This window comes from Hemitrygon akajei, chromosome 2, assembly GCF_048418815.1.
Source record: "Hemitrygon akajei chromosome 2, sHemAka1.3, whole genome shotgun sequence".
Classification (NCBI taxonomy): domain Eukaryota; kingdom Metazoa; phylum Chordata; class Chondrichthyes; order Myliobatiformes; family Dasyatidae; genus Hemitrygon; species Hemitrygon akajei.
The window spans coordinates 161,191,337-161,253,849 of record NC_133125.1 but is presented as its reverse complement, the minus strand read 5'-3'; the positions used below and the strand labels follow the sequence as shown (position 1 = coordinate 161,253,849).

General features: G+C 44.4%; 1 protein-coding gene and 1 long non-coding RNA gene across 6 annotated transcripts; one reads left to right on the top strand and one right to left on the bottom strand.

Moving 5' to 3' along the window:
• Window positions 1-2,336: 2,336 nt before the first annotated feature.
• On the top strand, window positions 2,337-52,509 carry LOC140717306 (HEPACAM family member 2-like). 5 transcript variants are annotated; one of them, XM_073030786.1, is made up of 7 exons: window positions 2,337-3,374; window positions 15,265-15,478; window positions 17,255-17,328; window positions 34,028-34,336; window positions 39,769-40,029; window positions 44,482-44,578; window positions 50,357-52,507. In XM_073030786.1, exons 4-6 carry the CDS (start codon window positions 34,042-34,044, stop codon window positions 44,574-44,576), a joined length of 651 nt encoding a protein of 216 aa, XP_072886887.1. In that variant the 5' UTR covers window positions 2,337-3,374; window positions 15,265-15,478; window positions 17,255-17,328; window positions 34,028-34,041; the 3' UTR covers window positions 44,577-44,578; window positions 50,357-52,507. The 5 variants fall into 5 exon arrangements, with proteins under 5 accessions (XP_072886887.1, XP_072886902.1, XP_072886879.1 ...); XM_073030801.1 differs by lacking the exon at window positions 2,337-3,374 and having other exon boundaries at window positions 14,128-15,478; window positions 17,255-17,314; window positions 50,357-52,508; XM_073030778.1 differs by lacking the exon at window positions 2,337-3,374 and having other exon boundaries at window positions 14,128-15,478.
• LOC140717333 (uncharacterized) lies at window positions 20,548-29,907 on the bottom strand. Its single transcript, XR_012096519.1, has 3 exons — window positions 29,803-29,907; window positions 23,678-23,892; window positions 20,548-20,771 (listed from the first exon to the last, which is right to left on the bottom strand). It is a non-coding gene; the product is annotated as an uncharacterized lncRNA (long non-coding RNA).
• Window positions 52,510-62,513: the final 10,004 nt, after the last annotated feature.

The following is a 62,513-nucleotide window of genomic DNA, read 5'->3' as shown; positions in this document are numbered from 1 at the left end:
TGGAGGGCACATCTTGGACTGACCTTGGTTCGTGATGTGGGTTAGAGTGCTGTCCAGCATTTACTCTTTTACTCCTGTGGGATACTACAACAGGAGGACCACCAACATCTGACCCTGTATCATCAGTCACAGGCGCTATAGTCTCAGTTCCAGAAGGTATGCTGTCCAGGATGAGCTCAAGATTCCGTACACCCTGTTCTGACACATCATCTATCAATATCACCTCATTCTCCAAGTCCTCAGAAACTGAATCACGTCCCAGGACAGGGCTAGCCTGAATTCCAGGAGTTTGTAGTCTCCTTTGAGGAGCTGCAGTGGGCTCTCCCACAATAGGAGACATCCTCTGCAAATCCACTCTATCTCACCCTTTCAATATTCAATAATTTTCAATGAGATTTTCCCTTCTCATTCTTCTAAGCACCAGTGAGTTGAAGCCCAGACCAATCAAACACTTTTCATACATTAACCCTCTGTTCACTTGGACAGAACAGGATTTTACTATTTTTTTGGGATGTGGACATTGCTGAAAGTTCCAATTTTCTTCCATTGATTGCATAAGGTACAACATTAAGCTTATCACCTCAACCCCACCCTATCAGCAGTGTTCCTTTTATCCTATCCACCCCTTCCCCACCTTCTCTACAACTTCAACATTAACTTCATCACTGTTCTGACCAAATTTCTCCACTCTGAAATATTCTGTTTCTCTTTCAGAAATATCACCCACCCTGCTAAATGTTCCAACTTTTTTTTATATTTGCACCATCTGTGGTCCTGTTAACATTTCCCTCCACCATGTTATTGGGGAAGTAGAAGCTCATAATGTAGGAGGTCATGTTTTGGTGGTGGGGAGCAAGAGGCAGCAATTTGAACGTCATTCACACTCACTGCATCTTCTCACCGACTCAACAGTGATAAAGTTGCTCTTGTCCTCACCTACTACCCCATGAGCCTCTGCATCCAACACATCGTTCTCTGCAACCTCTGCCATCTCCAAAGGGATCCTACCACTAAACACATCTTTATCACCCTCTCACTTTCTGCTTTCCACAGGAATCGCTTCCTCCATGATTTCCTGTGATTCATTTTCTTGTAGGCATTTGGATTAGACACAAAGAACATAAAGGAATCAATGAAAAGTTACACTCAAAGACAAATGCCCAACGTGCAAAAGATGACATACTGCGCAAATACAGAAAAAACAAAACAAATAGATAATATATTTACTCTATTAGTTGTGTACAGTTTTCATCTTATTTAAGAAAAAGTGTAAATACACTACAAGCTGTTCAAGGAAGGTTTGCTAAGCTGAAACCTGCACTGGAAACCTGTCATTGGAGCATGGGTTTGCACTTGCTGTAGCTTAAAAGAGTGAGAGAAAACTAGATTTAAACATGAAGACCCTGAGATATACTGACAGTGGGTATGGAAATGATATTTCCTCACTGAAGAATGTAGACAGGGGTTTAGTGATTAAAATAAAGTGTTACCTATTTGAAACTAGGTGAACAGTTTTTCTCTCTTCCTCAAGGCACAATAGACATAGTGTTTGGTGTGTTTTTATGGCAGTGGCTGGGGCTGTTTTTCTGAGCAAGGCATTGGAAGCTTACTGGGGATGGACATGAATGCAGAAAAGCCTAAAAAAAATAGTGGATATAGCCCGTTCCATCACAGTAACAGTCTTCTCCAACACTTACCACATCTACAACAAGCACTGCCACAAGACAGCAACATCTATCATCAAGGATCCCCCCCCCCCCACCCCCCACTATCCAGGCCATGCTCTCTTCTCGTTGCTGCGATCAGGAAGGTGGTACAGCAACCTTATGTCCCACGCAACCAGGTTCGGGAACTAATTATCTTTGAACCTCTTCTGGATCCTTTTCAATGCCAGTTCATCTTTTCTTAGATAAGGGGCCCAGACTGCTAACCTCATGGATACTCCAAGTGCTGCCTGCCCAAAGCCTCAGCATTATATCCGTATGTCACTATTACATCACTCAGACACCTATCCGAGGGAACATTGGATTCTGTATTTATATCACACATATGCATGTACATCACCCCAAGCTGACAGCATTGCAACAACATTTGCAAAATAGAGAATATGTAAACCTCAGGGTAAATTCATCAAGACATGTCAGTCACATCCAACTTATTTGTTTCAGACTTCACATTGCGACTATTTTATTGTTGAGGACATTTTCTGTGAAATGGGTGACCCAGAGGTGCACTGCCCTCACTGTTCCAGTGACCCATTTGTGATACTAACCTCCAGCCTCCTCTATGTGGTGTTTGCACGTTGTTCCTGTGACCATGAGATTGGGCTGGGTGCTCTGGTTTCCTCCCACATCCCTGCGTGAGGGGAGGGGGTGGTAGATAGATCAACTGGTCACCATAAACTGTATTTGGTGTGTGGCTGAGGGGTGGGATCTGTGAGATGCTGAGAATGTGGAGAGAATTAAATAATTCTAGGATTAGTGTTGGATGGTCAGCATGGACTCGATGGGATGAAGGGCCTGTTTCTGTGCTATATCTCTCCCTGACTCTAATTTATTTTTGGCTCTGGTCTTCTCTTCCTGTTTTGATCAATCACTCTCTCCATTTTTCTGTCTCAGTCTTTATCTGGCTATCTTACTCTGTCTAAATGCATTCAGTGGCCACTTCATTAAGTACACTTCGTTAATGCAAGAATCTAATCAGCCAATCATGTAGCAGTAACTCAGTGCAGAAAAAACAAGCATTCATGATTAAGAGGTTCAGTTGTTGTTCTGACTTTTTCCTTTGAGAGTAGGGGAGATTCAAACAAGAGGACATGAGTTGAGAGTTAAGGGGCAAAAGTTTAGGGGTAACAAGAGGGGGAGCTTCTTTACTCAGAGAGTGGTAGCTGTGTGGAATAAGCTTCCAGTATAAGTGGTAGAGGCAGGTTCGATATTGTCTTTCAAAGAAAATATTGGATAGGTATATGGACAGGAAAGAAATGGAGGGTAATAGGTTGAGCGCAGGTTGGTGGGACTAGGTGAGAGTAAGCGTTCGGCATGGACTAGAAGGGCCGAGATGGCCTGTTTCCATGCTGCAATTGTTATATGGTTCTATCAAAAGTCCTGGTTATGCGACTACTGGCCCCAGGCACACAATCTGAAGAGCACTGATAATGGCTGGGGTCACTAGTCTTGCAAAGACACTGCCCAGAACCCCTTCTGTGGGAAAAATGTGCCTCGAACAATCATGGTAATGAAAAGACCATGATCGCCCATGTCATATGACACAATACATAACAAACGTATGTTCTTTATTGTTTTGTGTTCTTTTTGTGCTGCATCATGAGGAGAAGAGTCCTTGAAATTGAGTGATGTGAACAGTTCAGTGACGAGGTGAGTGAACTTATTTGGGCCAAGTCCCTTTATGCGGTTAGGACATCTTCTGTTAAATTGGTGTCTCCGTGATGCAGTGGGCTCACAGCTCCAGTGAGCCAGTTTCTATCCTGACCCCTAGTCTCCTCTGTGTGGATTTTGCATGTTCGTGCTGTGACCGTGGGATTCTGCCGGGTGCTCTGGTTTCTTCCCACATCCTGAGGGTCGGGAGTGGTTGGTAAGGTAACTAGTAACTGCACACTGCACCCGTTGTGTGGCTGAGGGCTGGGATCTTGGGCAAGTTGATGGGAATTTGGAGAGAATTAAAGAAATAGAGGATTAGTGTTAAATGGGTGGTGGATAGATAGCACAGACTCGATGGGTTGAAGGGCCTGTTTCCGTGCTGTATCTCCCTGACAAAACTGATGTTGGCTCTGGATCAAGAACTCTCTCCAATTTACCGTCTCAGTCTTTATCTTGTCAAAATGTTAGCCACACATCGAAGAGATGGTTGTAGAATATTTACAGGAATAAATGAGACAAATCGTGTAACTAGTACAAAGACTGAACAATATTTTATTTCACTCTATGAAGAAATCAAAGGTTTGGGACTACAGCAAGTAATTAATTTAGCTCAGTGTTGTAGATTGTTTTAACTGCAGACTGAACACTGATTTAATGAGCTCAGAATGTCACTGATGGGCAGAGGAAATCCTGAGCTCTCAGGCCGTGTTAGGAATCTCACGGTCACATCTTTATAACCTGCTACACATGTTATAGTTTGTGTTCATGATTTGCTGTCTGAATCGATACTGTTCTTGTTGGATATCTAGTTACTGTATGTAACAAGTGAAATATATTTCTTACCTGTTGAAGCCACTGAGAAGATGGATCACAACTTTCATCTTCAGTCATTGTTCCCGACCCGGTGATGAACTTTGCCGTCACTCAGCTGCAAGTCAGACAGAGTGATGGCAGCAAACCTCCAACCAATTGTAGTTATCATGATGCTGTTCAGTATGGGCCATATTATAACCTGATATAGTTCATTGGGTGACCGTGATGGTAACAGAGGGTGATAGAGTGAGAGGGACGGATAGTGGGGAGGTTGAGAGGAAGGGAGAGCACCAGGGTGTAAATGTGATTTGGGAGCTGGAGGGAGAGGCTTGAGAGAGTGGTTTGTGAAGATGATTACAGGTTGACATCAGGACACCTAACTGGTTACTGTCTCGGATAGCTACACTAGAATAGTTGGTAATGGGTTTATTACACTCACACGTACTGAGATAAAGAGGGAAACATTTATTTCTGTGTACTATAGAAATGAATTATTCCATACGTAAATAGAAAAATAAATAAAAAAGAAAATGCACGCAGTCAGAAAGTGCAGTACAAGAGCCAAGGCGATGTAGATTGTGAGATCACACTTACATTTATCACTAAGGGGGTCTGTTCAACAGTCTGATCAGAGCAGGGTAGAAGCATGACTGACAGAAAACTGAGAGGAAGCTCCTGACACAGTGAAGGAAGATGTGAACACTGCAGGAGATTGAGGAGCTGCCCTAAATGCCAATGGCGCAATGAGCCACAAAACCATCCTCCTACATTAACCCTTTCTTTCCTAGGATCATTCTTGTAAACTTGCTATGGACTCTCTCAATGCCAGCACATCCAAAACTGCTCTCAATGTTTCAAACATGATCTGACCAATTCCTTATAAAGCCTCAGAATCACATCTATACTTTTGTGGTCTAGTTCTCTTGAAATGAATGCTAACATTGCATTTGCCTTCTTTACTACCAGCTCAACCTGCAAGTTAAACATGAGGGAATTCTGCACTAGGATTCCCCGGGCCCTTTGCCCCTCTGATTTCTGTGTGTGCTCCATTTACAGCTTTATTCCTTCTACCAAGGTGCATGACCCTACACTTCCCAACAGAGCCCTTCCACCTACCTTTGTACCAGCTGCAAACGGCCACAAGGCCAACAATTCTGCAATCCGACTAAAGTGTTAGGGATTTAATATTTCAGTAATATTTGAGTAATACTGTAAATATATTTGGTAAATTTCAGATCTGAAAGTTATTTGCTTTCTTAGTTTGTTTGCCCAATTTGCTTTGTGGCTGCTTGCAAAAAGACGAATCTTAAGACTTTATACAGTTCGTATACTTTCTCTTGTCTTGTCCATACTGCACCAACCGCCGCCGCTGGGCTATAAACGTGCAGTCCCTCATGCATGCAGTTGTAATTTAAATTGCGGTGTTTAAGAGCAGCAACTTGAAAGCTTTACTATCAGTGGCAGATTTAATGTGTGGCAGCAGGGAGTTCCAAACTGGAATGGTCCTGGGGTACAGTGAGTAGCGGTAGCAGTTCTTGTTGGTCTGGATGGTCTTGTAGTTCAGGGATTGGTTTTGTCGGGTTGCTGGTCTGTTATTCTGGTTACACAAAAGGTGACTAATGTTGGATGGAGTTAATGAATGAGTTTCCTTGTAAACTGTTGTAAGCCTGGCTATTGTGCGGCGTCTTTGGAGGGTATCCCATTTGAGGTCAAGAAGCATATCTGTATCATTACTGGTCTTTTTATAATCACTGGTTACAAACCTGGCAGCTCTTCTCTGGACTTTTTCAAGGTTATTGATGTGAATGGTTTGGTAGGGATGCCAAATGGCACTACAGTATTCAAGTCCTGGATGGACGAGAGTTTTATAAGCAATTTCTTTTGTGGTTTTTGAGCAATTTCAAAAGTTACGCCATAGAAGGCCAAGGATTTTGTTGGAACTTGAAATGGTTTGGTTGATGTATTTTGCCCAGCTAAGGTTATCTGACAGTTCAATGCCCAAATAGGGGTGATGTTTTACTTCCTGGAGTGCAGCGTTTCCCATGGAGGGCTGATAATGGTAAAAGTTTTGCTTGTGGGTCATACTCATAATGTAGCACTTTGAGATGTTAAATTTCATCTGCCAGGGGGACTCCATCTTGCACAGCAAGTTAATGTCTTGTTAAAGGGTATTGCAGTCATTTGGAGAATTTATGGGTCTGTACTGAATTAGGTCATCAGCAAACAGTCTAACTTCAGATGTAACACAAGTTGGAAGGTTGTTTATATAGGCTAAAAAAAATGTAGTGGGCCCAAGACAGTGCCCTGTGGTACTCCTGAAAGCACTGGACAGCTGGATGAGGATTGCCCATCGATTAATACCTTCTGATGCTGTTTAGTTAGAAAGCTTTTGATCCCCTTGTACACCAATATCATGCACATAATCACAGTGAAGTTTTCTCATCTGCCTGTCGACCTTTCTCCGAAGGAGTATAAACTCATCCCAAGTAGAAAAATCACCTGTCTTTCTGGCATGATTATACTGCTTTTGCATCTTCCTAATACTCCTCTAATTAACCCACAGTAAGCTTGGTTTGGAAAAGCTCATTTTGTGAGGAATGTTGCCATCCATAGATTTTTGCATTGTGCTAATAAACTTAGTCCATTAGCTGCCAATATCAGAGTTCACAATGATGTCATCAGTAAGCTGAAAGCTGAGGGTGCTGAGGTCCATAGATATGTTTTGGTAGTTGGCTTTGGCATAACTGAACGCTTTGGTTTTTTGACTATTTTTGGTTTGATTGAGGCACCCACATTTGGTCTGACCTCTATTTTACTAACAAAAGGCTGGGTTGTTTGTGAAACACAGATCAAGTAGACTCTGGTCTCCTGTAGGCTGAGTAACAACTTGATGAAGATTATGATCAAATACTATCTCAATCATCATCTTACTTGACCAGGGTATCTTCCACAAGGCAACAAGCTATTGGAATTCTAATTAACATCTGGCAGTTTGAAATCCCCTCATAACCAGATGGAGGCATGCTTACAATTTTTTTCAATTGAACTTTCAAGTTGATGCATATAGTCAATTCCAGTCTTCTGAGAGTGGTAAAGGACAGTGAAAGTGACAAAAACAATGGTCCAACGGCTACAACAGTTTTTGTCGGCAACATTACTGAGAAAATTTCTCGTGTTGATCAAGCAGTTACTTGTGAAACGTGGCTTGGTTTTATGCTGGAAGAGAGTTCATGGAGCTTCAGGGAAGCTGTGAGATTCAGCTTTTGTGAGTATAAAGAACCAGAATCTACTCTGCGAGCAGTAAGGTTATTGCATGAAACTTCAAGTGGGTGACAAAAAGCTGCTTGTAAAGGTAGATGTAAAGATCAAAGCCCAGCTGGATGAATAGAAGGCCGAAAAGAAAGGAGTCGATGGAGATATGAAATCAGAGCATTTGACGGATGATCTGATGGAAGAGGAAAATAAGAGGAGAGATCAGATCATAAAGTGAATAATAGAAGGATCTATAAGAGAATACTCCAGTAAACTAAATGCAAGTTCCCAAGATCACGATACACAAACTGGAAGGAAAAGGGAGGAGAAGGAAGGTGTCTAGGGCTGTCTGAATCACTTCTTGCAGTCCCAGAGTGATAGAGGAATGTAAGAAATTCTCCACAGCAATGGGGCCATACTTTACAGAAGGGATGGTGTTACCTGGCTGGTGCACAGAATTAGATTTACACCACAAGTACTGCTAAAAAAAATTATATATATCCTTGCCTGTATACATTTTCATAATGACACTTAGAAGATACTGTAAAGATGCAGTTTCAGGTCTTTTGGTCTGCTGAGACTAAAGTGGAACTTTTTGGCCTGAACACTAATGGTACGTGTGACATAAATCTGATACTGCCCATCAGCCAGGTAATGCATCCGTACCATAAAGTATGGTGGAAGTAGCATCATGCTATGGGAATGCTTTTCAGTAGCAGGGACTGGAAATCTGATCAGGATTGATGGGAAAATGAATGCTGCTAAATTCAGAGAGATCCTAGATAAAAACCTGCCAGCCTCTGCCTGGAAGCTTAAACTAGGAAGGAAGTTTGTCTTTCAGCAGGAGAACAACACAAAGCTCACTGCCAAAGCAACTGTGGAGTGGCTTCAAATTAAGAAAATCGATGTCCTTGAGTAGCCCAGTCAGAGTCATGACCTTAACCTGATCAAAAACTCTGGCAAGTCCTCAAGATGCTGTCCACCACTGCTCACCAACAAAACTAGCACAGGTTGTACAATTCTGCAAGGAGAAATGGACAAATCTTGCTCTATCACATTGTGCAAAGCTAATGGAGACTTATCCAAAAAGACTATTGGCTGAAATAGCTGCGAGAAAAGGTTCAACTACATACTGAGCACAGGGGGATGAATACTGTCTGAAATGCTGACATTTCAGTTTTTGAATTTTTAATTTTTCATACTTTACAGTTTTCCTTATTTTTTTGGGGGGGGCTTTGCTGTGGAAAAAAGGAGCATGTGATTCACAAATAAAAATTCTGAGTTAAATTGATCAAAATCCTTGGTTGTAATATCATTTATGTGAACAAAGTGTTGGGGGCTAAATACTTTCTCAAGGCACTGTGAAGTTTTCTATGCTGTGAATACATGTATAGTAGTTGTATCATGTAGTATACATGTAGATAAGTTGAGATGCATTCTATATTGAGTTGCTGTTTATAGCTAGGCAGGGAAAGGTGTTGTGTTTTTCATATTTAAGAAATGAGTAATATTTTATATACAGTGCCTATAAAAAGTATTCTTCCCCCCCCCCGCAAGTTTTCATGTTTTATTGTTTTACAACATTAAATCACAGTGGATTTAATTTGTTTTTTTTATACTGATCTAGAGAAAAAGACCCTTTTGTGTCAAAGTGAAAACAGATCTCTACAAAGTGATCTAAATTCATTACAAATTTAAAACACAAAATAACTATTTGTATATGTATTCAGTCCCCTTGTAATCAGTATTTAGTAGATGCACCTTAGGCATTAATTACAGCCTTGAGTCTGTGTGGATAGGTCTCTATCAGCTTTGCACATCTGGACACTGCAATTTTCCCCATTCTTCTTTACAAACTGCTCAATCTCTGTTGGATTGCATGGGGATCATGAGCTAACAGTCTTTCTCAAGTCCAGTCACAAATTCTCAATGGGATTGTGGTTTGGACTCTGACTGACAACACCAGGACATTAATTTTGTTGTTCTTAAGCCATGCCTGTGTATCTTTTTTTTATGCTTGGGGTCATTGTCTTCCTGGAAAATAAATCTTCCCCCAAGTCATAGTTCTCTTACAGACTGCAACAGGTTTTCCTCCAGGATTTCACTGTATTTTGCTGCATTGATTTTACTCTCTACCTTCACAAGCCTTCCAGGGCCTGCTGGAGTGAATCATCCCCTCAGCATAATGCAGCCACCATCTTGCCTCATGGTAGGGATGGTGTGTTTTTGATTATGTGCCAAACATAGCATTTAGTCTGATAGTCAAAAAGTTCAATTTTGGTTTCATCAGGCCATAGAACCTTCTTGCAAATGACTTCAGAGTCTCCCACATGCCTTCCGACAAACTCTGGCTAAGATTTCATGTGAGTTTTTTAAACAGTGGCTTTCTCATTGCCACTCTCCCATAAAGCTGTGACTGATGAAGCACCCAGGGAACAGTTGTTGTATGTAAGTCTCTCCCATTTCAGTCGCTGAAGCTTGTAACTCCTCCAGAGTTGTCATAGGTCTCTTGGTGGCCTCCCTCCATTCTTGCACGGTCACGCAGGTTTTGAGTATGGCCTGCTCTGGGCAGATGTACAGCTTTTTTTCCATTTCTTGATGACTGTTTTAACTGTACTCCAATGGATATTCAGTGACTTGGAAAACCTCCCGTATCCATCTCCTGATTTGTGCTTTTCAATAACCTTTTCATGTAGTGGTTTGGAGTGTTCTTTACACTCTATGGTATAGTTTTGGCCAGAATACTGACTCACCAGCAGTGGGAGCTTCCAAATACAGGTGTATTTCTACGACAATCGATTGAAACACCTTGACTACATACGGTGATCTCAGTTTAACTAATTATGTGACTTCTGAAACCAATTGGCTGCACCAGTGATGATTTGGTGCGTCATATTAAAGGGGGTGAATACTTAAGCAATTAATTAATTTGTTTTATATTTGTAGTTAATTTAGATCAGTTTGTAGAGATCTATTTTCACTTTAACATGAAAGTTTTTTTTCTGTTGATCAGTGTCAAAAAGGTCAAATTAAATCCATTGTGATTCAATGTTGTAGAACAATAAAATATGAACACTTCCAAGTGGGTGTGAATACTTTTTATAACTTTTGAATAAGCATTCTTCATTTAAATAATTCATTATGGTTTATATGCAAAAATAAGTGAATTGCATTTGTCATGACTTTGGCATGTGATATGTGCACACCACTTTTAAGGTGAAAATGTTCTAAGACTCTCATCTCTCATGTTTTCTTTTGAAAACATGCAGCGAGCACTGTGAGCATCATGTTTTTTGACTTCTCCAGTGCGTTCAACACCATCCGCCCTGCTCTGCTGGGTGAGAAGCTGACAGTGATGCAGGTGGATGCTTCCCTGGTGTCATGGATTATTGATTACCTGACTGGCAGACCACAGTACATGCGCTTGCAACACTGTGTGTCAGACAGAGTGGTCAGCAGCACTGGGGCTCCACAGAGGACTGCTCCGTCTCCCGTTCTCTTCACCATTACACCTCGGACTTCAACTACAACACAGAGTTTTGCCATCTTCAGAAGTTTTCTGATGATTCGGCCATAGTTGGATGCATCAGCAAGGGAGATGAGGCTGAGTACAGGGCTACGGTGGGAATCTTTGTCACATGGTGTGAGCAGAATCATCTGCAGCTTAATGTGAAAAAGATTAAGGAGCTAGTGGTGGACCTGAGGAGGGCTAAGGCACCGCTGACCCCTGTTTCCATCCAAGGGGTCAGTATGGACATGGTGGAGGATTACAAATACCTGGGGATACGAATTGACAATAAACTGGACTGGTCAAAGAACACTGAGGCTGTCTACAAGAAGGAGCAGAGACATCTCTATTTCCTGAGGAGACTGAGGTCCTTTAACATCTGCTGGATGATGCTGAGGAAGTTCTACGAGTCTGTGGTGGCCAGTGCTATCACGTTTTCTGTTGTGTGCTGGGGCAGCAGGCTGAGGGTAGCAGAGACCAACAGAATGAACAAACTCATTCGTAAGGCCAGTGATGTTGTGGGGGTGGAACTGGACTCTCTGATGGTGGTGTCTGAAAAGAGGATGCTGTCCAAGTTGCATGCCATCTTGGACAATGACTACCATCCACTCCATAATGTACTGGTTAGGCACAGGAGTACATTCAGCCAGAGACTCATTCCACCAAGATGTTACACTGAGCATCATAGGACGTCATTCCTGCCTGTGGCCATCAAACTTTACAACTCCTCCCTCGGAGTGTCAGACACCCTGAACCAATAGGCTGGTCCTGGACTAACTTCCACTTGGCATTATTTACTTATTATTATTTAATTATTTATGGTTTTATATTGCTATACTTCTATACTATTCTTGGTTGGTGCGACTGTAACGAAACCTAATTTCCCTCGGGATCAATAAAGTATATCCGTCTGTCTGTCTGAATTAATTTAATGTTTTGGGAATCTACAAGACATAACATAGGGGACCGAAAATTGACTGCTGCAGAACACCACTGGTCACCAGCAGCCAACCAGAAAAGGCCCCTTTCTAGCATCTTTCCTGTAGCACCATGGGCTCTTGTTTGGCAGCACCTTGTCAAGGGCCCTCTGAAAATCCAAGTAATCAACATCACTGACTCCCCTTTAACTTGTTTGCATTTCCTCAAAGATTTCCCAAAGATTTGTTGGCAAGATTTCCCACAAGGAAACCATGTTGACTTCCATCTATTTTATCGTGTGCTTCCAAGTACTCTAAAATCTTATCCTTATAATGGTTTGTAACATCTTACCAACCAATGAAATCTGGCCAACTGACCCATAATTTCTTTTCTTTTGCCTCCCCGCCTTTTTACATAGTGGAGTGACATTTGCAATTTTCCAGTCCTCCTGACCCATTCCAAAATCCGGTGAATCTTGTAATATTACTATTAATGCCCCCACAAACTCTTCAGCAACCTCTTTCATACCCCTGGGGTGCAGTCCATCTGATCCAGATGACTTACCTAAATTAAGAACTTGCAGCTTCCCAAGGACCTTGTCTTTAGTCATAGCAACTACACTCACTTCTGCCCACTGACACTCGAATTTCTGGCGTAATGGTGAAGAATGGTGCAAAGTACTTACTCATTTTTATCTGACATTTACTTCTTCGCAATTATTACCCCTCCGGCATCGTTTTCCCCCACGCCGATATCCACTCTCACCTCTCTTTTTCTTTATATGCCTGAAAAAAAGTCTTTTATATTACCAGCTAGCTTACCTTCATATTCTATATTTTTTGTCTTCTATTGGCTGCTTTCCTGAGGCAATGGAGGGGAGGCTGGTTTTTGTGATGGACAGCGCTGTGTCCACAGCTCTCTGAAATCTTTTGCAGTTTTGTCCCGGCTTCCTTTCCAGTCCTGATGAAGGGTCTCGGTCCAAAATATCATTCATTTCTGTTCATTTCCCTCTGTGGATGCTGCCTGACCTGCTGAGTTCCTCCAGCGCTTTGTCCATGTTGCCATAACAACTGATGCATCCAGATAAGGCACTTTCTATGGTGGACAGTGTCAGTGGGACCTGCTGAATTTTCTTAGATTTCCAAAGAAGCAGAGATGCTAGTTCACTTTCCAGCCCGAGGGTCAAAGCAGCTGGACCAGGACAAGTTATTGGTGACATTTACACCAGGAACTTGAATCTGCCAACTTTCTCCATGCCTGCACCATTGACATATACAGAACATGCACTCTACCTGTTTCCTGAACTTTGTGACCAGTTCTTTTGCATTGCTGTTAGCGAATATTCTGCAGTTGCATAAATATAGCAGATATTAATTCAAACTCAAACCAGTCTTCAGTTCTTAATTTTAATTGCAAGCAATCTTCAGACTGAAGTGAAAAGGACAGCTTTACAAACAGCCCTGATGGTGGAGCACAGGCTGCTGACCCACAGCAGATGGTGGCTGGTAAGAAATATGGTTTACAAAGAAAGTGACCATGAGATATTCTGGCTTACATCAGCCAAATATAAGACAATAGGGATATGTTAATTGGCCTGCCTCACACCAGGCAAGTATTGGTTAAACTATTTGCATCACTGTAACCAAGTTAAAGAAAGCTTAGGCTTTGATTGGTTGCTTCGATTACCTGCTATCACTAGTTGGGATATTTACGTACTCAGGGAGTTGGGCCTTGCAACACCAATCCTGGGCTTCTAGGTTCTGTGTTCAGACGCTTTTAGACCATTTAGGAGAATTAGTCTCAGCAAAGGTATTTTAACCTTCAGATAAGTCAGAGTCAGAATCAGGCATATCTCTGACGTATGTTGTGAAATGTTTGCTTTGCAATGCATTAAAAACTCTAAATAACAATGCATATACACACGTACACAAATTTAAAAAGTAATGCAAAGAGAGCAAAAATAGTGAGGAGGTGTTCATAGGTTAGTTCCTGGTTCATTCAGATATTTGCCATTGTAGGGGAAAAGTTACTGCTAAAACATTGACTGTATGTCTTCAGACTCCTGTATCTCCTTCCTCATGATAGCATGCCCTGTGTGATCGGGAATCTTTTATGATTGCTTATTAATTACATATGTGCTTCACTGTAAATATGTACATCAAGAACTATTTGTCAGACAGATAGTATTGATATAAATGTCACTAACTATGGAAATTGCATTGAATCACCTGCTGTTCCTTTGATCTTAAGGGTATAAGAATGTGATGTACTTTTGAGTTTGGGATCCTAGACTGAAAGAGTCTCCAAGAGGATGTCTGTCTGTCATGATGATCTCCAGGTAGTTTGCAGGAACAGTCACGGAGACGGGAACCAAGTGATGCTGTCAGATTATCACTTTGGTGAAAAATGCCTTTTGGCTTTCCAACGTGTAGAGGAATGTGGCACATTCCAGGCCGCAGGAATGGGTGATGGAGGACGCACTGAAGCTTTGTGTAGCTATGGCAAAGGATCAGTGAGGTAGGACCAAAGTGTAGGGTTCTTCTATGGGAGTGGAAGGGGCTGGGTTTGAGGAGGAAGCCCCTTAATCACTGTAGTAGTGTACCAGACAAGGGGGCCACATGAGTGGTGGTGCTCCTATTGGAATGAAGGAATGTAATAGAATAGTGCTGACAGCATTGAATATGAATAATGTGGATTTATTATGAATAGTTTATTTTTATTGTTATATACCCTGTAACGGGTTAAAAGAACCAGCAGAAATGGAACACACCTGGAGTCTGGTCTTGCTACAAACAAAACACTATTTATTAGTATCTACGTAATATAATAATAAAACCAGATAAATCAAGCAGGTTAGCAGAGTTTATGCATATATAAGTGTGGAAATATAAAACCCCAAGCTTCTTCAAGCTTAGGTGGTAAATGATACAGTCTTACAATGGTATAGGAAAGAAGTCTATTCAGTTCGTGATATTGAGTTGAGTAGAATTAGAGAGAGGGAGAGGGAGATATATGATTTGTTTTCCAAGTAAGCCGATGCCGTCAATTCTCCCACATTGTCCTCTGAAGTCTTGTTAAAGTCACCGACTGTGACCACACAAAAGGGTATTGTCTTCACGTGGTAAAGCTATCAACCCAGGCAAGGGTTAAAGACACCTATAGCCTTCCACCGGTCACCCATTTTCCACATTGCAAGCAAAACCCACCCTTCATGGGCAGTCAAAGCTCATTCAGTGTCTATTTCTTCCGTGTCTCCTGTGTGTCTGTCTGAAAAGCCAGCTGACCTTGTATATATCCCAAATGTGCTGAATGCCAGCTGTCCATCATTTAGCTCCACCCTTCTGTAACTATGGCAACTCACGAACTGTTTTTCTCTCTCTCTCTCTCTTTATAAAGGCACGTCCATATTGAATAAACCTTAGGATCTCATCACAAGACTGTTTTGATGAAAAAAAGTTTCAGTGACTTAGTCACAGTTACATCATTTGAGAGCTGATCCGTGATGCGCTGTTGACCCTAGACCAGCCGAGGTCATGTGTATTTCCGATCTGCCTGGGCCAATGATTATGGCATCACCAAGCAGTGGGAAACATAGCAAAGAGCTGGAGAGGTAGATATAAATGTGTAATTATGAGTCTGTGTGTGGGATTCGTACCAGACAGCTTTGGGTAGTTTGCTGAGACGGGGGTAGCAGTTGTGAAAGATGGTCACTGACCATTTGGAATAGCAAAGGGGTGCAGGTATACTCATTCAGTGGGCAAAGGTGTAAGTGCACCGGGAACACTTGGCTAGTGTGGGAGATACCGTTGGGAACTGGCTACCGGGAACACTTGGGTAGTGTGGGAGATACTGTTGGGAACTGGCTACCGGGAACACTTGGGTAGTGTGGGAGATACCGTTGGGAACTGGCTACTGGGAACACTTGGGTAGTGTGGGAGATACCGTTGGGAACTGGCTACTGGGAACACTTGGGTAGTGTGGGAGATACTGTTGGGAACTGGCTACCGGGAACACTTGGGTAGTGTGGGAGATACCGTTGGGAACTGGCTACTGGGAACACTTGGGTAGTGAGTGTTTGATTGCTCTGGGACTGCACTCACTGGAGTTTAGAAGAATGCTGGGGGTGGGGGTATCTCATTGAAACCTATTGGATAGTGAATGGCCGAGACTGAGTGGATGTAGAGATGATATTTCCTAAGCAACACACACAGAATGCTGGAGAACTCAGCAGGCCAGGCAGCATCTCTGGAAAAGAGTAAACAATCAGCATTTCGGGCTGAGACCTTTCATTAGGACTGGAAAAAAGGATGAGAAGTTAAACCAAGAAGATGGGGGAGGGGAGGATGAAGTACTAGGTGTAGGTGAAACCGGGGAGGGGGTGGGCGATGTAAAGAGCTGGGTAGGTGATAGGCTTAGGAGATAGAGGGCTGGAGAAGGGGAAATCTATTAGGAGAAGACCATGGAAGGGAAGGGGAAGGAACACCAGAGGGAGGTGATTGGTAGGTAAGAAGATGAGTGAGAGAGGGAAACAGCAAAGGGAATTGTTAAATGGGGGGGGGGGGGTGGAATTAACAGAAATTCAAAATTGATGTTCATGCCATCAGGTTGGAGGCTACCCAGACAGAATACAAGGTGTGTTCCTCCAACTTGAGGTCACCTCATCACGGCAGTAGAAGAGGTCATGGACTGACCTGTTGGGATGGGACTAGTAAGTAGATTTGAGGTACGTGGCCACTGGGAGATCCTGCTTTTTCTGGTGGATGGAGCGTAGGTGCTCAGCAAAGTGGTCTCCTAATCTACATCAGGTCTCAAATGTCCACTATAGGATATCTCCTACAGTGGGGGAGTCTAGGACCAGAAGCCACAGCCCAACGATAGAGTTATTGATGGGTAAAGGTGGGGAGAAGGCAGGAGAATGGGAATAAGAGTGATAATAGGGTGGCATGTTAACACAGCGGTCAGCACAACGCTGTACAAAACCGCAACCTGTGTTCAATTCCGGCTGCTGCCCATGAGGTGTACGTACGTTCTGCCTGTGATCGCGTGGGTTTCCTCCAGGCGCTATGGTTTCCTCCCACAGTCCAGAGATGTAGCGGTTGGTAGGTTAATTGGTCATTGCAACTTGTACTGCGATTAGTTTAGGATCAAATCAAGAGATTGCTGGGAGGAGTGACTGGAAGTTTCAGAAGGGCTCATTCTGCAAAGTGAATAATTAAATAGATAAATAACTCAGCTATGTATTTAAAGTGGAGGCTGATAGGTTTTTGATTAGTAAAGACAGGGAGAAGGCGGAATGGGGTTGGGAGTGATAATAAATCAGCCATGAGTGAGCGGCAGAGCAGACTCAACAGGCCAAACAGGCTAATTCTGCTTTTGTCTTATACAGGCAGTCCCCGGGTTATGAACGAGTTCCGTTCCTGAGTCCATCTTTAAGTTGGATTTGTACGTAAGTCGGAACAGGTACATCCAGTATTATTTAGCGTCACTTAGTCAAACGTTAATGTCTTAGTATATAGTATGTATTTTACCTTTCTATGCATATAAAACACTTAAGAAACATATGTATTCCAATAATTAAACCACTGCGTTGCTTAGTAATAATTGTAGCTTTCATCAGGGCAGGGCCTTTCACATGCTCCACTATTCTCACTTTATCCATTTAAAATTGTTCCAATCGTTGACTGACTGTAGCCTAACGCTTTTCCAATGACCGATGGCATTTCACCTCTTTCTAAACGCTTTATTATTTCCACTTTATTTTCAATTGTGATTGCTTCCCATCAACGGAACAGAAACTCTGCCGGCAGCAGCTCCTGAGCTCCGCCGGGTCCTAAGGACCACCGCACTGAATCCCCCGCTCCTGAAGTCCACTGCACTGAGATAGGTTAAATGGGACAACTGGGGGCTGTGCTGGGTTTGAGTATTTGATCCTCCAGAATATTCCATGTGGGAATTTAAACTGGAGGTGGCAGTTTTTTTTCTTTTACGAGGTAGAGTTGCAAGCTTGACATCAACCCGGCACGGACGGAGAGCGCGCTCGGGAGCGGTCTGTCACTGGATCAAACTCGGGAACCTCCGTTCTCGAGCCTGGTGCTAATCTCACTGCGCCACCAGCTGACCAGAAAAGGGTGGGGGGGGGGCGCAGTGTCAGGGTAAATCTTGCTAAGAAAAATTTATGCCAAATACAAAGTTACACGCTCAACACAGTGTCGACGGCAATGGCTTAAAATGGCAGACAGCGTCGTAATCCGACTTAAAATGGTGGACAGCATTCTCCTTCCTCGGTTCGTAAGTACGAGTTGTTTGTAAGTCGGACGTTCGTAACTCGGGGACTACCTGTGTTCTAACTGGAGGCAACCAGTACTTTTCATTGGGATCTTGACTGGAGAATCAGTGACAAGAAATGTGTTCTCTGCATTGGATATGTTCCTCCCTCCAAATAATGGGAATTCAGAATCACGTTTATTGTCACTGACACATTTCATGATATTTATAGTATGACAGCAGCAGTACAGAGCAAGTCATAACAATCAAAATAAGTTACCAGCATAAATAGATATTGCAAAAGGGGGAAAAATGGGTTGTGGTGATGTACACTGCTGACTGTGCATTTTTGATGCACCAGTGGAGGTTTAGCTAAGTCTTTGTGAATGGGGAGGTGTCCTAACCTACCTCCAGGAGTTTTTGGAATGGTGGTGACCATGAGCCTGGACAACAGGGACCATCATCTGATGGCTTGGGCAGAAGAACCTGACAGTGTATGGTAGCATTCAGACCTGATCTGTGACCTGACAAGCTCTTCCACCAAGATCTCACACAATTGATAACAGTGTGATCTCAAACCATGGTGAATTTTACAAGGATTTTACCTGGATTGGGGAGCATGCCTTATGAGAATAGGTTGAGTGAACTTGGCCTTTTCTCCTTGGAGCGATGGAGAATGAGAGGTGACCTGACAGAGGTGTAGAAGTTGAGAAGCATTGATAGTGTGGATAGCCAGAGGTTTTTTCCTAGAGCTGAAATGGTTAACACAAGGGGGCATAGTTTTAAGGTGCTTGGAAGTAGGTAAAGAGGAGATGTCAGGGGTAAGTGTTTCACACAGAGAGTGGTGGGTGCGTGGAATGCACTTCCGGCAGCGGTGATAGAAGCAGATACAATAGGGTCTTCTAAGAGACTCTTAGATAGGTACATGGAGCTCAGAAAAATAGAGGGCTATGCACTGGGGAAATTCTAGGCAGTTTCTAGAGTAGCTCACATGGTCGGCACAACTTTATAGGCCATACGGCCTGTAGGGACTTTTAAGAGATGTTTAGTTAAGTACATGAATGTGAGGGAAATTAAAGGATAGGGACGTTGTGTCGGCAGAAGTGGTTAGTTCAATTGGCCATTTGATAAATGATTTGAGTGGTTCTGCACAACTCTGTGGCAAGCAGCATGCTCCATCAAGTTCAAGCTCTTTTGCTGCTGCTGCTGCAGTCAGGTCGAAGGTACAGGAGCCTCAGGACTCGCACCACCAGGTTCAGGAACAGTTACTACCCCTCAACCATCAGGCTCTTGAACAGAAGAGGATAACTACACTCATCTATTGAGATATTCCCATGACAATTGATCTCACTTTCAGGCCTCTTTATCTTGTTATTTCAAGCTCTCATTATTTATTACTATTTATTTACAGATACAGTTTGTTGTCTTCTATCCTCTTGCTCTTTCATTGATCCTAATTCTATAGGTTGCTGAGACCCTGATAGTAAATTTTACTCTTAACTTTGAATTTAAAATTGAAATACCTTTGCTACCCAAAAATACCCAAAGTTAAAAGAGAAACTTCTGGACAAACTTGGGAACACGGCTCCCTTTGTAAACTCAGAAGTAACAAGCCTGGGTGTTATCCTTGGTTCAGAATTGAATTTTAAATCCCACACAAAGAAAGTGACCAGAGCACAATTACCACACTTAAGAAATATTGCAAAGGTAGTTTTTCCATCATTGTGACAAAAAAAGTAACTCACACCTTTATATCAAATAGACTAGATTACTGAAATTCACTTTCACTGGCCTTCCAAAGCAACCTATTGACAAATTCAGCTCATTCAAAACACGGTTTCCAGACGTTTAACCAAAACCAGTATGAGGAGCGTTCTCACTCCCAGACTCAGGGCTGGATTTACCTAGTATCAAAAGTAGCATATGCTACGGGTCCCGCCCGCACTAAATGTTTGCAAACTGCAGCCTCACTGTATTCTCATGACTGTTAGAGTGAGTTTTGGGTAGACGATTCATTTACACTTAAATAAATGATTTCAGCCATCAGTCTTCTGTTCTTTGATAAAGTACTGTGGATTGAGTTCATAACAATGCATTTCCTAAAAGCTGTGAACCCATTTTCATCCTGATGATAACATTTACTTCGCACTTTGAATTTCGGGGAATTTCCTTTAATTCTGACAACTGAGACTGACAGATCCAGCTCCCGATAGCAGCCCGTCCTCAGACACAGGCAGAGCCAATCAGCGAGTACTGCTGGGAGAAGAATGTTCTCATTGGCTGAGGAGTGTCAGTAGGCGGGACGGTGTACGCACGCACCCGGAGCGGTCGGAGATTCGGAGCTGCATTTCGGGTAAAGGCTGCACTATCAATTACTCCAAAAGACTGGAAGTAGAGTAAATATTGAAAGGCTTTTATTAACAACAAAACGGATCCACGTCCATGCTGGATGTCCGCCCTGGACAGTGGGAGGAGCAGTGACACAGTGGCCTTTATTCTGTGGTCTGTGGGAGGAGGCACAGAAGCAGTCTGCAGAGGGGCGTGTCCAGACAGATAGACATGGTTTACCACAAATACCGGGCGGGGTCTAGTTGCGGAACTCGGTTACCAAATGCAGTGGAGAACGCTCATTTTCAAAACTGTAAAAGATTAAAAATGAACAAAGGAGCACCATGGGACAAAACAGATTGAACAATCTCACTCTAATGAGCGTTGAACATGAATTTCTGTGTGAAATAGACATTTCCAGTACCATCAACAAATTTGCTAATGCTAAATCTATAAAATCTAACTTTCAAATTGTAGTTTTGTTACTTTTGACATTTGAAATTGATACCTATATATAAGTAATACCATTACTGAAGTGTCAGACATTTGTCATATTATCTGGCTGTATAGCAAATGAAAAAATTGAATTACTTTACTATGCAAGTAAATAATTTATGTCTTAATACGTATGTGCATTTTTTTAAACTTAGGGCCCCTTTATAACATCTGCGACAGGCCCCGCACTAGCTTAATCGGGCCCTGCACGGCAGGCAACAAAATCAAAGGGAATAAGAGCTGAAGAGGCAGGTAGCTCTACCGGGGGAGATATCAGTCAGTTTCCCCAATAATGGTGGGGAAATCCCGATTCTAAAGCTCTGGACCCTGGCTGAGGTACGGAATATGGTTAGTGATGCCCCTGACCCGCTAAGAAAACCAGCGGCTTTCCATCATTGGATCACACAGACTTGCCAAATGTCTATCCCCTGCCCGGGGATTTGCGCGCACCGCTCAGGCTTATATACAGAACCACGGGGAGGGACAGAGAGTAGCTTCCCCCATCCCAGACAGACCGCTGAAGGCGACTGGAAACTACCAGAGGAGGGCGATGTAACTGTGGGTCGCTGAGGTTAGGAAACCTATTTTACTGACTGTGGTGAACTACATATACCTGTCTGGACACGCCCCCTGATGACTGCCCCTGTGGATCCTCCCACAGACCCCTGTATAAAGGTGATGGAGGTCTGAGCCCGGCCTCTCTGTCTCCAGGATGTAGTATGGTGGTCACTCACTGCTCGTTCCTTCCTCCAGTCAATAAAAGCCGATACCTCGCTTTTACGTCTCAGAGTGAGTTATTGATGGTGCATCACTGACAGCGGACAGCATGGGGATTTTGGCGAGGTTATTCAATGTCTACAGGAAAAAGGAGAATCCCTTGCGGACTTTATAGCTCGTTTTGCGGATGCTTGGGAGTCCAATGCCGGCATACCCCTAGACTCTCAGAATGCCCAGCTGGCAGAGCAGACTTTTCTGAACTGCCCCAGACCCGAGACTTAACTTCTTTAACGACTCCTAATTGGCAGACCCAGACCTGGCCCCGGGTGACCCAAATCTGATTAATATGGAGCGCAATGGACTCTCTAAAGGGACTGTGAAAAGGGGGCAGTATGCGTACAGAACCGGTAGTCAGGAGACGGAGTTTGGGTCCCAACCCAGAACCCGAAACCGGTCGCAGGATCAGCGCAGACGGTGCGGCTGAAGAGGACAGTCGCCCTACAGAACGGGGGTTTGCAGCAAGTGTGGAAAGAGGGGACATTGGGCCAGGAAGAGGGCCCAGATCACAGCAATACACGATAGAGTACCCCGTAATCCCTTCGGACCCCAATAGGGCAGCCAAGAAGGGACAGACGACGATCCCGGTGGCTATGATCAGTCTGTTAGATAATCCAAGAGGGGACCCGCTCCTGGAAATTGAAATAGCAGACAAAAGACTATCCGTCCCGATTGATTCCGGCACTTCCCAAAAGTTCGGAAAAGGTTTCACTGCTAAGGTCTTTATGTAGAAGCTGGGAGTCGAACCTTTAGAGCTCACTGCCCACTCTTGTCTTTGAGAGAGATGTGTACAGATTTAAATATAGAATTTAAAATCTACAAAGTAAATTTATTATCAAAGTTTAAGCATGCCATCGTGCACAATCCTAGATTCATTTTTTGGGGCAAATTCAGCAAATCCGAGAGTCATAATAGAATCACTGGCAGACCAAACCCAACAGGACGGGCAAAAAAGCTGAATGCAAAAGACAATGAACCGCGAATATAAAGTAAAAATAAATAAATAACAAATAAATGAGAAATAATTATAAAGAACATGAGATGGAGTCCTTGAAAATGAGTCCAGAGGTGGTGGGAACAGTTCAGTAATGGGGTTACTGAATTTCAGTAAAGGTATGACCTCAGGTTCAAGAGCCTAATGGTTCAGGGGTAGTAACAGTTTCTGAACCTTGTGGTGTGGGCCTGAGGCTCCTGCACCCTTTCAGCAGTGAGAAGAGAGCATGTCCCTGGTGTGTGTGGGGGGTGTGGGTGTCCTTCATAATGGATGCCGTTTTCCTGTGACAACACTCCATAGAGATGTGCTCAGTGGTGGGGATGTACTGGGCAGTATCCACTACTTTTTGTATGATTTTACTTTCAAGGGCTTTGGTGTTTACATACCAGCCCATGATGCAGCCACTCTACACCGCACATCTGTAGATGTTTGTCAAAGTTGTGCTTCTATTTGTCACTCTTGGTTACCAACTGCAGTGGAGAACGCTCATTTTCAAAACTGTAAAAGATTAAAAATGAACAAAGGAGCACCATGGGTCAAAACAGATTGAACAATCTCACTCTAATGAGCGTTGAACATAAATTTCTGTGTGAAATAGACATCTCCAGTATCATCAACAAATTTGCTCATGCTAAATCTAGAAAATCTAACTTTTAAATTGTAGTTTTGTTACTTTTGACATTTGAAATTGATACCTACATGTAAGCAATACCATTACTGAAGTGTCAGACATTTGTCGTATTATCTGGCTGTATAGCAAATGAAAAAATTGAATTACTTTACTATGCAAGCAAATAATTTTATGCCTCAATACGTATGTGCATTTAAAAAAATTTAGGGCCCCTTTATAACATATGCTACAGGCCCCACACTAGCTTAATCTGGCCCTGCCCAGACTACCTTCTCTGCATTGGCTTCCTGTAGGTTTCAGAATTGATTTTAAAGTTCTCTTACTTGATTTTGGAAACTCTTAATGGTCTGTGACTGGAGTACTTCATGGAATCATTTTTGGTTTATAATCCTGCTCAAGTTCTCAGGTCCTCTTCTGCCAGTCTCTTAAATTTAAACAGTCTCCCTCTGACTGGCCTGATGAGTTCCTCCAGCATTTTGTGTGTCTGATGTCTCAATTAGCCAGTACTAAATCATGTGAGCTTTGCTCCGCCTCCAGCCTAGAACACAGGAAAAATTCAGCAAGTTGAAACATCTTTGGATGGGCAACAAACAGCCAACATTTCAGGCCGAGACCATCCTGTTCATCTCCCTGACCTCTCAATTAACCAATTCAGGTGATGTGATACTCCACTCTGCATCGTGCCTTAATATTTTACTCAGTAGCTGGTAAAAAGTACCCATAACACTCTTGAATTAAATTGAATTGAGTGGACTTTATTTCTTACATCTTTCATATACACGAGGAGTAAAAATCTTTATGTTATGTCTCAGTTTAGATGTGCATTTTATAGTAATTTATTATAAATAGTATGAACAACAGGACTGAAAATAAAACATAGAAATACAATTGTGTCAGCATGAATTAATCAATCTGATGGCCTGGTGGAAGAAGCTGTCCTGGAGCCTGTGGGTCCTGGCTTTTATGCTGCGGTACCATTTCCTAGATGGTAGCAGCTGGAACTGTTTGCGGTTGGGGTGATTCAGGTCCCCACGATCCGTCGGGACATTTTTACATACCCGTCTTTGTAAATGTCCTGAAGTTCACATCTATAGAGGCTGCACCACTCTCTGTAGAGTCCTGCAATTGAAGGAAGTACAGTTCCCAAACCAGGTAGTGATGCAGCCAGTCAGGATGTTCTCAATTGTGCCCCTGTAGAAAGTTCTTCGGATTTGGGGACCCATACCAAACTTTTTCAACTGTCTGAGGTGAAAGAGGCGCTGTTGTGCCTTTTTCCACCACAAGCTGAAATGTACAGATGACACAAGATCCTCGGTGATGTGTATGCAGAGGAACTTAAACCTGTTCATCCTCTTAACTCCAGATCCATTGATGTCAATAGGGGTTAGCCTGTCTCCATTCCTCCTGTAATCCACAACCAGCTCCTTTGTTTTTGCAGACGTTGAGGGAGAGGTTATTTTCTTGACACCACTGTGTCAGGATGATGACTCCCTCTGTGTAGGCTGCCTCATTATTATTTGAGATTAGGCTAATCAATGTAGTGTCATCAGCAAATTTAATTAGCAGATTGGAGCTGTGGGTGGTGACACTGTCATGGGCATACAAAGAGTAAAGAGGGCTGTGTCCTAAACTGCCCTGAGGGTCTCCTGTGTTGAGGTTCAGAGGTGAGGGAGCCCACTCTTACCACCTGCCGGCGATCTGACAGGAAGTCCAGGATCCAGCTACATGAGGCAGGGTGAAGGCCGAGGTCTCTGAGCTTCTTCTCGAGCCTGGAGGGAATGATGGTGTTGAACGCTGAACTGTAGTCCAAGAACAGCGTTCTCACATAAGCATCCCTCTTCTCCAGATGTGCAAGGACAGTATGTAGAGCAGTGCCTATTGTGTCATCTGTCGATTGGCTGTGTCGATAATGAATTGTAGGGAGTCCAGAGTGGATCGTAGCAAGTCTTTGACAAGGCTTTCAAAGCATTTGCTTATTACTGCGGTGAGTGCGACAGGACGCCAGTCATTCAGACATGTTTCCTTGATCTTTTTAAGTACAAGACAATGGTGGATGTTTTGAAGCAGGAGGGCACTCTACACCGGCAGAGGGAGAGATTAAAAGTGTCTGTAAACCCACCTGCCAGTTGTGCCGCGCACATCCTGAGCACCCGTCCTGGGATGCAGTACGGTCCTGCAGCCTTGTGCCGGTCCACTCTTTGGAAACACCTACATACTTCAGCCTCAGAGATAACCAAGCTACTGGTCACATCAGCTGCAGGTTCCCTCAGGGGCTCAGTGGTGGCAACATCAAACTGAGTGTAAAAAAGAGTTTCCTTGTCTACTATGCTGGAAACTCCACTGTGTTTAGCTTTAAAGTCTGCTGGTGTGCAGACCTTGCCATAAGCTGCGTGTGTTGTTGGTGGAGAGTGAGTCTGAATCTTGTCTCTGTATTGTTGTTTCGCTGCCTTGATGACTTTGCGCAGATCGTAGCTGCATTTTATGATCTCCTGCTGATTACCGGCAGTGTAAGCTGTGTCGTGTGGTAAGTACTGCTCGGACGGAATTGTTGATCCAGGGTTTCTGATTCGGGAAGACCCTGACCAATTTCTGGAGGGCAACATCCTCGATGCACTTTCAGATGAAACTCGTGACCCCTTCCATGGACTTGGAGACATCATCATCACGGAAGATACTCCATCCAACATCATCGAAGCAGTCCTGTGGCATGGAGGCCAATTGTTTGGACCAACAGTGGACGGTTTTAACTATGGTCGCCTCTTGTGCTTGTACTTTGGCAGCAACAAGATGGTGCAGTGATCCGATTTTCCAAACAGAGGGCGAAAGAGCACTTTGTAAATGTTGCGGAAGGGAGAGTAGCAATGATCAGTCTAAACCCTCCATCCTGCATACCAATAACCACCCCCCATCTTTACTTATCCATGAGCCCATTTCAAGAGTCTAAATGTCACTAACGTACCAGCCGCAATCACCACCAGAGAACTCCAGACATTTACCATTACTCTCTGTAAAAAAAAACTACCTCTGACAACCCCCTATATTTTCCTCCAATCACATTAAGAGTATGCCCTGTTGTATTAGTCAGAAAGGTGCTGGATGTTCACTCTACTGATGCCCCTTATTATCTGATACAATGATCAAGTCAAGTCACCTCTCATCCTCTTTTTCTCCAAAGAATACCCTAGGTCACTCAGCCTATCCTTATAAGACTTGCTTTGTCATCCAGACAGCCTCCTGGTCAATTCCCTCTCTACTCTCCAACACATCCATATCTTTCAGATAATGAGGTGACCAGAACTGAAAACTACTCCAAGTGTGGTCTAACCTGTTTCATCGAGCTCTTGAACACAATCCCCTGACTAATGAAGGCCAACAGCCCATATACCATCTTAAGCACCTCATCAATCGAGGGACCCCAAAATCTTTCGTTCCTCCACACTACTAAAAATTCTGCCATCAAACTTGTACTCTGCCTTTAAGTTCAACCTTCCCAAGTGCTTACATCCTATTTACCTCCTTTTGTAACCTACAACAGCCTTCTACACTATCCACAACTCCATCAGCCTTCACGTCATCTTTAAGACCACGTACTTTCCTTCCCTAACCTGCCACGAAACTTGCGGAGTTATGGCCACTGTTGAGGATACCCACCCATGTATGCTGCAGCCATATGCCTGGCTTCATTCCCTATGATTAGATCCAGGACTACCCCTTCTCCAGTATAACCATCTACATACCAGTATAATGACTGGTTGCATCATGGCCTGGTATGGAAACACCCATGCCTTGAAGGAAAATCCCAAAAAGTGGTGGATACAGCCCAGTCCATCACAGGTCCCTCCAACCATTGAGCACACCTACATGAAATGTTGTCGCAGGAAAGCCGTGTCTGTCAGGGTCTGCCACTGCTCTCTTTTCACTGCTTCCATCAGGAAAAGGTACAGGAGCCTCAACACTCACACCATCAGGTTCAGGAATAGTATTTACCCTCAGCTATCAGGCTCTTAAACAAATGGAATCACTTCACTCAATTTCACTTGCCCCATCACTGAAAAGTTCCCTCCAAGGTGTGTGCATGCACACATCTTTTGCTACTAGCGCACAAAAAGTTTAAACTGTGCTCAAAAAGTGGTCACCTTCTGTCTTGTTGGCATGCTATGTATATTTCACTATCGTACACAATCACATTTCCTTTTCCAGTTTCTGATGCAGACGTTGTTGACATTATAGAGTTTGCGATGATTCGTCTGCATATTTTGGAACCGGATTATTTATACTGTTTTTACTGAAGAAATTATTGAATCAGTCAGTGTGGAGTGGAAATAACATCACCTTCTCACTGGTACATCTCACAGATGTGTACTTAGCCTACTGCTGTACTCTCTCTACCTCACCATATGTGCCTTGCACGGCTCAAACACTATAAATTGAGATTCAGCTATAGCTGATGACTCAACTATTGGGAGAAATTCAGGTGGTGATGGAGAGGCAGGAGCAAGATAAATCAGCTGGTTGAGTGGGTGGTAGCAACAACCTTACACTCAATGTCACTAAGTTCAAGGAACTGACTATGTACTTCAGCAAGGGAACACATATCAGTCCTAATTGAGGGATCAGAAGTGGAAAGAGGAAGCAGTTTCAAGCTTTGGGTTCATAATCTCTGAGGATCTGTCCCGGGCCCAACATATTGATTCAGTTACAAACAGGCATGACAGCAGCTATAGTTCATTAGGAGTTCGAGGAGATTTGGTATCCCACCAAAGACAGTCAGAAATTTCTACTGCCATACTGTGGAGAGCATTCTAACCCGGTTACAACACCGTCTGGTATGGAGGGGCCACTGCACAGAAAAAGCTGCAGTCAGCTCCACCATGGACACCAGCCTCCCCAGCATGCAGGGCACATTCAAAAGGCGATGCCTTAAAAAGGCAGCATCCGTCATTACCCCCATGACCCAGGGTACGCCCTCTTCTCATTTCTAACATCAGGGGGGAGGTGTCTGAAGACACACACTCAGCGATCCAGGAACTGCTTCTCCCCTGCTCTCAGATTTCTGAATGGACAATGAAGCCACAAACACTGCCTCTTCTTCTGGGGTTTTACAGCTTTAAGGTGCATTACCACCTCTTTCTGAACTGGAGTGGGGGTCTAAATCCTACATACATATTAAATTCTATAAAAACGACTGTATGCTTAAGGAACTGCAATATATATTTAAAGCACAAATTCCGTAATCCTTTCTGCAAAGTATTGTTAATGTCAAATTGTATTTTACTCTGTGATAACTTTAAAATCAGCCATCAGCTCCTGAAAGCCGGAAGCAGCTCTTCCGGTCCCGGGTCACCGTTAGAACGGGAACTCGGACGTTTGTCGTCTTCTTCTTCCTGTTTTACAGCGGTCGGCACTCAGTTTAATGGTGCATTACCGCCACTTCTGCTCTGGGGTGTGAATCTGACGATAGACTTGCATTCTAAATCCCTTCACCCATTCATTCACATACACACACATACCGTAATCTACACTTTATCCTTCCTTCTTTGGCCATCCTAGTACTCTATTTCTCCTTATCCATCACATCCTATTAAAAAAAACCCAGTACCCCTTAAGAAATCTAAAAGTACCCTGACCTGTGCTCTCTCACCCATGCCCAGTCACCCTTTTAATGTGAATTCCTGCGCCCCCAATTCCCTTGGATTAATTCTCATCATCTCTCTCTGTATCCCATACTTCCTGCAACTCAGAACTACATGTTCTACTGACTCCTGTTCCCGACATTCCTCACACAATCCTGTTTGGTGCTTCCCTGTTATGTTTAGTGCCCCAGCCTTAACCTACTGCACACAGTTTCCTCTCTTCTGTATCCACAGCCTACCCTAGTACCTGTAACGCTCCTTTGTATTTGATATAAATGCCTCCCTTTCCCATCTTTCGCCACATTTCAATGATTTTTTTCCCAGATTACACATTTAGCCTCTGCTCTACTGATACTAATGTGCATTTCTATATTTTCTTTCTTTAACGCCCTCTTTGCCAACGCATCCACCCTCTCATTCCCCTTCACCCCTACATGAGTTGGAACCCATAGAAATTTAACCTGACCTCCCTGATTTGCAACTCTTGTGACTGACTGAAGGACTTCATAAAGTACATCTTGCCGGCTGTTTGAGTGAAATGACCTTAAACTTGCTAGAACTGAGGATGAATCTGAGCATATCAACACTTCGACTTGTCTAACTTTCTCCACCCATCGCAACGCAACCAACGCTGCCAACATCTCCGCTGTACACATTCCTAACTTGTTAGATATTCTTCTGTTGATTCCAATTTCTTTTGCTGCTATAGCCACCCCAAACCCCGTCACTCCTGTTTCAGGTTCCTTAGCACCATCCGTATAAATCTGAGTATGACCACTATACTTCTCCATCGCATGACAGTTAAATGCACTTACTAAATCAGTTTTGTCTTTTAACTCGGACGGTTTTAGATCTCCAATTCAACCTTATTTGTAGCTGGAAACAAACTGATGTGTCGTGCTTGCATCACATTAAGAACACTTGTGTGGTAAGTTTAAAAAGCCAATCACAAACAAGTCGGAAGTTCCCTTATTTGCAACAGTGGCCTGACCCTTGACCAATAGGCACTTCTCCGCTGCCAATTAGGCTCGTGTTCTTCGGATGGAAGTCTTTATTCGCCGCATGTGGTTCATTTGTTAACAAGTTTAATTTGTTAGTTTTAAAATGTTCGACTTCTTCACTCTACCGGTGCCCGGGACCGGACGGTTTCAGACTAGATTTCGGTCTCACGTGAACAGCTTGTCCCGCATCTGCAGATTTGCTCGCGTTTGTAAAGCCCCCTCGATGCCATGGCTCGCTCTTCACCTGTCGCTGTGTGTGTGTGTTGCACTCCCTCCTGGAGGTAGGAAAGCCGGAAGGGGGGCGCGGGGTGGTTGCGATGGGGAGCGTTAGGTCGGAGTGGGTGTGGGGTCCCCTGCGACCCACTGCAGCCGGTTGAATCACCTCTTGATCCCGACTCTGAGGCTTGTCGCCGACACCTCAATGGGGTTGATGCTTTATAGTGAAAGATGCAATGTACCCGGTGTCAAAACCGTCCTGCCGAAGAGGTCTCGCCCGCACTCTTTTCATACAAGCTGCCTGGCCTGCTGAGTTCCTCCAGCATTTTGTGTGAATGAACGAGCTGTGGGTGTTATACTAAAACACTAAACTGCTCCCCACAATTAGACCAAGTGCGATTGTGTTGTTTTCCGCCGTGCCCGATGTAAAGAGGCTGTGACTTTATACACTTAAAATCACGGATAAAGGTTGGGTTGACTCGTTCTCCGATCTTGGCAACCCGTGGAATTGAATGAATCACCAAGATCCGAAAGCAACTCAGCCCACCCACATACCGCCCGAGCCACAGGTTTTCCCGGTTATTTCCATATGCGAAGATAGAAACAGTGCAAAGAACATTTCGGTTCGTGGTCAGTACGTTACATAGTGTGAGCATTTAGTGAGGCTTTAAAAAAACGAGATATTGCATAATTGACTCTCGTGACTAGGTAATTTTTCCTTTAAATTACCTCGCAGCATTCCCTTTCGGACGTCTCGCCGTGCTGGGAGGCCATCGAGTCTCGGGCAGGCCAAAGGACATCTTTCACCAAATTAAAAAGCAGCTGTGGGACATCAGGCAGTGGTCAGCACGTAAGGTCCTGCAGGCACTGTAGGAGAAGGACGTGATAGACACAGTGGGGTGGTTCCCTGAGCCAGTTCATCTGGCAAAATGCCTCAACGCCAGACCTCACCAATAGGCACCAAGACCTCGCCTGGCTGGCGGTGAGAGGGGCCCTCCCAGTCCGATCCCTCCTGTACGCCCGGAACGTCGTCTCCACACCCCTCTGCCCACGGGAGAACTGCAGAGAGAAGGAGTCGGTGACCCACCTCTTTGCACACTGTGGGTTCGCGGAGAGGGTGTGGAGGAGGATGGAAGGGGTGGTGTGGAGGAGGATGGAAGGGGTAGTGTCGAGGTTCATCCCCAGCAGTTGCGTAACAGAGGACTCTCTGATCTACGGGCTGTTCCCGGGGACGCACACCGAGACCAACATCCGGTGCTGCTGGCAGATCATCAACTCGGTGAAAGACGCTCTTTGGTCGGCCCGAAACTTGATGGTCTACCGGCACACGGAGATGCCCGTGGGGGAACGCTGCCGACTGGCACATTCTCGGCTGCAGGAGTACGTGCTGAGGGACGCACTCAAACTCGGTGCAGCCACCGCAAGGGCCCGGTGGGGAAGGACCACAGTCTGGGGTTCCTCTCCTGCGGGAGTTGAGGGGTGTATACCCCTCAAAAAGGGTATGTAAATATGAAGTAACAGAGTGCCACCTGGGTGGCAAAAGTGTGGGAATGTAAAGACTGTAATGGAAACATTTGTAAAAGACTGAGTCATTGAATGGTTTATTGTACATAATTTTATTTTTGAATGAAGTATTTTTTTTAAAAAACAGGCTGTGGGACGGTGGGGAGTGGAGGCAAGGTTACAAAGAGTGCTATGGCTGCAGTTTGCTGGCTATGGAGTTGTGGTGAACTACATATGCCTGTCTGTACACCCCACCCCCCACCCCCGCGCTGACTGCTCCTGTGGCTCCTCCCACAGACCCCGGTATAAAGGCGATTGGAGGCACTGCTCCTCCCTCAGTCTCCAGGATGTTATGTGATGGTCTCTTGCTGCTGATGGTGCTCTCTTCCAGCTAATAAAAGCCTATCTCTCGCCTCACGTCTCAGAGAGTTATTGATGTGCATCAGGAGTAAAATTTCAAGGCGCGTTGCAGAGCAGAATATCGCATTGCCTGTATTGGTTAATTGAGAAGTCAGAAAGCTAAATGGGATGGTCCCGGTCTGAAACGTTGACTGTTGATTTCCCCATCCAGAGATGTCCCAGACACGCTGAGTTCTTCCCGTGTTCTAGGCTGCAAGCGGGGTAAAGATTACATGATGCAACAGTAGCTAATTGAGACATCAGACACTGAAACGCTGGGGGAACTCGCCTTTAAACCAAACTTTAAAGTGTAGAATCAAAATTTGAGCAATCTTTGATAGAGATGAGCAACCGTAGAGGTAAACATGCTTTGATGGGGTTGTGTGCAGTCATCTTTATTCCTCTCCATAGATGCTGCAGGTTTCGTAAATGAAACGAAGTGCAGCGTTTTATATATTTTTTAAAAAATCTATCCCTTTTATTAAACTCCAAAGCATGCCTTAAAAACCCTTTGCGTAATTATGTCATCACATCAGACCAGCCTCTTAAAATAAAACCTCAACTCATGTCGGTGGTTGTGAATTATGTACATTTCCGCCAGTTACTTAACCTGCAATGTTGACTGATCTCCCGAGTTCCTCCAGCATTTTGTGTATTCCTAGTAGTCACAATGTAACTTTATTTATCGAACAGTTTTCATACAAATGATGCAGTTCAAAGTGCTTTACAGTGGCATAAAGTACAAATATGAAAATACAATAAAAAATGAAACCAGAAAATAAAAGACAAAGATATTAGTTAAAATGTTAGGTTAAATAAATCTGTTTTGACTTGGTGCTTAAATGTGTCAACTGAGTCTGCATCCCTTAATTGTTTTATGTATTGAATTCCACAGTTTAGGAGCTTAGTTCAAAAAAAGTTGACCTGCCTATTATCGTTTGAGGGAGATGATCTAAATTTATGAACGTGGAGAGACACTACAGCACACAAAGTTGTACTGATCTTCTAACCTACTTCATGAACAATCTGTCACCCATAACTCAGATAGGCACATGGATGAAAGAAAACTCATCTCTTAAATGTCCCTAGCGTATCAGCCTCTACACCGCCCTCAGCAATGCACTCCAGGAACTTAACACTCAATAATAATATCTCTGACATGTACTAAATTCATAAGAAATTTCTTGACTGCCAGGAGGACCACAATCTTGGATGTGGTTTGGAGGCTTGTGTACTTCAATGACCTAGAGAGCTATGTTGGCTGGAGTCATGGTCTTGTGCTTTGACTCTTGGTAGGTCACCAATGCCAAACAGTTCAAAGGATAGAGGTTAGGCTAAGAGTGGTTCTACTGGTCCTCCAGCTCCAGAGGTTCTGCTCAGGGCTAATGACACTGACTGGTAAAAACAAAATTGTTATGAAAACAGCAATGAAGTATCCTACATCTGTGTGCAATGGTGTTCCTGGGTCATGGCTGACAGTGAAAGCTGAGCAAATGACAAGCTGAAGGAATCCCTGGATGCTGCCAGAGACAGAGGACCTTCATTGCTGCCCTAAACCTCGGTGGTGTAACGGGCAGTAAGTAAGCAGTTGTACTTCAACCAACACATGGCAATAAACTAACTTTGGATTGCTGGACTCTTGGCTGGTGTGAAAACTCACACAGTGCCAATGAGCAGCTGGGGGTGAGGAAACAGGTTCTATGTGTAAAAATATTGCAGAGTGCAGAGAATTCTTTGTGTAATGTCAGCTAGTGTAGGATGTGTGGCTCTGGGATTTAGTTTAACAGCAGGGATGATATAGGCCACAAGTTCTACCTGTTTAGTGATGTCGGGTGCACCAGTAGCCTGTAGTTTTCTCATCTGCTTCACTTCCCTGTTAACAATTTCAGTCATTTTTTTTTCTCTCTGTTGTCCTCACCAGCTGAACAGGAACGGATGAATGGAATGATTGGTTCATCAGTGTTACTGGATCCTAAAGTCAAAGCTGATCCCAGCAAGCAGGAAATAATTTGGACATTCATCGCCAGGCACAGAAGCCCACTCACCATTTTGCATCACATCCCAGATTACGGGAAGTGGGCAGAGCCCAGTGAGCAGTTCAGGTCACGTTTACAATTTATTCCATCCAACGGCTCTCTGATGATAAATGGATTAAAGGTCGAGGACCAAGGAGATTACAGCTTCATGGCAGCTGATCGTACACTAAAAATAATACAGCTGTTCCTCTTCCGTGAGTGTTTTCATTTGCTTGTAATGCTGTTTAAAAATGACTCACTGCAGGTTCTATAGTTCATAAAAATCCAAACAAACCTGCAGGTGCTGGAAACCTGAAATAAACCAGATGTTGTGGGGGGGGGGGGATGAAATACTTCAGGTCAGGCCACATCTGTGGGGAATGAAAGATTAAATGTTCAAAAGACAGACCCTTATTGGCCCTGAATTTATTTTTAAAGTCTTGAGGATAGGGGAGTTAGGGGGTTTAGTTGGGTTTTAGGGACAGAATATGGGGGAGTTTGAGCTCAGGCAGGAGCCTAAGACTCCGCTCGTGCATTTGAAGGCCAGCAACAAGGAGGTGGGACATCCATGGTTGGGTGTAGGGCTGGTGAATAGTGGATGAGCTCCCCCCCCCCCAGGTTAGCAAGTTGTTCGCGGGTTCCAGAGTTGGGGTTCTGTGTGGTCGAGACGAACGTGCTCTGATGACACCACCAGGTTCCTGAATTGGCAAGGTCAGAGTTTGAGGTTCAGTGTTCAATGATCAGAGTATCCTGGGATTGATGCCGAGGATCAAGACCCAAGAGTTGAACTGGAATTCTGGGGAAGTCGAGGTCTACTGGCCGGAGCTGAGTCTGCTGGGTAAGTCGAAGATTAGTATCTCCAAGTCCACTGGAGGCCGATCCGGAGGGTAAAGGTCTGTATGAGCATGGTTGTGAGAGAGGACTGGGAATTGTTTTATTGCTTGTTCTGTGCTGTTCTGACAAGCATTGTGGAAATGCTATGTTGATGCAGGAATGTGTGGCAATACTTGCAGACTGCCTCCAGCACTCCCTCGTGTATTGGTAGTGCATGTGATGCATTTCACTCTGTTTGATGTAACTAAACTTGCTCCTCAAACTTTTCAAGATTCAATACATTAGTTTGGGTGGTGGTGAAGATGGGGAAGAGCAATGAGCAGAATATTCTCTGAGTTAAGTCATATGGTCACTGGGATCAGATTAAGCTATCATGCCAGTGCAGTTTGTCGTTTGTGTGCCCAGCAGGTCAGACAATAGGCAATGTGAAAGAGAGGAGCGTGGCAGGGGAAATGGCTCTTGCATTAGAACAAAAATCATGTATTATCATAAAGGAGGAGAACTCAATATTGAGTTCTGCAGCCTGCAACATGCCCAGGTGGAGGAGGTGGTGTTCCTCCAACTTGTGTTGTCCTAAATAATAGGGCAGAAGGTCACAGACAGGGAGATGAGAAGGGCCATAGTGAATTATAAGTGTCAGAGTGTTGAAGCTTAGGGTCATTGCTATGGACCGATTCATAAAACCATCATGCCCTAAATTGTATGTGTTTGGAGTGTGGGAGAAAACTGGAACTTCTGAAAGAAACCCCTGCAGTCATGGGGAGAATGTACAATCTCCTCGCAGATAGCAATGGCAACTAAACTAATCTTACAACTCTCAAAATGTTCTGCCGATTGCAATACCATTGTGCCACTCTTCTACCTTAACTCTTACATTTTGACCATCCAAGGATGAGGATTGTTGTACATGAGCATTCGTAGAATTTGTTAAAGAAATAAAAAGCAGGATACCCAAAAGAGAATCCATAGATGTTGTTTATTTGGATTTTCAGAAGGCTATTGGCAAACTCTAGATCTAGATTTGATAGACCTCTGCCTAATCAGAAATCTGTACTGGGAACAAACTGCCACTGTAAGAATGGATGGAGAAGTGAGTCAGTTTACGAAAATCAGGAGAGGCGTTAGACAAGGGTGTGTTTTCTCCCCTGTTTATTTAATGTGTACAATGAAACAATATTACAAAAAATAAGACATCTTGGGAATCAAAATTGGCGATGAAAACATCAATAATTTCAGATATGCAGATGACACTATGTTAATACAAGTATGGAGGAAGAACTACAAAACTTAATTGATATAATTGTTGAAGAAAGACTCATTTTTGTTCTATCTATCAATTGCAAAAAGACAATGTAAGATGATATCCGAAAAGGAGAATCCTATCTGCAGGCTGAGAATAAACGGGAAAGACCTAAAATAAGTACAGAACTTTGCTACTTAGGAAGCTGGGTGACATTGGATGGCTGGTGCGACATGGACGTCAAGAGAAGAATAGGGATAACAAAAGACACCTTTACGAGAATGAAGAGTATACTGACCAACACTAAACTAGGCATGACAACCCGCCTCAGAGTACTGAAATGTTACATTTATCCAGTTATGTTGTATGGCTCAGAATGTTGGACAATACGTAGTAACATGAGGAAACAAATTAAAGCAGCAGAGATGTGGTTTTTGAGGAGGATGCAAAGAATATCATGGACAAAATGAATATCTAATGAGGATGTCATGAACAGAGCAAGCACAAAAAGAGAAATAATGTATGAGATCATGAAAAGGCAACGTAACTTCATTGGACATGTGATTAGGAAGGAGTTAGAATGCACAGTAATTATGGGAAAGATTGAAGGGAAGAAAGCAAGAGGAGGCAAAGACAAATGATGATGGAGACAGCAGCCAGAGAACTGGAAATGAATACCAATGAATTGATCCACGTGACCCGAAACAGGAGTGTGTGGGCCTTGGCTGTCAAAGCTCAAACTGGGCACGGCACCTGATGATGATGATGGTTGGCAAAGTGTCACACATGAAGCTGCTTAACAAGCTATGAGCCTGTGGTATTACAGGAAAGATTCTGACACCCATGAAGCAGAGGCTGATTATCAGGAAGCAGAGAGTGGGAATAAAGGGAACCTTTTCTGGTTGGCTGCTAGTGACTAGTGGTGTTCCACAGTGGTCTGTGTTGGGCCAGTTCTTTTACATTATATGTCAACGATTTAGATGATGGAATTGATGGCTTTGTTGCAATTTTAAGATAGGTGGAGGGGCAGGAAATTTTGAGGAAGTAGAGAGGCTACAGAAGGATTTCATAAGAGCAAACACAAGGAAATCTGCAGATGCTGGAAGTTCAAACAGCACACACAAAATGCTGGTGGAACACAGCAGGCCTGGCAGCATCTATAAGGAGAAGCACAGACAACGTTTTGGGCTGAGACCCTTCGTCAGTTCTGCTCTCGGCCCGAAACGTTGACTGTGCTTCTCCTTATAGATGCTGCCTGGCCTGCTGTGTTCCACCAGCATTTTGTGTGTGTTGTACAGAAGGATTTCGACAGATTAGGAGAATGGGCAAAGAAGTGCCTGATGGAATAGTGTTGGGAATTGTATGGTCATGCACTTTGGTAGAAGAAATGAAAGGATAGACTATTTTCCAAATGGAGAGAAAATAAAAGAACTGGGGCACAAAGAGACTTTGGAGTCATTGGTGGTATTCCCTAAAGGTTAATTTGTAGGTTGAGTCTGTGGTGAGGAAGGCAAATGCAAAGTTAGCATTCATTTCAAGAGGACTAGAGGATAAAAGCATGGATGTAATATTGAGATGTTATAAAGCACTAGTGAGGCCTCACTTGGAGTATTCTGAAGATTTTAGACCCCTTATCTTAGAAAGGATGTGCTGAAACTGGAGAAGGTTCAAAGAATGTTCGCAAAAATGATTCCAGGATTAAACAGCTTCTCATGAAGAACATTTGATGGCTCTAGGCCTGTATCACTAGAATTTGGAGGAATGAGGGGTGATCTCATTGGAACCTAGTGAATGGTGAAAAGGCTTTGAGAGTGTATGTAGAGAGGATGTTTCCTGTGGTGGGAGAGTCTGCAGACATTATAGGTACCCACAGCTTATTATCAGTCTACCCGTTTCTCAAACCATCAGCTTTACGCTGTCAGTTCTGTTAGTCACACTGCTATAGCAGGCTTAATTTAGTAGGTGTCGCCCTTGTGGAAGGTGTAGCACCTACTTGGCACCCTCACCCCAGATCAGGGTCATGTGAAGCCATGGGAGCAGGTGGTGGATGGTCATATGAGCAGCTGGTGCACGTCACAAGTCCTGGTTCTACAACTACTGACACCAGGTGGACAATCTCCGAAGGGTATCGATACTGGCTGGGGTCACCCATCTTGTAAAGACACTGCACAGAAGAAGACAATGACAAACCACTTACGTAGAAACTTACCAAGAATATTCATGGCCGTAGAAATACCATGATCGCCCACATCATCCGACACGGCTCATAAAGACCAACTGAATGCAGCAGGATGCCCTGAGTACCTTTCAGAAACTCTAACAAAAATAATTGGTCACTGAGCTTTGTAAAGACCTTAGTGAGGGACCAAATGGTTGCTGAAATGTCCAAAAGGGAGAAAGATGAGGGAGAAAATTCCAGACTCCTGGGGACTAGTCAGGAGTGGTAGAAGGTAGCATGTCAGGGTTGTACAAAAGGCCGGAGTGGAGAAAATTGGAGAGTTCTGGGCCTGGAGGATGTTCCAGAGGAAACGGGGCGGGGGGGGGGAGACATCCTGGAGAAATTTGAGATGGAGAATTGAGAATGTCGAAGCCATTGTTATGCTAGGGCCGGAGGCAGTGGAGTGTGGGTCAGTGGGTGCCGGGACTTTGCTTGTTCACTTGTGATGTCCTAGCCTTGGGTCAGGTAATTCTGATGAGGTTGAGGCCATTTTCATTTTCACAGCAAAAAAAGAGGAAGGAAAGAGCTTGTCACAAACTTATAAATGGCTTGTTGAGGCCTCCAATGTTGCCACCACCTTCAATAATAAGGTATCAACTAGGAACTAGATGGAGTCCTTGGTAATAAGGTCAAACACCCACACTTGGTGGATTAAAGCAGTCCAGACCTTAAAGAATTTGAACACATTTCTCAACCATTATTTACCTTTGGAGAGTGAAGGTCCTGTCATATTTCGTAGAGAAGAGCGAGGACAGTCCCCTGTTTTCCAGTCCCTGTTCTTCTCTCTGCCTTGAAACCACATTAACAGCCATCCAACAATTCCTCTTGATACATGGCTGAGGGCAAATCCCTGCAGTTGCCACACACCCCCGCCCCCACAGGTCTGACCATGAGCTCACTGGTGTGAACTTGTTGTGATGCACAGTTACTTCAAATGTTTAATTTATTCATTTGCAGGATGTGGGTGTCAGCTAAGCCAGCATTTATTGTCCATCCCTAGTTGCCCATGAGAAGGTTATGATGAGCTGCTGCCTTGAACCACTGCAGTCCCTGAGGTGTAGGTGCACTCACAGTGCTGTTTGGGAGGGAATTCCACGATGTTGACCCAGCAATAATGAAGGAATGGCGATATATTTATAAGTCAGGATGGTGAGTGACTTGGAATGGGATTTCCAAGTCGTGGTGTTCCCAGGAATCTGCTGTCCTCGTCCTCCTAGAAGATGGTGGTTGTGGGTCTGGAAGGTGCTGCCTTGTTGTTGCAGAGTGTTGATCTTTCCATTGCGTTTGGTGTGGTGCCGGGTGGTAAGCTTTCATTGGAATTGTTCACCATTCATTAACCACACTCTCCCCTTTAGGTCCTCTGTCAGAAGATCTGATCGTCATCAATACCATCTTCATCGGTTCCGCCATCCAGCTCACGTGTAATGTGGATGGGGATCCTCTTGAGTATCAGTGGTGGAAAAATGGAGTCCAAGTCTGCTGTAATGACCAGATGAGAGATGGCAACAGGACTCTCCTGATCCAGAATGATGCATGGCATGAGAGTGCTACATACATGTGTGTGGCACACAATCCAGTCAGCTCTGTCAGGAAGGATTACATCCTGACAAGACCTGGTAAGCTAGGGTTTCTGAGGGTACCTTTTCATCATCATCTCGGGAATAGGAAGGGTGCAATCACTCTGATGGGATTGTACTACTGACCCCTAATAGCCACCAGGACATTGAGGAAAAGTTATGTAATCATGTTAAGGAAATACGTCAAAATGATGTGGTTGTTTTCATGGGGGATTTCAACTTCCCTAATATACTGTAAACTATGACCTTGGTGTAAGAGGTTTGCATTGCATTTGCCTTCTTTATCCCAGACTCAGCCTGTAAATCAACCTATTGGGAGTTTTGCAGAGGACTCCTAAGTCCCAACCTTTTCCCCATTTAGCTAATAGTCCACACGATTGTTCCTTTTACCAAAATGTATGATCATACATTTCCCAACACTGTATTCCATTTGCCACTTTTTTGCCCATTCTTTGAATTTGTCTAAGTCCTGCTGCAATCACATTGCTTCCTCAGCTCTACCTGCCTCTCTACCCGCCTTTCTACCCATCTTCGCATCATCTGCAAACTTTGCCACAAAGCCATTAACTCTGTTATCTAAATCATGGACAAACAATATGAAAAGCATCCCCAATACAGACCCCTGAGGAACACCATGAGTCATCAACAGCCAACCAGAAAGGGCCTCTTTTATTCCCACTCACTGCCTCCTGCCTGTCAGCCAATCCGCTATCCATGCCTGTATCTTTCCTGTAATGCCATAGGATTTTATCTTGTTAAGTGGCCTTGTGTGGCACCTTATCAAATGCTTTCTGAAAATCCAAGTAAATGACATTCACTGCATCTCCTTTGTCCCATCCTGCTTGTTACTTCCTTGAAGAACTCTTAACAGATTTTTCAAACAAGATTTCCCTTTACAGAAACCATGTTGACTTTGAAGTACTTGGAGACCAATGATAAAGTAAATCAAAACCTCATCCTTAATAATAAACTCCAACACTTTCCCATCCACTGAGATTAAGTTAATTGACCTGTAATTTCCTTTCTTTGGCCATCCTCTCTTAGAGTGGAGTGACTCTTGCAGTCTTCTAGTCCCCTGGGACCATGCCAGAATCAAGTGATTCTGGAAAGATCATGACCAATTTAGAAACCTGGGAAACCTATGGCACAATACAGGCCCTTCAGCCCACAAAGCTGTGCAGAACATGTCCTTACCTTAGAACTACCTAGGCTTACCATAGCCCTCCATTTTCCTAGCTCCATGTACCCACCCAGGAGTCTCTTAAAAGACCCACCTCTACCGCCGCTGCTAGCAGCTCATTCCACACACTCACCACTCTGCGTATTTTTTTAAAAAAAACAACTTACCCATGACATCTCCTCTGTACCTACTTACAAGAACTTAAAACTATACCCTCTCGTGCTAGCCTTTTCAGCCCTGGGAAAAAGCCTCTGACTATCCACATGATCAATGCCTCTCATCATCTTATACACAAGATGACTGCATCATCTTATGCAGACCTTAACTTTCTTTGGCAACCATGGTTGCCTACTGCTGCCATTTGAGAACCTCTTCCTCTGTGGAACATGTCTACCCTGCGCCTTGTGAACTATTGCCTCGGTGCTGTGAACTGCAATGTTTCCATATGATATCCCCCATCTAATCTGTGCCAGATCACAGGACAGTCCCACATCCCTGCTAATTTCCCCTCTAATCTATTCTTCCACCTTTTTCCATCCACCCTGAAAGTAATTTACAGTCATCAATTTGCATCCCAACCTTACCGCCTGTGGAATGTGGGAGGAAACTGCGTTACTGGGGAAATCCTCCTCATTCCCAGGAGGAGTATGCAAACTCCACACAACAGCCCGAGGCCAGGATTGAACCCAAGCTGTTGAACTACGAGGAAGCATCTCATTTAGCATAGCATACACTTAGGGGGTCTGTCGTACAATCCCGTCAGTGTGATTGCACCCTTCCCATTCCTGAGTTCACTTTTATTCAATTTGGGGTGATTAAATTGGCCTGGGATTTTCAATGTCTTGCAATGTCCTTGTTGCCTTTGTGGGTTATTGCTTCATCGGGACACCGGGGCTGTCTGATTGGTCCTGAATTCTTGTGTGTTCCAGGGTGTATTTCAGGGAGGCATGCCCGAAATCTTTGTGGATCCTTGTCTAGTGACACGCTGGCCTTGAGCAGTGATGCAGCGTGTAAGAGATGGAACATTGTTGTACAAGACACTAGTGAGGCTGCATTTGCAGTGTATTACGAGGGCATTAGACAGGGATTAAAAAGCTTCAGCTCTACACTGGGCACAAGCCTCCGTAATATCCACAACATCTTCAGGGAGTGGTGCCTCAGAACGGTGATGTCCATTATTGATGACCCCCCCCCCCCCCCCACAACCAACCCAGGACATGCCCTCTTCTCATTGTTACCATCGGGAAGGAGGTACCGAAGCCTGAAGGCTCACACTCAGCAATTCAGGAATAGCTTCTTCCCCTCTACCATACAATTCCTAAATGGACATTGAACCAATGAACACTACCTCATCTTTTTTTTTTTCTTAAATTTATTAGTTATATTATTTCTGTTTTTCTACTATTTTTAATCTATTCCATATATACTTCCTATAATTGATTTACTTGGTTATTGTTTTCTTTAGCATGTATTGAACTGTGCTGCTGCTGCCATGTTAACCAATTTCACAACCCTTGCCAGAATAACAAACGTGATTGTGATTCTAATTGGGATCACCTTTTCTCTGGCAAGTCCATATTAGACATGTGGAGGGTGTTTAAAGATCAATTGCTGAGAGTACAGGAAAAGCGAGTTCCTGTTGAAAGGAAGGATGTGGTTGGAAGATGAGAGAAACTTGGATATCCAGGGAGGTGATGAATGTATTCAAGAAGAAAAAGGAGAAGTATGTAAAGCTTCAGAAATTAGTATCAAACAAAGCTTGAGAATTATAAACAAGCCAGGAAAGAACTAAAGAAGGGAATTAGCAGAGCCAGGAGGGGCCAGGGAAAGTCCTTGGCAAGTAGGATTGAGGCAAATTCCAAGGCATACATCAGAGTAAAATAGGATAATGAGGGAAAGGGGATGGGATCACTCAAGATTAAAGGATGGAAACATTTGCTTGGATGCAGGGAATGAGTGCATAAGTATGTTGAGGTGTTTAGAGATCAAGTGGAAGGAAGTGCTAGGTCTCCGTGTGAGCATTAAGGTGGATAAGTCCCCAGGGCCTGATGGGATTTACTCAGGTTATTGATGGAGGCTAAGGGCAAGATTCCCCTTTGACCAGTATCTTTGTGTCCTCTCTAGCCACAGTCGAGGTCCTGGAGGACTGGCGAGTGGCTAATGTTGTACCTCTATTTAAGAAGGGGAAAATACTGGGAATAATAAACTGGTGTGTCTCATGTCAGTTATAAGGAATTTGCTGGAGAAAATTAGTGTTTGGGTATTTTGGGTTTCTTTTTGCTGGTTTGGCACAACTGTTCTATCTATGGAGATACTTCTGCAACTTCCTGGTGAGCACTATGTTAAATCAGTTTTCACTGCAACTCTCTCAAAGCAATCCAAACCCAAAAACCCCTTACAAACTGACTTTGGTTATTACATGTCTCGGTCATTAACACAGAATAATCAGAATCAGATTTATTATCTTTGTTTATCATGAAATTCATTGCTTTGTGGTAGCAGTACAATGCCAGGCATAATAAAAAATAAGTTACAGGAAGAATTTTTTAAAAACAGTGGAAAGAGAGAGCAAAGTAGTGAGGTAGTGTTCATGGGTTACTGGACCATTCGGATACCTGATGTTGGAAGGGAAGAAGCTGTTCTTAAAATGTTGATTGTGTCTTCAGACTCCAAAACCACCTTGCAGAAGTGAGAAGAGGACACGTCCCGGGGGATAGCATCCTTAATGACGGGTGCCACTTTCCTGAGGCACCGCCTCTTGACTGGTGGGTGGGTTCATGCCCATGATGGAGCTGGTTGAGTCTGCAAACCTGCAAGTTTTTTCTGCAGTCCTGTGCATCCAGTCAAATGCTCTCCACGGTACATCTGTACCCATACTGTGTCTTTGTAAATGTTGGGCCCAGGATAGATCTTTCAGTTGTTGACACCCCCACTGGCAGTCGGGCAGGGGTGGCTCTATCCCCTGCAGTCCTGTGGATCAAGGTGTGTTGCTTCTGATCCCGTGCTGTGATCACACTGAGACAGGGAGGTGCGGCAGTACAGGGTGTCTGCAGCTTCTAATGATGGGCTGGGTGTTCCGATGTTGATGACAGTGCACCAGGCTGCAACTGTTGAAACGAAATCCTTTGAAAACTTGGGCTGTGGGTTTAGAAAGTTGTTGTAGCAACTGCGCCCTCTGCTGTGACTGTCCTGCACTGCAAATTGTGATGCAGCTGTGCAACGTTCCACTGGACGTGTCCCCCTGTCAGATGTGTGTCAATGTGCGAACTCGCTGTCAGCTTACTGAGCTCTTTCACTTTCTACACTTTCAGATGCGGGATTTGGCAGCAGCCTTGTAATCTTGAACAAACATTTCACAGTGATTGGCTGTGGACTAGTCTGGTATCTGATGTCATCTGGAACGTAGGAGTAAGTAACAAGATTACCAAAAATTCTGTCATTTTCCGGGGAATTGGGTTACAGTGAAAACTTCCCACCTGAGTCTCACTGATACTTCAATTACCGGAAGTGTAGGGAAAACACATACCCTATCTGTTCCTGTCTGGACACTGCCAATCCTGGACTGTTTTGGTGTGAACTTTATTGGGTTCTGCCATGAGCTCTCAAATACGAAAGTCCAGAAAAGACCAAGGTAACATGTCTGAATGACTGGTGTCCTGTCACACTTGCCTCAATAATAAGTTAATGCTTGGAGAGGCTTGTCAAGGACTACATCTGCAGCATGCTACGATCCACAGTGGACCCCCCACAATTTGCTTACCGACATAACCAGTCGATAGGTGACACAATAGCCACATCTCTACACTCTGTCCTTACACATCTGGAGAAGAGGAATGCTTATGTGAGAATTCTGTTTTTGGATTACAGTTCAGCATTCAATACTATAATTCCCTCCAGGCTTGACAAGAAGCTCTGGAAACCTCAGCCTTCACCCTGTCTTGTGTAGCTGGACCCTTCCTGTCAGATCATCAGCAGGTGGTAAGAGTGGGCTCCCTCTGACCCTCAACACAGGTGCCCCTCAGGGCTGTGTACTAAGCCACTTCCTTTACTCTCTGTATACACATGACTGTCGCCACCCACAGTTCCAATCTGCTAATGAAATTTGATGACAAAACATCGTTTGGCCTAATCTCAATTAATAGTGAGGCAGCCTACAGAGAAGAAGTCATTACCCTAACACAGTGGTGTCAAGAAAACAATCTCTCTCTCAAAGTCACAAAAACAAGGAGCTGGTTGTGGACTACAGGAGGAATAGAGACAGGCTAACCCCTATTGACATCAATGGATCTGGGGTCGAAAGGGTGAACAGCTTTAAGTTCCTCGACATAAGCATCAATGAGGATCTCACGTGATACTGGCTGTGTGGTGAAAAATACACAACAGAGCTTCTTTCACCTCAGATGGTTCAAGGTTTGGTATGCGCCCCAAATCCCAAGAACTTTTTAAAGGGGCACAATTGAGAACATCCTGACTGGCTGCATTACTCCTCGTATGGGAACTGTACTTCCCTCAGTCGCAGGACTCTGCAGAGAGTGGTGCGGACAGCCCAGTGGATCTGTAGATGTGAACTTCCCACTATTCAGGACATTTACAAAATAGGTGTGCAGAAAGGGCCGGAAGGATCATTGTGGACCCGAGTCACCCCAACCACAATCTATTCCAGCTACTACCATCTAGGAAACAGTACTGCAGCATAAATGCCAGGACCGACAGGCTCAGGGACAGCTTCTTCCACCAGGCCATCAGACTGATTAATTCATGCTGATACAACTGACTATCCTGTTATACATAATATATTTATTATAAATTATTATGAATTGCACATTTAGACGGAGATGTAACGTAAAGATTTTTACTCGTGTATATGAAGGATGTAAGAAATAACATCGATTCAATTCAGCTTTCTCCTGAGCCTGCTGCCGCATTCCTTGTGGACTGACTGTATTGGGCCATTCAGCCCATTGAGTCTACTCTGCCATTCCATCATGGCTGATGTATTATCCTCCCTCAACCCCAATCCCTGCCTTTTCCTGTGACCTTTGACACCCTTACAAATCAGGAAACTATCAACTTCTGCTTTAAATACACCCAATGACTTGGCCTCCACAGTCAACTGAGGCTATCAGTTCCATAGGTTCCCCACCCTCTGGCTAAAGAAACTCCTCATCTCTTCTGTTGTAACTGAATGTCCCCCTATTCTGAGATTGTGCCCTCTAGCCTTAGACTCGCCCACTATAGGAAACCTCCTGTCTTAGTTTCCCATAAGTCTCACCCAGGATCGACCCAACCAGTTAAGCAGAGAGATCATCAGTACGTGGAACAGTACAAAGCCAAATGGACCATTCGGCCTGCAATATTGTGTTGATTTTGATGCCAGTTTGTACTAAATGTTTCCTGTGCAGCATCTGTATCCCTCCATTCTCCATGTTTCCCTCCATTCTCCATGTGTTTATCTCAAAGCTCCCTCAACTCCACCGAACTGCCTGCTTCCACTACTGTCCCTGGTTACCCATTCCAGGTACCTACCAGCTCCCGTGCAAAACTTGGTTTTTAACTCGAGTGTGAGGAAAAAGATGCTCTGAAATAGGATAAAAGAAGACAGCAGAGTAGATTGTAATTGTTCAGAGGCTGGGGGTGAGGAACAAATAGTCAGAATATCTGGGATTTTAATTGATTTTATACATTGTATGCAAAAATGAAAGAACTAACAGTCACAGATACACTAAGTGAGCAAGCATGGGTTAGTGTAAATTTCTGTAGATTTTTCAGTGTTCAGATGGTTGTAAAATATGGTGACACTTGCACCGGATCACTTTCTCACACATTCACAGACTCGATGAAATCCCAGAATCAGGTTTATGATCACCGGTGTACACTCAGTGTCACTTTATTAGTTACACATGATCACCCACTTAATGCAAGTATCTAATCAGTCAAAGACTGTCGGCAACTCAGTGCAGAAAAGCATGTTGGCATGATCCAGAGGTTCAGTTGTTCAGACCAAACATCAAAATGGAAAAGGAATGTGATCTCAATGACTTTGACTCTGGAATGATTGTTGGTGCCAGATAGGGTGGTTTGAGTATCTCAAACTTCTAAGCTCTTTCACACACAACAGCCTCTAGAGTTTGCAGCGTGGAGCAAACAAAAAGTAAACATCCAGTAAGTGGCAGAAAAACCTTGTTAATATGGGAAGTCAGATGCTCCGGTGGGGTCTCCTGCATATCCCAAGGTAGATTGGGATTTGCCAAACACTGCCGGAAAAAGCAAGCTATCCCGTTAGCCACCATTTCAATGCTACTTCCCATTCCCATGGCATCCCCATGGCATCCTCTACTGCCGCAAATAGGGCACACTCTGGTTGGAGGAGCAACACCTTATTCCCTCTGGGTAGCCTCCAACCTGATGGCACGAATATCGATTCCACCAACTGGTCAGCTGGAATTGCTCACTGGACCCAAGCCCCGAGATGCCTCTCGGGAGAGGGTCCCTCATAATGTGAGCCGTCTGGTGGCAATGCCCTCCGTGACTTTCTGTGAGCTGAGGAAGTTCTACAGGCTGCTCATGCACACCCCTCACTTCCTTGTCCTCGTCTGCCAAATCGACTCACCGTGGTAGTCTGTTTTACCGTCTGGGGGTGGGGGAAGGTCCACAGTGGAAACCTCTTTATGCAGGGGTCCTTCGCTGACACCCCATCCATTTTGTGAGTGGGAGGAGTCAGTGTACCACGTTTATATGGAACGTGAGACTTTGCAGCCCGTTTTCATATCTCAAAGGGCTGCTGCACAGGTTCCTGTTACACTTCAGCCCTGCGCTCCTGATGTGGGTGCCCAGTACGGACTGGGGGAGCAGGCTGTGAGCTGATACCATAAACAGCACATTCCATTTCTTTCCAAACAATCAGGTCAAATCACATGCCCCACTAATGGATGGATCAACATCGTCAAAGGCCAGTTTCCAACTCTGTTCTGACTGGGCTTCACTTTCGTGCCTTGAACTCGTCGTCTGCGGGTTCACTATCCGACCCTCAAAGTAAACATAGCAGACTGCAACCTGTGATCAGCACTCCCGAGAGTGTTTTACTTTCTTCACCCCCATGTCTAATTGTTGGTCACCTAATGCTCCAACCCTTTATCTTCCAGAGCCACTGTCTCCTGCATCAAGGTACTTGCTGTTTGTCAACCCATGTTTCTGTGTGGCCCAGGTTGTCCCAATTTAGCTGTTTAGCTGTCATTGGCAAAGTCAGCCATGCCCTTTCTCACTAACAATTCATGTACCTAGAAATGAGGTACGATACCACAAATGGAGATGACATTGAAAACCTGGCCCCGGAATTTCCTCCATGGATTTGGGATGCCTCAGCTTAAGTAATTTGTAAATACCTTGTCTCTCTGGAGACACATTGTAGGTAATAATGTCACCCACCCTGGCCAGATTTCCAAAGTGGTGACCCATTCTTTCAAATTCAAACCCCAAAGGCCTTCCAACATCAAACGGCGGCCCTTCTTGATTCCTGATTTTGTCTCCTGCCTTGTGGAGACAGGCGGACGATTCCTATTTAGTGGCTCAGCCATTCCTCTAGTCCCTTCCTGCATTTAACCATTCTGTGACCTTGTAAACAATACCAGGAATTCCTTCTGTGTTCACTCGCGTTCTCTCCTCCCCTTGTCTCTTTTACTGGTCTCACCAACACATTTTGTGTTCAGCCCGGCTTTCAAACTACAGAAGTGTGTTTAATCATCACTCGACCTTACACAGGTGTACAGTTAAATAAACATCATTTAGCAATGAAAAACACATACAATAACTGGGTTCACAAAATTATTCATGGTTTCAAATTAAAATACAATTACTATTATCTACAAAACCTTCAATTCCTCGGTGAGGAGGGGGGCTCTCCATTCTTGGAAATCCCCACTATGGCCATAGAGATTGCATGCTCTTTCTCCTGTTATGATCCCAGCCCCCTCCTTACTGAGAATCGCAAGATCGCTATTAATTCCGGTCTTGGACCCAGGAAATGAGAGAGAGACAACGCAACGGATTTGACCATTGTTCTTAGAGACACCTGTGTGGATTGCGACTCTATGCTACGTGCCAGCGATCAGGGCTGCGTGCACACCCTCGGGCAATGTGGGGTGGGGATTGTATCACCCCACCTTGATTGACATCCACAACTCTGCAAGGCAAGATAAAAAGGGGGCTGCAGGAGGCAGTACCCTAGCGATGCACCAGAAGGAGACACCATCGCTCATCACTCCCGTGATGACGGGAAGCTATTCGGAAGCCACGTGTGGTTCGTTTCCCCTAGCCTGGGGAGCGAGTGGCTGATAACACCGAAAAGGACTTCGAACTGACAACGGGGAACCCACGTTCCCAATTCAACGGTTTGCGTCCAAAAGGCTGGCAAGTTTATTTTCTCACCAAAAATTCTCTCTCTCTCTCCAACACGTGAAACCCAGCAGTCCCCAAAAGGCTAAAAGCCTGCATGAACTACAGAGACTTTGATATTTCCATCGGACAATATTTTTACCCCTAGACAAACGATAGAGCTACTTCTTATTGTTGATTATTACTATACCCGCGCTTTAGATTGAGTATTGACGACGTATATTATCTGAATGTTTGTATTAACCTTACTTTTGTGCCCCTTTATAAATAAAAACATTTAAAAATAGTACCATCAGACTTCAGCGGACCTCTCTATCTTTGCTGGTAAGTGACCCAGTTACGGGATTCGTAACACTCCCAAGACACCCATCACGAGCATAACCCCAGAAGAGGGACAGGCAGTCTGCTTGAGGAGAGAGATTGGCTACCTGCTGCCTGGACTCGTAAATGGCTAGCTTGGCTGAGTCCAGGAACACGGTGTTGAAGTCCGCCCTGTGCCTGGAGTTCTGGGGCACAGTGCATGGTGAAGCCACAGACCATCACTGAGTGAAGTCTTCAGTGTGAGACTGTGTCAACCCACTGAGCTCTGCCTGGAGTTCTGGGGCACGGTGCATAGTGGAGGCAGACCATGGCTGATTTATGGAAGGGTGTCCAGTCAGGTAATTGGGGTCTAGTGGCTGAACACAAAATGTTTTGTAAACCAATGGTGATTCCATGCTGGGCATTGTAGATGAGCCTGGGAACACCTGGTCAGCAAAAAATGAATAATATCACACTGTCCTTTATCATTTACAGCTCAGCTTTTAATGCCATCATCCCTTGAAAGCGTATCAATAAACGTCAGGACCTGGGTCTAAATACCTGCTTGTTCAGTTGGATCCCGGATTTCCTCACAGACGAGAGAACCTGCAGATGCTGGAAATCTGAGCAACATGGAGGGACTCAGCAGGCCAGGCAGCATCGACGGAAAAAAGGACAGTCGACGTTTCGGGCCAAAACCCTTCGGCAGGACTGGAAAAAATGCTGAGTTGTAGATTTAAATGGTTGTGGGGGGAGGGAAGGGAGAAACACAAGGTGAGAGGTGAAACTGGGAGGGAGGGGTGAAGTAATGAGCTGGGAAGTTCCTTGGTGATAAATACAGGGCTGGAGAAGGGGGGAGTCTGATAGGAGATGACAGAAGGCCATGGAAGAAAGAAAAGGGGGAAAGAGCCCCAGAGGGAGGCAATAAGGAGATGAGGTGAGAGAGAGAACATGGGATGTGGTATGGTGAAGGAGTGGGGAGGAAAATTACCAGAAGTTTGAGAAATCGATGTTCATGCCATCAGTTTGGAGGCTACCCAGATGGAACAGACAGACAGACATACTTTATTGATCCCGAGGGAAATTGGGTTTCGTTACAGCTGCACCAACCAAGAATAGTGTAGAAATATAGCAATATAAAACCATAAATAATTAAATAATAATAAGTTAGTCATAAGTTAAGTTAATAAGTTGTGTTAAGTTAACATAAGGTGTTGTTCCTCCAACCTAATTACTTCCAGTAATGCAGCAACCCCCTTCACCATTCCCCATCCCATTTTATCTCTCATCTTATCTCCTTGTCCATCCGTCGCGTATGAAGGTTTGAGATCAGAGGTTTTCTTCTAGATGAGCTGCCAACCACAGCTGACGAGCCCCATCTGCCTGAAGTAACTGGATTTATGCACCAGTAACCCACCTTTGCTTCTCCTGTCAGTAGAAACGGTTCTGCAGGGCTTATCAGCTAAGCACACGTGAAGGCCAGGAGCAGGACTTGGTTGTCAGAGGCTATTTGAAGCACACACCATTGGGAGCTTATCTCCAATACCCTCCCCCACCATCCTTGACGACAATAACTACCGTACATTAAGGAACCCTCACTATGACCACCATAATCATTAAGTCAATAAGTCCCCCATTGTCACTACTCAACAAGAATCTGGAGCCAATTCTGTTTATCTATCCACACAATAGGTCAAGGGCAAGTGCAATCTGAATGGCAATTCACATGGCCGTAGACCACATGGGCAATACAAACAACAAAAAGTCATCAACTAGCTCAGAATTTAACACCATCATTCCCACAATCCTGATTGATAAGTTACAGAACCAGGGTTTCTGTACCTCCCTCTGCAATTAGATCCTCAATTTTCTAACCAGAAGACCACAATCTGTAGATTGCTGATGATCAACACTGGTGCACCTCAGGGGTGAGCACTTAGCCCACTGCTCTACGCTCTATATTACCCATGACTGTGTGGCTAGGCATAGCTCAAATACCATCTATAAATGTGCTGATGATACAACCATTGTTGGTAGAATCTCAGGTGGTGATGGGTGGGTGTACAGGAGTGAGATATGCCAACTAGTGGAGTGGTGTCGCAGCAACAACCTTGCACTCAATGTCAGTAAGATGACAGAACTGATTGTGGACTCCAGGAAGGGTAAGACGAAAGAATGCATACCAATCATAGAGGGATCAGAAATAGTGAGCAGTTTCAAGTTCCTTTGTGTCAAGATCTCTGAGGACCTAATCTGGTCCCAACATATCGATGCAGTTATAAAGAAAGCAGGACAGTGAATATATTTCATTAGGAGTTTGAAGAGATTTGGTATGTCAACAAAAACACTCAAAAACTGCTGTAAAAGTACCGTGGAGAGCATTCTGACAAGCTGGACCACTGTCTGGTATGGGGGGTGAGATGATACTGCACAGGACCGAAAGAATCTGCAGAGGGTTGTAAATTTAGTCGGCTCTATTCAGGAATAGCTTCTTCCCCTGTGCCATCCGATTCCGGAATGGACTTTGAACCCATGAACACTACCTCACTATTTTAATATATATTTCTGTTTTTGCACAATGTTTAATCTATTTAATATACACATACTGTAATTGATTTACTTATTTTTCTTCTGTATTATGTATTGCACTGTTCTGCTGCTACTAAGTCAATAAATTTCACAGCACATGCTGGTGATAAGAAACCTGATTCTGGTTCCTTTTCTGCTGCTGCTTCCTGCCTGTCCCCAAAGTCCTGGGCGGCCTTTGGAGTTTTTCTCTGCCAAGTCATTGTCTGCACTGCGGTCCCTTTCTTTGCTCTCACGCGCAGCAAGTTGAATATTCCTGATCAGATCATACCTATCATATACGATTCCTCGCTGGTGTGAAACTCGGAGTAAATAGTATATCTTTACTCAGAGAATGGCAGATGCTTGCAGTGCACTGGCTCATACGGTGGTAGAGGCAAATACATTAGAGACTTTAAAGGGACGTTTAGACAGGCACATGGATGTGAGGAAGGTGGAGGGATATGGACATTGTCTAGGGAGGAGGGACTAGTGTTTGGGTGTTTTTGATTTGCTTTTCAACTGGTTTGGCACAACACAGGATTTCATTTAAAGTCAAACCCACTAACACCTGGTGCATCAGCCAAGATTAGTAACTAACAAGACAGTGGGACTCCGAATTATACCCAACAACCAATATCCAAGGCATGCAGGTGTGTGGTCAAGAGGTCATGATCTTGGTTATTGACCCCAGTCCCATAAATTCTCACAGAATTATCAAATCTGAGGAAGGAGACCTGATTGCCATCTCCCTCAGCTGCTGGATCAGGACTCCCCCAGAATGAATTCCACTTGGAGGGAGTCATGAGAAGGAGGAGACAGGACCTAACCTGCTGACCAAGTTACATAGTCCCTGTTCGTGGGGCAACAGAAGGCATGCAAATAGCCAGAGAACGTAATCAAGGTGATGAACACAACAATGTGAAGTCCAAATGGAGTCCATTTCCAAAACTCTGTCAAGTACAGAAATGTAATGATTAGAGACCTGATAATCTAAGAGGATTGGAAATTTTATCAAATTAACTATCTGTTCCTCACCTGTATTTTTCTGTAAAGAGACTGGCTTTGAAACGGAGAATGTTAGAAACCAAAAAAAAAAGGGTTTGAACTTGGAGCAAAGATCCCACGGTAATGGTCAGCAATTCACTCAGTGCTAATCAGGAAACTAAACCAATGAGATGCAGTGATCCCATTCCCAATACTGACATTCATGCTTCTTACACAGCTTCTGGGGATATAGAAGTTGGTTTAAAGACTGCAGATGAACTCTACCTGCTTATCCTGAGAGGGTGATGGCGATTCCCCACTGAAACCTCTGCTGTTCTCACACATTCCAGCACCAGCGTAGCATACCCACAATCCTTGGCAGAACAACAACAAAAACAAGACCCATTTCTCCATCCCACCCCACGCATCTTTAACCCCCAACAAGCCTCCAGCAGATTCAAATTTGGCCCGCAGGCACTGGACTTCAACCACCCTAGCAGACATACACAGATTCTCAGAATCATCTCTGGCCAACAGGCCCAGACTTCCGATTCAACCCTTGACGATTGATCCTTGACCTCGATCCCAAGACACACTGATAACCAAACACTAGGCCTCGAATTCTGGACTTGTTGGAGGCATAACCCCAAACACCAGTCTCACCAATTTGCAAACCCAATGGGTCATTTGAGTAAACACGAGTAAATCTGCAGATGCTGGAAATTCAAACAACACACACAAAATGCTGGTGGAACACAGCTGGCCAGGCAGCATCTATAGGAGAAGCACTGTCGACGTTTCGGGCCGAGACCCTTCGTCAGGACTTCGTATGGGCTGTACATTCGATAATAGCCAAAACTCGAGGTAGCTGTAGAGCGGTGAGTAAGTTCTTTACAAAGGTAGCATTACTAATGGGGTGGCCAGAGGAAGTCAGGAATCCCCAAAGCCCCATAGTCAGTGCATAACGGGAGTCTCTGTAAACATCTATCTGTGCTAGGATACAGGCACAAGTCAGAGCAAACAGCTCAGACTTCTGTGCAGAGACAGCTGTTTCAAAAGAGGCTTGCCCAATTACTTCACTGTCCGTCACTATCGCATAGCCAGAACATCGTTTCCCTGCTGGATCCCCAAAAAAGCTTCCATCCTCATAAAACGTTTCCTCGGGCTTGAGGGGGTATTGCAGAATGGATGGGAGAGTCTGTCCTTCTTTCATGGTGATCCGGACAGGGGGGAAGTTGGTACGACCAACCTCATGGCCTGAAATGGCCCAGAGATGGGGTACAACATCTTGGGTTTGGTCAATATTAAATGAATGTCTTACCATGTCCCATCTTCACCTCAGACTCCTTCCAGTATCGGAGCTGGCACGCGCCCAAGTCTTGCCAGTCTCCCTCAGTGCTGGAGGCTTGTTTCATCAGGGTGTAGGCAAGAAAACCTAGGCTCTTTGGCTTGAACCCAGGGCAAACCCTAACGGTGGTATGGGGAACCACCAGTCCTGTCTGTCGCCAAAGGAAATCCAGAACTTTGGCCAGAATGCATCGTCCTCTCTTCCTTTAACCTCTCCAATCACTGTGACTGGGAACTTCTGTCCCTCGAGGGCTGCATAATATGGCTTTCCTCAGTGGCACACCCGCTATCAATCATGAATGGAATTGGAATTCCAGCAACTTGCAATATTACATTGGGCTCTTCCTGAGGGGTGGTACTCATGGTAGGGAGCATCCTTGCTCGTCAATTTCTAAACGGGTTGTTGTCCCCCCCTGTCTCTTGATAGCTTTTCGTTCCCATTTCTGATCCCCAGATATAGCCCACTCACGTCCTTCTTCCCACTGAACATATTCTTCTTTATATTAGTTCCCTTCAGGGTTGATTGGGATTCGAAAGCCGGGTCCCTGTAATGTGTCAAAGCTCGTCGCTTTCGATTTCGGTCATTGTCAGGCCAATCCAAATTATTAGTTTTAATCATGTTAACTAACTTAGTTGGTAAGCACTGGAGCAGTAAGGCATTAAACTGGGGGGACGGATTCCCACTATTAGAGGTTTGGTTTCCTGTGAAAGTGCTGTAGCAGGCCACAAATCGTTCCCGATCGTCTGGTCCCGATTTCCCCAGCTTAGGTTTACATTCAAGTATTTTAGCGATATTTATAGGTTGTTGGAGAGCCCTCTCCAAGGCGTGAATAATCTGGTCTGTCTGTCTGTCTGTTCATTCTCATTATGGATTCCTGATATCTTAATTCTGCCTTCCATTTCCAGCCCTCATCAACTGAGAGAATCATGCAGCAGAGACCGAATAAATCTTGCGGGGTCGCATTATACATTTGTATAGTACCGCGGACATACTGAGCAAACTGTGCTGGTTTTTCTTTTATATTTGGGGCCTGATTCATGATAATTATCATTTCTTGAGGCTTCCAGAGTGCATACACAGGAATCACTGAGGGCTGTCCCTCGTCGGCTGCTCGTGGACTGGGCAGCATTCGGGTGGCCAATTGTCTCTGTGGTAGCCATTAACTCTGGGGTTTTATTGGATTCTTCCCTCCCTGTCTCAGAATAATCCCTCGGTATTCCTTTCCTGGATCTCGGTTTACAGAGCCTCCCCTTCCCTGCCACTGCTGTTTTACCCGAGTGGCCACCGTACCTGAGTACTGGGAGGATTGGGGTTCGGGAGCACTGGGTGCTCTCGGCATCTGGTAAGGTGGGGATACGGTGGGTGCCCAACAGGGTCGGTCTGCCAGACATGGGTTCAGGATCCCACATTGGCCCTGGATCTCGCGTGCGGCACTGCCGATCTAAACTGTCCTGTCTGTCCATATTTGCCTTTGACTGCTTTCTTTGTCTTTCTCGTTCTTTAATCAATAATTTCCTGTTTTTTTTTAACAGCAATTCTTTTTCTAAATTAAATTTACTGCTTGTTCATAAGAGGTTATATAAGTTCCCCTGGTGGCCACACACCATTTCCCAGTTTCTTTGTTAGCACTGCACTTAACATCTGGATAGACTGCAGGGGAATCCCTTTCCCCTCTGTTTGGCCAAACGTCTGTCCCCTCCTGTGCTGGTCCATTTACCGGGTCAACCGCCTTTCGCCCAATTAGTTACTTCAATTTACCAGGCCACTGCCACTGGCCCGCCAGGTCAATTAGAATAGACCAGGTCGGTTACCCCCTTATCTAACTACCGGGTTCTGCCATCAGCCCCAAAATGTACTAGGATATTGCCACTAACCCGCTGCCCAATCGCTGCGACCAGCCCAAAAGAAAAATGTAATAGATCACTGCCACTGATCCGTTGCCCAATTCTTCAGTACCCGCAGACTTTAATACTCACAAACACAATTGCTTGCCTTATTCTCCTGGTGCAGGTGGTTTGTTGGATCCTGTCAAGGTACAGGTTCCTCGGGGCAAGAGGCAACAGTTTTTCAAATGAGTGGAAGGGACAGTCAGAGCTGAAACACCTCCGAGCACCCTACGGCCCGTTTTCACTCACCCGGAGTCCCCCGTCATTTATTCCATCCGTAGGGACTTTCCCTACGTTGGGATCTGAGTCACGGCACCAAATGTAAACTTAAATTCACAGGAACAACAACAAACAGTTCTTTACTTTATCCTTTTCACCAGTTTATTTGCTTGAACTCAGCCAGCGAGAGGTGCAGAGCTGAACAGCAGGGGGTACAGGGTTCCTCTCCCTCTGGGGGCTCGTGTCGGACCTCTATCAGCAGGTTACACACAGCAACATTTATACAGTTCAAAGCGACCATCGTTATCCATATATGGAGTTGTTTCCTGGTTCTTAGTTGTTGAACTACAAGGCACAGAGAGTGAGAGAAAGGAGTAGTCATCCTTGTAGTTTTTATCAGACACACACATCTGTTACTTTACAGAATCAGACAGCTCCGTCCTTGACTAAAACAGAGAAGCAGTTTACCAGAAAATTCTGCCAGGCAGACACCACTCAGTCAAGCTGACAGAGTATATTTCTGCAGAAATCATTAACCCTTTACTATCCCAATTCCCTTAAAACTTCATCAAGCTGCCAACCAGAAAAAGTCCCTTTTATTCCCACTTGCTGCCTCCTATCCATGCCAGCATCTTTCCTGTAATGCCATAGGACTTTATCTTGTTAAGCAGCCTCATGTGTGGCACCTTATCAAACGCCTTCTGAAAATCCAAGTAAATGACATCCACTACCTCGCCTTTGTCTAACCTGCTTGTTACTTCCTTGAAGAAATCTAACAGATCAGTCAGGCAAGATTTCCCTTTACAGAAACCACACGGACTGACTTATTTTATCATTAGTCTCCAAGTACCTCGAAAACTCAGCCTTAATAATGGACTCCAACACTTTCCAACAACTAAGGTTAGGCTAACTGGCTTATAATTTCCTTTTTTTTTGTCTTTCTCCCTTCTTAAAGAGTGGAGTGACACTTGCAATCTTCCAGTCCTCCTTGACTATGTCAGAATCAGGTGGTTCTTGAAAGATCATGACCAATGCATCCGTTATCTCTTCAGCAACCTCTCTCAGGGTTCTGGGATGTACTTCATCTTGCCCAGGTGACTTATCCACCTTAAGACCTTTCAGTTTGCCTGGCACTGTTTCCTTAGTAATAGCAATGGTACTCACTCCTGCTCCCTGACACCCACGGACTTCTGGCTCACTGCTAGTGTCCTCCACAGTGAAGGCAGATACGAAGTACTCATGAAGTTCATCTGCCACTTCTTTGTCCCCCATGTTACCGCAGAGTTCTCTTACTAGTGTAGGATCCAGGTCAGGCTCTGGGTAAACACGGTCTATTGTCTCAGATGTAGAAGGTGGTATCAATGGAGAATCTGGACAGGCTCATTCCCATCCTCTGGTTCCACTATTACGTACCCTGTAACTGGGTGTCAGACCATAAGAGATAGAAGTATCTGTTGGAGTCTGGTGGTACTATATTCAGAGGTGTTTATTAGTAAAATAAGCAAAACAATACCAATAATGCAAATATACATATAACACAAGTTAGCAGTAATAAACCTAAAAGTGTAGGAACAATAATAATCTATAATAAACAAGCTCTATCAATGACTAGGGGTAAATGATTTGTCATAGAAGAGTATAAAGTTCAGTTCAGTTCATGCGTGCTGAGGTAGTTATGGTTGTTGTGTTGTAATCGTTGGAGAGAGAGAGAGCGAGTAAGATACTAACAGCTGCAGCAGGCAAACCTGTTGCTTTCTTAATCCGTCGTGTCATTGTGGTCATTCGGCTATGACCCTTCCGTCCTTCAGCTAGTCCGTTCTTCTGTGGTGGACTCGTCACTCTGGCATGAGTGGACACACACACAAGTCCCCACCAGCCCTGCTGTTACACTGAGAGCTTTACTGACCGATCTCCTGATTCGGCCTCCGAAGCCCCCACTTTCCTGTGGGTTCACAACACTCAGTCTGGGTCCACTGGTGTGTCTGAGGGGTGTCTCCCCAGATCTGTCTTTTATCCCCACTGACAGGGTCTCAGCCATCCATCAATTCTAAATGACTGTGTCCATCAAATCAGGCCACTCCTGCTGTTTCCTGAGGAATGTTAACGAGCAAAATAATGTCCTTGCAGCGAAAGGTAAATAATCCAGGAAGAGCCAAAATATAATAAATCAACAATCTCTGTCTCTCTCTCTTATCTGTAGCAGATGTTCCTGCCTCTGTGCTTCATCTCTCTCTCTCTCTCTCTCATTATCAGCATAGCAACAGCAATAGTTCGTAGTTCTCAAGGGGGGTGGGGGAAATGGTTAACTCTGCATCCCATTTCCCATCAGGTCTGTTCATCACTCATAACACCACCCAGAAAACTGCTACATTTGGCATTTGCCTGTCCACTACGTAGAGCGTAGCCATCAGTGGTAGGCTATCTTATGTTTCCCAGGTAGTCTCTATGATGACTCGGTTTCCAGGCATCACTTGGGAGAACCTAACATTTTGATCATATCTCCTCTTATTTCCTTGATTCTACTTGGTAGCTGAGAACTCAGCAAGTTCATAGCCTTTTTCAGCTCCGTTCTCATATTAGACACAGATAAGTCTGTTGTAGATAATCCTCATCAGTCCCAAAACAGAGATCAATGGGCAACCTCTCTTTGACCCCAAACATCAGATAATACGGTGAGTAGCCGGTAGCTTCATTCTGTGTACAATCGTAGCAGTGGACCAGATGTCCAATATGTTGACTCCACTTGTTCTTTTTGCTGATCTCCAAGGTTCTGATTATGTCTAGCAAGTCTGACTGAACCTCTTGGGCTGGGGACAACCGTGCAGGTGATGAGGCATAGTCCTTGACTTCTCACCTCCAAGCATGCTCAGTAACTCATTTATGAACCTACTCTCGAAATTCCATCCCTGATCACTATGTATCCTCCTGGGGAGGACATGATAAGTGAAATACTTCTCCCATAACAGTTTGGCCACAGTGGACGCTCCCTGATCCTTGGTAGGGAAGGCTTGGCCATATCTGGTGTAGTGATCTGTAATAGCCAAGACATTTACCATGTAGCTGGCAACAGGCTCTATTGATAGGAAATCCATACACACCAGGTCGAGGAGCCCCATTCTCTGCAAGTGGAACAATGGAGCGTCCCTCATAGTCAGTGTCTACCTCTGTATACATCGAGTGCATGACTTGCAGTACTCTAGCTTCATTCAGGAACAGTAGAACTGATCTCTCATCAATCCATAGGTCTTGTCAACCCCCAAATAGCCAGAATCATTATGAAGTGACTTCGGCGCAATCTTCTCAGGCAGAACCAGCTGGGGGCACTGAGGCCAGTCCGGAGATGATGTAACTTGGTATAGGTTCTGGTTCCTCAACCCTAATCTGGGTCATTCTCTCAGTAGTACAGACACCTCAGAGTGTTTCATCTCGTTTGCTTGGGCTATGTCTCCTTTTGCAACCGCTGACCAAACAGTACTGATGCATGGGTCATCCCGCTGAGTGGCTGCCACTTCTCCAGGACTCAATTCTGATAACTGCTTTGTCTTCAGAGCAGTCAGTTTGCAGTAAGCCTGTGAAATGGCACCATCATAAGCTCCCAAATGATCTACTGCTCAGTTCTGCCCTTGCCTTTCCTCTGCTTCCCCGTGATGGAAAACTGACACGTGGCTTTGACTCCAGGGGTAGGAACGCTCTCCCACTTTCCGTCCCTGTCCAGCCCTTCAGGCACATATCGGAACAATGCCTCGGCATCAGTGTTCCGACTCCCCAGCCGGTAATTCAGGCTGAAATCATAGGTAGACAATGCCACCTACTACCGATAGCCTATGGCATCCAGTTTCGCTGAGGTCAGGATATAAGTTAATAGGTTGTTGTCTGTCCTCACCTTGAATTTGACACCATATAGATAGTAACTTAGCTTATCCACCACAGCCCATTTCAATGCCAGGAACTCCAATTTGTGCATGGGGTTGTTTCACTCAGACAGTGACAGACCGTGGCTGATGAATGTGGCAGGTCTCAACCCTGTGCCCTGATCCTGATACAGAACACACCCCAAGCCCTCTCTGCTGGCATGTGTATGCAATACCTATGGCAATCAGGGGTCTGCAAAAGCCAGCACAGTCACTTTTGTCAGCAGCTCCTTTAGCAACTGAAAGGCATCTTCACATTCTGCATCACATCTTCTCCTAAAGGCTCCGAAGGGCTAAAATAACCTTTACCATCCTCACCTTTTCACCACCCTGTCTACCTGTGACACCACTTTCAATGAACGATGTACTTTTACTCCGTGGTCTCTCTGTTCCATTACACTCCCTGGTGTCCGACCATTCAGAGTACCAGTCCCAAACCGGTTTGATTTTCCAAATTGCATGCAATGCCTTATACCTAACTGTATTGATAGTTTGGATATCGATATATAACTATATATATATATATATATATATATATATATATATATTTACATAGTTTGGATAGGTACATGGATAGTTGAGGTATTGATGTCAATGGTCCAGATGCAAGTCATAGGACTAGGTGGTTTAAATGGTTCTGCATGGACTAGATAGGCCAAAGGGCCTGCTTTCTGCTGTAATATTCTATGATTCCATGACACTATGACTCTGTATTTAGTTTTAGAAACCGCTGGCATTCCAGTAACAATCAGCCAGTCACCACAGCGTATTACCGTTGCCGAAGGAGAGACGGTGGAACTATATTTTAACACAAAAATACAACTGCAGATGCTGTGGATCAAAGAAAACATAGATAACGCTGGAAGAACTCAGCAGGTCAGGCAGCATCTGTGAGAAAAAGAGTAGCCAACGTTTCGGGCCGAGACCCTTCATCAGGAACTATATTGTACTTACATCCAAAATACAACCTACAGAGGTGGAAGTGTGACTGGCATATTGAGTTGGTACAAAGACGTGGAAGACAGTTCCGTTTCCGTTGAGGGCGTTCAGATGGGAATGGCCAGAGTGGTTCCAGCTGACAGGAAGGTGACAGTAACTCAGTACTGGTGTGCAAAAAGTATCTTTGAACGCATAATCATTGAACCTTGAAATCTATGGGCTACAGCAGCAGAAGACTAAGAACATACACCCAGTGCCCACTTTATTAGGGACATTCCTATCCCTAATAAAGTAGTCACTGAGTGTATAAATTATAAATGGTGTATTTACCTCCACTGCAGTAAGGTTAGATTTCAAAATAGAGTTTTGCTTCAAGTTTATACAGGGTTCTGATGAGAATTGCTTCTGGAGTGATTGTATAGTTTTAGTCCTCTTATTTTGCTTGAAGATCTGTTAGCATTGGAGACATAACGAGTGTAATTCCCAGGAATAGGGGTTGACCTCCCAAGAACGGCCAGAAGAGCAAGACCTGTATTCTTGGTGCTTAAGTGAAAGTGTAAATGGACTGCCACATTTTATATCCTAAGTGAGCAGGAAAGTGTAAATATTGAGGTATTTCCACTTGCTGTCGACTCTCGAAAGATGGGAATTAGTGACAAGTTTGTTAGGGGTAGAGGGGTGTCGGGATGGAGTGGTCGTTCAAAACTGAGGAATTGACATGCGTGGATAATGAGCTTCTGGTCTTGGCTACCTGGGATGATCGGGGAGCTCTAACATTGGACATATTTAGAGAGAAG

Bases quoted from the DNA above. Each gene is read 5' to 3' on its own strand.
- LOC140717306 (XM_073030769.1), top strand. From the start codon at position 30,092: ATGTTCGACTTCTTCACTCTACCGGTGCCCGGGACCGGACGGTTTCAG. The intron at 30,270-34,027 runs GTAGGAAAGCCG...TGTCCTCACCAG, and splicing joins TGTTGCACTCCCTCCTGGAG to CTGAACAGGAACGGATGAAT. The intron at 40,030-44,481 runs GTAAGCTAGGGT...CTACACTTTCAG, and splicing joins TTACATCCTGACAAGACCTG to ATGCGGGATTTGGCAGCAGC.